Consider the following 72,089-nt stretch of genomic DNA (forward strand, 5'->3'; position numbering starts at 1 on the left):
AGCAGAAAGAACAGAAAGAAACACACTTCTGGTAAGGGAATTTAATTCACCTCTCACATTATACATCAAGTTGACATGATAAATAAGAATATAAATGACTAAAACAACATGATTAGTAAGGTACATCTGATTGACTTTTACTAAAGTCTGTATATTTACATTGGAAAAAATATACTTTTTTTGAAAAGCTCTTGGAACATTCACATTTACCTTCTACTAAGTCACAGAAACAAGTTTCAGTATATTTCAAAAAGGACAAAAAGGAAGAAAGAAGAAGTTCAGACAACACTCTACTTTTTACATTTTAATCATGATATTAATAAAAAAATTATTTAGGTAAGTAGTAAATTTTCTTTAAATTTCAACTTGATATATATCACTCAAATTAAAGGAAGCTTCTGGAACAAAATCCTTTTACATAATATTTGTCATCCCTTTAGTATTATTAATAATATATCTGTGTATGTCTATTTAAATTGGGCAAAGCACAGAAGACAAAAAGTGGATACTACATTATATGCCTTATGAGACTATTTTGGCAATCCTCTAGATGCAAGGAAACTATATTTTTCAATTTAATTTTTTAAATATTTATTTATTTTAGAGAAAGAGAGCACACACAAATGGAAGGAGAGGCAGGAAGAGAGAGAGAATCCTTGAGCAGACTCCCAGCTGAGTAGTGGATCCCCACACGGGGCTTGATCCCAGGATCCCAACATCATGACCCAAACTGAAATCAAGAATTGGCTGCTTTACTAACTAGGCCACCTAGGCACACCTCAATTTAATTATTTTATTTTAAAGTATAATTGACAAAATTTTAAGATATTTAAAATATAATACGATCATTTGATATACATATACATTGTGCAAAGACACCACTACATCAATTTAACACATCCTTCATCTCTTCTACCTTTTTTTTGTGTGTGAGTACATTTTAGTTCTACTCCATTCACAAGTTTCAATTATAAATTACAGTGTTATCTATGTGGTCATCATGTTATACCTTACATTCTCAGATCTTATTTATCTTATAATTGAAAATTTGTATCTTTTACCCAAACTCTCCTTTTCTCCACCTCCCAGCACTTGGCAACCACTTTTCTACTCTCTGCTTACAAGAGTTCAACTTTCTTTTTTCTTTTAAAATGCACAGTAAGTGTCACTATAAGATATTTGTCTTTATGTCTGGTTCATTTCATTTAGCACAAGACCTTCCATGTTGTCACAAATGACAGAGTTTTCTTATTTCTTTCTTAAGGCTGAATAATATTCCACATTTTCTGTATTCATTTACTCATTAATGGACGCTAAAAGTTATTTCCATTCTTTGGCTATTGCAAACAATGCTGCATTGAATATGGGAGTACATATATATATTTTTAAGATAATGGTTTTATCTCCTTTGGATATATATCTAGAACTGGGATTTCTGGATCACATGGAAATTCTATTTTTAATTTCTTGCGAAACTTCCACACAATTTACCATAAACAAATAACTGTAGTTGTGGTTATTTTAAAGTTTTGTCTTTTAACCTTCACACTAGAGTTATAAAATATTTACCCATCACCATTACAATATTAGAGTATTCTGAATTTAACTATATATTAAACTATCAGTGTGATTTATACTGTCATAATATATTTTTGTTACTAGATGGTGTCTTATCATTTCAATGTGAAGAACTGCCTTTAACATTGTTTGTAAAACAGTTTACTGCTGATGAATTCTTTCAGGTTTTTTTTTTTTTTTTGACTAGAAAATTATTTGTCCTTCAATTCTAAAGGACAACTTTGCTAGGTGGAGCATTCTTAGTTGGCAGGCTTCCCTCCCGCCAGCACTTTATAATGTCACCCACTTCCTTCTGATCAGCAAAGGTTCTGCTAAAAAATCTTCTTATAGTCTATGGACATTCCCTTACTTGTAAAAATTGTTTTTCTCTCACTGCTTTTAAGATTCTCTACTTGCCTTTAATTTTTAACAATTTAACTATAATGTGTTTTGGTGTGGATGTCTCCAGATTCATCTTATTTACAATTCTCTGGGATTTCTTTATCTGGATGTCTATTTCTTTACCCAGGTTAGAAAATTTTCTGTCGTAATTTTTTTGACATAAATTTTCTGCCCTTTTTCTCTCTCTTCACCTTCTGGATCCCTATAATGTGTTTATTGAAACCCTTCATAGTACCTCTTTATCTTTATTCTTTTCGTGTTTTTTTTTTTCTTTTTGCTCCTTTAATTGGATGAATTCTACTACCCTGTCTTCAAGTTGGCTGATGCTTTCCTCATTTGATCTAATCTGCCACTTAATCTCTATATTACATTTTTTAGTTTAATATTGTATTCTTTGTCTCTGTCATTTCTTTTTGGTATCTTAAAATATTTTCTATCTCTTTGTTGAAATTCTCACCTTGTTCATGCATTGTTCACACTCTGGGGTGTCTGCATGGCTTCTCCTGGGACATCCAAGAGTAAGACAGAAAGCAATTATTTGGATCAAAGAGTCCCTCAGTTCCCGAGAAACTATCTTCCAAACCAGCAGTTGTCAGTTCCTCAATGGACAGTGTCTTTGCAAACCTACCTAATGTCCTTTCTTGCTAAGTTGTGTATGATTAGTTATGGTTATTCATGAATTAAAAGCTCCTGAGCTTCTTGCTTTCCTTGAAACTCATGTTTTTATACATAAAGTGAAGCCATAAAACAATAAGATTCTGATTGAGTTTATGCAAATAACTATTTTGCCATGAAACATAAGGCAACTCAATAAAATAAGTGAATTATTTGGAAGGTGAGACTCAGATATCAATTGAAAGTATTTAATTTCAGTTCATCAAAGTGAAGTCTACAAAACTGTTATGGATTATAATTAGATTAAAGTCATCAATGAACAGTACACAAGTAAATGTCTAAAAACCAACTCTCTGGTAAACACTAACAAAACTCTGATTTGTAATATTTGTCAATTTCTGAGATGTAAATATTCCTATCATTGCTGATTTCAGCTACAGATGTGATGCTACTGAACATGAAGTTGGGAAGAGATGGGCAGTAACAGCCCATTGTATACTTTTCCCTGTACTGATATACCGCTATACCCTCCAAAGCATGGATTATAGTAAAACATAATGAAGTAATAGGAAGTGATTCATTTTTAAGTATCTATTACTTTCATTTATAATATAATTGATTTAACTGTAAGGTTGTGTAATGTAACTTTTAGTAATGTCAGTTTTTAACAGCTGATCAGATAGTCCTAAAATGTTAACAGCTGATTTCAATACACCACTCAATTTACCTTGTGATCAAATCATCCAGCCTCTGAGAATTTATCCTACTTGTATACATGCACAGTGACATGCAAACATGCTAATAGTATTGTTTCTGGTAGCAGGATGAAAAAAAATCTAAGTTTCTATTTGTGAAGGACTCGTTACACAAACCATGGTATATCTACAAAATGGAATGCTCTGAAGAAGTTAAAGCAATTTTTAAAAGAATAAGAAAACTTCGTATTGATCTAGAAATATCTCCAGTGTGTATGCTACATGAAAAATACATGGTTCAGGAAAGTGAATATTTTTTGTATAAAAATGTAGAGAAATCACTTTAATTATATTTGCTTAAAGGAATAAAAAAAGAACAGAGGGAACTCAAAGAGTAGTTTACTTGTATGAGATAGGGAGAGAATAGGGGAGATAGGATGGGAAGGAGCAAAACTTCTTAATACTGTTGTAAACAGTTTGGATTTTTGCTTCATATTAACAAAGCAAGTAACAATCTTTTAAACCAATAAAAAGAAATATTTTTCTTTTTTAAAAAATGTTTTATTTATAAGAGAGAGAGAGAGCAAGAGAGAGCAAGAGCATAACCAGGGGGGAGGGGCATGGAGAGAGGGAGAAGCAGACACCCCGCTGAGTAGGGAGCCTGATGCAGGACTAGATCCCAGGACACTGAGATCATGATCTGAGCCAAAGGCAGATGCTTAACAGACTGAGCCACTCAGGCACCCCAAGAAATCTTTTTCTACATTAAACTATAAATGATATTTTCTTAATGTTTACCAACTAAACTTGATAAATTGTACTATATTTTAATTATATCATTTTCACATGTGTGATATAATCCTGTCCATATCAATACTCTTCTTCAAACAAATATATCTGCAGTATGACACTTATTCAGAGTCTTTCTTTGTACTGGGAACTGACTAGTCTTTCCTTCTACTTACTTTAGTTGTCTAAATATAACCCCTCTTTGGGGGAGTTTAACATATTAATATTGGTGAAATTTTCAAAGTGATTCCTATAGAGACCATATGTCTCTGTTTTGTAAAATGTATTAACCAGCTCTTGCACAATAGACAATGAAGCCATACTTCATACTTCAAAGCTAAAGTGAACACTTGACATTCTTCTCACATTTTAATTTTACTCCCATGACTCATCTCTGCTTTCATTCAAACTAAAATTTTTGTGCATCCTGAGGAGGTGAAAAGATCACTGGGTGGGATTCAAAAGAATGATGCTATTTCTGGATCTTCCACTTAATAAATGATCATGATTATGTGGCTTGGAGCCTGTATTTTACTTAAAAAATAAAGACAGGGTTATTCTGCCTAAAGTACAAGAAAGTTATCAAAACCAAATGAAATATTATCCTATGAAATACTTTGACAAAATCAAAAGCTTGCACAAATTTATGTTACCATTATGATGTTTTGATACACTGCAATGATTTTGAAATCATTAAAAAACAGTACCTTTGAAGTAAAACTGGGTTTCAATTTTGCTGTACTGTTGAAAATTTTTATATGTGAAATCTATTTTTATTTACTTTTATCTCTTTACCCAAAGTAATATTTTATAGTACCTACTCCCTCTGCTGTTCAAATGTTTTTGCTTTTACTTTCTGTTAAACTGGGGTCGAAAGGAGGGAGAAGGGGAACTCAGGAACAAAAGCAAACAAAATTCACTTCTGTGTCACCTGAAATATTATTTCAATTATCTCTTTCTTAAGGAGGATTATTCAAACATTCTGTACTTTTTTTTTGTAGTTTGTAGAACTTGGCTTTGATCTTCTTTTCAAATATCACTCTTTGAGTGTAGTCTACAGCCTTTAATTTTAATGGCATATGCTGTAAAAATGCTAGAAATTGGAGATCTTTTTCTAATAACACAAAGAAGTCAGTCAGATGGTATTCTTAGATGTCAGGAGATATTGGGGCTTCTCAATTCAGGAGATTTTGTTTCTAGACTCTGAGTGCTAACTGAATAATTGTGAAATTTATTGCAGAACACGTGACACTTGTGGCAAACACTGCCTTCAAATACAAAGCTTATTCTGAGTCTGAACTCTTTGGAGTGACGAATTTCAAAATTTTGTTGAGCTCAGTAAGTTTATTGATCTTATTAAATGTACACAATGCTACCTAAGATTCAAAGGAAACTACTAGTTTATTTTCTCCAGATTTATTTTCCCTTGAGTTCTGTCACTTTGCTCATAATTTTGCTTTAAGGAGTATGTAAAAAAAGGGAAAGAAAATGCTATTAAAATGGGTAATTCAAATGTAGCACCTCTCAAATTAATCTTTTTAAACACATGGTAAGATTCTATCAGCATCTTTTCTCATCTCAAGCCCATCCAGCCACTTTTGCTTCTGTACTGTGAAATGTAACATATAACCCACCATTCATTATTCTTAATTAATTAATTCAATACATGTTTTGTAGATGCCAGATACTATATTGGGAAAAAGGTAATAATATCATTACAGATACTTATTTTTTTTATTATGGATACTTATTAAATCAAAATGCTTTCTACTCTTTGCATATAGAATGATGGGTTTGGTGAGGTCAAGTGAGCCAGTGGCTACACTGTGGGGTGTCTGTTCAGCTTAGCCTGAGCTATTGAAAGAGAAGACAGAAAGTGGCTATTCTGGGATCAAAGAGTCCCTCAGTTCCTGGGAAACCAGTTATCCTTCCAACTAGTTGTCTGTCAAGTCCTCAATAGACACGCTTTTATAAACCTGCCCTAAATGTCCTTGCTTGCTATGTTATACATCAGTAGTTATGATTATTTCTGAATTAAAAACTCCTGACCTTCTTGATCTCCCTTGAAACTCATGTTTTTATTCATAAAGTGAAATCATAAGACAACTGTATGAACTATGAACAATACAAGTAATATGCTCATGTTTTTAAAATGGCTCTTCTGATTCAGCTCTCAGATGCTGAAGATCTGAAGTGCCTCCAGCTTCAAGTACAAGGCGGCAGTGAAAATGGAAGTGGAGGCACCCTCCTCTTCTCTAGACTTACTTGGAGTGGAATGTATCAGAGATGAAGAGATGGTTCAGGAAATATCTATGAAAAGTGTCCCCTGGGAGGGTTCCTTTCTCACTGTGCATCTTCTAAGCCAAACAAGGGGCATATAAACCCTAGTAAGAGAGCATAATTCCCAGAATAGCAGTCCTAGTAACAATTAATGTAAAGTGTTAATTGGAGCTATGCTAGGGATCCACAATCCTATTAGTTTGACAGAAAACACACCAAACAAAGAGAAGAAGAGGAAAGAATTCTAAAACTTCTAACATGTTCCTGTGAAAGGTTTTATTTATTTCTTAATTTTTATTTATTTATGATAGTCACAGAGAGAGAGGCAGAGACATAGGCAGAGGGAGAAGCAGACTCCATGCACCGGGAGCCTGATGTGGGATTCGATCCCAGGTCTCCAGGATGGCACCCTGGGCCAAAGGCAGGCGCTAAACCGCTGCACCACCCAGGGATCCCCTATGAAAGGTTTTAGATGAATAAAATTATATGAGATATATTACTGAGAGTCACCTGAACATTTTCCAATTTCTATGAATAATTCACATAGTGTCCAATGAGCTGAGACACAATGTGGCTTTGACATATGTGGTCCCATGACCTGGAAGAGTTGGATCAGTTGGTCATGTCTCTCCACAATAGCCAATGAGGACATCTCTTGGTCAATACCCAACCTGGTCATGATCTACAGTGTATGGAGCTGGAGTATGTTTTTTTATTTATTTATTTTTTATTTATTTATGATAGTCACAGAGAGAGAGAGAGAGAGGCAGAGACACAGGCAGAGGGAGAAGCAGGCTCCATGCACCGGGAGCCTGATGTGGGATTTGATCCCAGGTCTCCAGGATCGCGCCCTGGGCCAAAGGCAGGCGCCAAACCGCTGCGCCACCCAGGGATCCCTGGAGTATGTTTTAACCTCGATGGAAACGTACACAACATTGATGATTAAAAGGGAGAAGAAATCTCTGCTTGGGAGTCTTTGTATTGATGTTGTTTTGTGCATTGTTTCATCCATTCTAAGATAATTCAAAGGTGAGCCAAGAAAGTCAAGGCTGGGCAAGACAGTATCTTTTTAGTTCAGTTAGGGCATTAGGGAAGGCAGATTATCAAACACAAAAATGTAATGTTTCAAAATGAACTGAAAGAAAGTCATGACCAACTTTCTTCTCTATGACTATGGGTCATGTGTGACCAGGATGACATATCAGTTGCTTCTGCCCAGCTCCCTCCTTGCTGCAGGGTGAGTATAATTAACAAAGGTCTTTGTGAATCAGGGAATGTGGGTTCTGAGTGTTACCTTAAACTTGGTAACTGAGAGAATTTATTGTTTAAGCTTTTGTTTTAATTCAAGTTAGTTAACATACAGTGTGACATTAGTTTCAGATGTACAATATGGTGATTTAACACTTCCTTACATCATCCTATGCTCATCATAAGTGCCCTCCTAATAAAAATATATTTATTAGGTGTGGAAAGAGCTGAGGGAAAAGATGAATTGAGTACATCAGTTAGAGAAGCAGAAGAGAGGGAGTTCTTCCACTTTTTGGCATTAAGGAGTAAAAGGAAGGAGGAATTTTGTAGGTCTGAGAGGGCAACTGTGTAGAGAGGGCTTTCAGGCAGGAGCTGTGCCTTCAGTAGGGGAAACAGGCTGACACAAGACCCTGGTGGGAGAACCTTGGGGAACAATTGGACTTTACTTGCCATCTGCCCTCTGATCTCTTACCAGGGTGTCTCCTCTTCCCTGGACCCAACAAGTACTTTCCAGACTCAGAGCAAGGTGAAGAAAACAGAGAGTGGATGTATAGGGGCAAATAGAGACTATCCGCATGATTCGGGAGAAATAGGAAAGCTGATATTCTTGAGCCTCAGAGGTAGGTCCTTGACTCCTGAACATCACAGAAGCTGATGGCCTGGGACCTTGTCCAATATGGAGAGGACACCCCCACCTGCAATGTGCACTGTTCTCTCACCTGGTGACTGGACCAGTAGGTGGGCCTTTCTGTGCTCAGAGTGAGATCCAAAGTGAGCAATGGCCTTGGGCAGGGCAGAAGGCAAGTGTCTTATCCACTGGCCAGCTGACACAGTCCTTGTCTTCAGGGTCAGAGTTCTTTCAACAGAGAACCCTAATACCAAGTGGCTCTTCAGACTTTCATTATGTTTTGTTGCCTGTTTGCTTCTGTTCTAATGCTCAAATAGCACAATTTTAGTTATAGATAATGCCAGGCCTCCACTGACTCTTTCTTTGTCAAGTATCTTAGTTTACATTCTCTGTCGTGTGGACACTGTCGGTCACCTCTCCTTGGAATTCTGTCTTCTCTAGGCTTCCCTGACTTTGTTTCTCTCTCTCCTCCTTCACTTATGCCTATTATCAATCCTCTTTGTGAGATCTCTATTAAATGGTGTAGTTTCTCAGCATTGTCTCATCAGCTTGTCTTTCTTGCCATCCTCACCCTGGCACCTTTATTCCTGTCCTTGGCTCTAACTATCCTTTATTTCTCCAATAGTAACTATCCCCAGCATTAGATGATCCTGCACCACATACACAAACAAATGCCTTGCTGGTGGCTCAAACACAGCTTTGCACATTATCTGGGCACATTATGTTCTCTTCCAAGCTTGCTGTGACTGCTCCTGTATTTCTTATTTCAGTTAATGGTGCTGTCCTCCACTTGGTCACCCAAGCATAAGCCTAAAGTAATTCCAGGCTATTCCTCCTCCATAACTTCTATAATCATTCAAACTACAAGTTTTGCCAATTTAATTTCCCAAATGGTTCTCAAAACTATCACGTTCCCTATTTGCGCAGCAATTACCTGGCTTTAGAGTTGAATAATCTCTCACCTAGACCATTATAGTAGTTTTACTACTGTTTTCTCTTCAAATGCACTCTCCTCAAATCCATCAACCACCACTGCCACTTTGCCATACACTCAAAACCCCTCAGTCTGTGCACCATTGTCCTTGGGACTCACCATTCTTGTCTCCCCCCATCCTTCACCCAGCCTTACCTCAGTACCTTTGGTGCTGCTAACAGTATGAACATGCTATAATGTGCTATTTATTTCCTTGTGTTGCCTTAATTTTTCTTACTCCCCAACCTGGTGCCTGACATTGGACTGGCACTGAATTTTTAAATCTGTGGATTTAATTTGATCAAGTTGTTCAGTGTAAGCAATTTCAGGTTTGAAACTCAGCTCCATGACTATGGGATAGTCCTCATTTTATCCCTCATTTATGTATTATGCAGGTATGTGTCACACTAAGATGCCTTTCAGTGGTAACAGTACATGACGCTGATTCAATACGGAACTTGTCGCATCTGTTCTTGTTCTTCCAATACAATCCACAAATTAAAGATTAAATGAGGTTTCAAAAATCCCAAATCTGAGCGTGCTATTCCCCTGAGATTCTTCATGTCACTTTATGTGTCTTATGCTGAAATCCAAAACCTTCACCACATATTTGTTAGGGCTCAATGTATTATTTTTTTAAGATTTATTTACTGATGAGAGTGATCCCACAAGCAAAAGGGGCAGAGGGAGAGGAAGAGAGAATTCTAAGCAGACTCTGCACTGAGCACAGAGCCCTTGAGGCTCAATATCATGACCCTGAGATCATGACCTGAGTGGAAAACAAGAGTCAGGTGTGCAACATACTGTGACACCCAGATGCCCCAGGGCTCAGTGTAACCTTCACCTTGACTGCCATTTTATCTTGTGTCAGTCACACTTCCCTTGGCCACCAGGCTCAAATGCCTTGGACTCCCCTTAGTTCCACAGATGTGCCCCATTCTTGCTCATGCATGTTCTTTGCATATGCTATTCCTTGCCTAGAATTTCTCTTTCTTCCTCTTCACCTGGAGAACTACCACATGGTCTTTAAAAGTCAGCTTCAACACTATGTGGTCCTGAGGGATTTCCCTGACATCTGGTCTTCAGAGACCCCTAAACATGTGCAGGCTGTACACCTGCAATGGTTCATGGGATGCCTTTGGGACAGACATGAAAGAGACTTAAATCTTTATTACGGCAATTTGCAGATAGTGTCTTGAAGAAGAGGAACCCCCTCCTTTTTTTTTTTTTTTTTACTTCACATAAACTTGCTGCATTAGTTGTTGACTACCTTGTTTTATCACATTTCCTATAAAACACTTACCAATTAACTGTATTTTTAATTACTCATAAAATTAAAAAAATTTTAGATTCTGTCTCTCACACTAGATTGCACAACCTATTTGGGAAAGGACTGCCTTTGTCTTGTTTATCGTTATTCCCTGGAATCCTGCCTTCTGACCTGCCATTTGGGGACATTCAGCAATATCTGATGAGTGAAGTGACCTGGAGCCTATGGCATTCTGGCTCTTCTTAGGCTGTATTGGCCACACTCAGGGTCTTAAGCAAATGTAACTGCTGCCTTCAGCTATATACTCCTTGCAGGTTTATGTCTGTTTTTAGAGCCACAAAAAAGCCAACTGATCACAGTTTACTGGTAAAGTCCATAGTCTATACAATGGAAATGCCAAAGCACCTACTACCCAAGACATTTTGTAGTATTAAGCAATAAGAATCACTGAAAACACATTTTCAGCTTTAAAAGTATTTTACTTGTAATTATAAGCATAGGGTTTGCATTGAGCTGAATGGCAGATAGCGATAAAGTGTGAGTGTTTAATAACGTGCTTTATATCAGTGTATAATAGTGTACTACATTTTAGCAGTTTATTTTTCCTCTCTATTTTATAAGCTTTTCTCCAATATTATGATAAAGTCTCATACTCCTGACAACCTGACTCCACATTAAGCAGACTTCCTCACTGTGCTCAGAGACACAAGCCAGGTTCCCCTGGCAACCACAACTGCCTGAAGGTTTCTTAATGCTCTGCCTGTTTCAGCTTCACTTTATTTTGGCCATTAGTTTGGTAAAAAGAAAAAAAAATAAGAGTACTCAAATGAAACAAAACTGCCTTTATCATAATTAGTAATTTTTTACCTTCAAAAGACTGTCCCAACAAGTAGAGGCTTCTTACAGTGGTCAGAATGAGAACATCATCTTATAGGTTAGAAGCCCTAAGCTGAGTTCTGTATTCTGCTGTCATTATAGAAGTACCCTGCAAACCTCTCTACACACAGATAACATGTATATATATGAGACGTACAGGGAGGTCAAAAGTTCAAATTATTGGATTTGTACCAACTTGGAAGCTTCTTTAAAGTTTTTTACCTCTTTAAAACTGGGCATCTGGGTGGCTCAGTTAAGCGTCTGCTTTCAGATCACGATCTTAGGGTCCTGGGATCCAGCCCCACGTTGGGATCCAGCAGGGAGTCTGCTTCTCCCTTTTCTATTCTTTTTTTGTCCTTTCCAAATAACCCCTTCTATATATGTTTTGTCCTTCGGGGAAGAGTGGCTCTGTAATTGTTCCCTTATATGAAATCACTCTGTGTAATCAGCATATGGTAAGAGACAGAAACACCTGTGTTTGAGCTCAATTCAGTAATGTTACCAGCTGTATAAGCCACCTGTGTATTAAATTTAACAACAAAAACTAACCAATACAGTGAGTGCAAAAGGACAGACATCGTAAATACTCCTTCAAAAGTGTGTTGAACAGAGACAGTTGTATGTATTTTCAATGCATGAAATCATAAATAGGTAGTAGAAAGAAAGATAGATGAATAATTCTTTCCTAGCTATTTTCCTTTAACATACTCTTTTTATTTTCTTTGTTGGATACTGCTTAGTTTTCAAACAAAATGTCTTCCTGGGTTGGTTTGGTGGTAATCTGGGATCCCTTTGGCAGGAAATGAGCTCCCAAACAACTGGAGATTTATCTGGAGAAGATTTGTCAGCCATCTTCCTAACAGAGAAGGACCCTCAGGCACATGGAGATTCCATCATTCCCATGTTTTGTTATCTTCTAAAGAAAATCTGCAATCAAAACCTAAAAAAAATGTAAGATCTGATAATACTTTTCAAAACACCAATGGCCCCAGGGTTGGAGAGATGTTGTGGGGGCAAAGAAGAGCTTTCCTGTTGTTCTTCGAATCACATTGCCAAGAAGTGCTGTGTATTTCGAGGTTGTAGTAAGATTCTGGTGGTCAAATGCCTTTTTGGGAGTCACAATATCTGAAACAAGGTGGAAGCTCTCTTCTGCGGTCAACTGATGAATGGAATGACTGTATAGGCATCCTGATTCCTGTACCCAGTCTGGAAAGGGGAACTTCTCCACTGTCCTTCAGTGGCTGAGTCCTGGCTCCCCTGTACAGCCAACTTTGGCCTTCCTTCCTTGTCTTCATCATCCCCTGGGTCTCTTTGCCTGAGGGGACATTTCAGCAGAATCTGACAGATATCCTTGGACTGGTGGAGTTATGCACAGAAATGATGATGACTGAACTTCTCCATGAGGGTTCAGGTTCTTGGGGGCTCTATAAAGAAGGCATCCCAGTGAAGGGAAAGTGGATTTGCAGGGATTAATAAAAGAGAAAGACAATGTCAACTCCCGGCCCAGCGCCGAGGCCTGAGTAAGGAGAGTGTCTTACTCATTGCAGGTAATACCACGAAATACGGATAATACCTGAGATGCCAGTCTGTGTGTCATCTCAGAGAAGAATGAAAGGAACAGAATGAACAGAAATATTCTATTTACGTATATTAAATCATTAATATCTGATGGCCCGGTCTTACTCTAATTGGATTGTTTTGCCACTTTATTTGGATGCGTCATTCAGAATTTCTCCTCTCTTGAAAGAAGACATGTCTTGAGAACGATGCCCACAGTAGCTCTAGACTTTATTATGAATAATCCAGATGCATAATCGCACTGAGGAGGCACACCCTTACTGCTAAAGCTAATCCGCACAGCTGCTAGTCTTAGGGCCGCCCAGGAGAGGCTGATTGAGGCTCTGGGTAGTTGGTGGTCGGGGAGCCTCGGCTGGGGGCGCGGCCCGGGCAGGGGCGGGGCGCCGGGGAGCTCCCCGCCCGCCGAGCCCGCGCGCTCCGAGTCCTTGCAGCGCACGCCTGGCTGAGCCGCCGCGGGCCGTGGGAGCCGCGCTGAGCCGCGCTGAGCCGCGCTGAGCCGCGGGGACCGGGCTGGGCTGAGAAGGTGCCTCATCCAGGGCGCCGAGCTGCGGGCGCGCCGCGACTCCAGGGCTGAGACCACTGCGCGGGTCTCCGGGAGCCGGAGGTGGGCTTTGGGCTTTCGACTTTCTAGGAGCAGCCCTGGGGAGCGACGGCTCCTTGCTCGAGAGCTCTTCGTGTCTGGGGGCTCAGAGCAGCAGTCTGGGGACGGTTTCACGGGGCGGGGGTGGGAGGAGGGGTCGTACCTAGGAAGGGGTTGGAGGGGATTGCAGGAGCCGGGGAAGAAGAGCGAGCGCTGTCCGCTGTGCTAGTCGAGCCGGTAGCGCCAGGCGCCCGCCTTTTCCCGCCCCCGGGGACGTGCGCCGGGTGGGCATCAGGCTGGGCATCAGGCTGGGCATCAGGCTGGTGCCGGCGCCCCGGGCTGCTGGCCCCCGGCGCTGGCCCGTGTGCCGCCAAGTTTGCCTCTCCGGGTCCAGCTTCTCTCGCTCTCGCCGCCCCGCAGGTTCTGCCTCTGCTCGCCCTGCACCTGCGGCCGCCGGACCATGGAGTCCCCGGTCCAGATCTTTCGCGGGGAGCCGGGCCCCACCTGCTCCGCGAGCACCTGCCTGCTCCCCAACGGCAGCGGCTGGCTGCCCGGCTGGGCCGAGACGGAAGGCAACCACAGCGGCGGCTCCGAGGGCGCGCAGCTCGAGTCCGCGCACATCTCTCCCGCCATCCCCGTCATCATCACGGCTGTCTACTCCGTGGTGTTCGTCGTGGGCTTGGTGGGCAACTCCCTGGTCATGTTCGTGATCATCCGGTGAGTGCGGGTCCCGGCGCCGCAGTGGCTGGGGTCGGGAGGGAAGGTCCGCCTGGCGCCAGGACGCGCGGTTGGGGCTCCAGCCCGGTGGCGGGGCTCTGCCCGCGGTGCAGGACCTCGGAGAGCCCCCGAGGGCGGCCTCTTTGAAGTAAAGGATTCCTGGAAGAGTTTTGGGTGAGGGACTCTGAGGTTGCACGGGGGCGAATAGAACAGCCAGGGGAGTTTTGAGGCTTTAAATGACCCTCCCATCCCTCCCCCCCCCCCAAAAAAAACCCTTACTGAAAACTATGGTTATGGAAAATATTAGGGTGTGGAGCAAGGTCAGCGTCTTCTGGAAAGGAAACTAGTTCCTTTGCCTGGCCTTTTTGCCTGGTTGCCCGCACTAGTTCGGAGCACTTTGTTCTGTCCTGTGCAAATATTTTTTAAGGTAAAATTCAAGCCCATTGAATGCACTGGAGATAATTCAGAATTTCCTGTGACTCATCAGATTGGTGTTACGGTTTATAAGCAAAAGCCGATATATCCTTAGGGTTGTTAGTATCCATCCACGAGCCATTTTAGTACTGAAATGTTATCTCATTTACTTAGAATTTCAGTGATTTTTTAAAAATAAGCCATCTAATATTTATCCTCTAAAGTGTGGATTGTGGAGGTTTTCAAAAATTGCTTTGCTTCTTATTTTCCATGGAGAGAAACTGATGATTTTATTTTATTGCTCTTTGGTGTTACATTGAAGTCAGCTTCTATTATAAACATCCAAATACCCACCCATATCTGCTAATTTTCTGGTAGGTGAAGTGATTTTTTATTTTGGCCTCTTTCAACAACAACAACAAAAAAGAAAAAAGAAAAAAGAAAAAAAGAAAAAAAGAAAAAATCTCAACTTTGCTTTCGATACTCTTTGATATAAATATTTCACTTTCTGGGAGAGTTAATGCTTTGGAAATACACCTTTGAGAGTGAATAAAGAGTTTACATTCCTTTGAAGAGTTCCTGTGAAATAAGGGACACAAGTCACTCAGAGTCACTGTTCATTGAAGTGATGAATAAAAACTACATCTTTAAAAAAATTCTAGCTTTAGTTTAGTTCTTTATTTATTATAAACCTTAAGAACATTATCTATAGCATGAGTCTTGGGAAATCATCATAATAAAAAATGCCCATTCATCTGTCTATCCAGGTTTGAGAATTTTATCTTCATCTGTACTCCAGAACTAAAACCCATCATTTAAGCTTCCAAATACACATTATAAAGCTCATTTCATCTACAATTAGCATTTGTAGCTTGGTAGCCTTGGTTTCCATGATTGTGTATTGCATTTTATAGGCATCCTATCTGTGACAAGTAAAGGCCACAGAGGGAGGAAATATTTTAAAAGCACATTGTTTTCCAAAGTCTTTAGTAATTTCAGGGCTGCTCTCCATTAGAGAGAAGATTATAGCAACCAAAAGAAAAGAAGACAGCTGTGTTCTCAATTACAATTAAAAGTTTTAGGAGATCTTTGGTTCAGAGGCTGTGAGTTTGTAATAAAACACTGCTACACAAAAAGAAGATGCTAAGAAAAGAAACAACTCTGTTCCTACTTATATCATATTTAAGTGCATGAGTAAAATGAATACATCTTAATTGTTATTTGAAAGAGCACCTGAAGTTCTGAGTTTGAGAAGAGCTTCTTAGTTGTTAACAACTGTTTATATAGCCCTACAAAGTAGGATAAAAAGGAATGAAGAATCCTAAAATATGTGCAAAGACAACTCCATGGGGAGCAGTAGAAATGTCAGAATGAAAACAGAATTATGTATATATTTTTAATATATTTTTTAAATATTCAATTTATTTATTCATGAGAGACAGAGAGTGAGAAAGAGTGAGAAAGAGAGAGAGGCAGAGACACAGGCAGAGGGAGAAGCAGGCTCCATGCAGGGAGCCTGACGTGGGACTCGATCCTGGGTCTCCAGGATCAGGCCCTGGGCTGAAAGCGCACTAAACTGCTGAGCCACTCAGGCTGCCCAAAAACAGAATTATAGATTAACTAGGACTTTTAATGGCGGATATGAATATGAAGAAATAGAAATGAAATATAAAAATATATAACAATTATATGTAATTATATATAATGAATAATCACCATTATAAATAGTAATATAGTACTCTTATCAATTGTTCATATATTTATATAATATATACAATATATAATTTTATATATGTACTTCTGTGTGTGTGTGTGTGTGTGTGCATCCAAAAGATATCCAGGATCAAAATTTATTAAAAGATAAATTCAGCTAAAAATCCAAAAAAAGTTAGCTAGTTCAGGTAACATCATTCATCCTCCCACCTCACTCTCAACTGGTTGGAAATGAAGTATGAAAAGTGAGGAATCATCCTGGAATGCCAATGTACTGAAACATTTGTTTCCTTATATCTATAGCTATGAGGATTAAGGAGTATTTGGTATTGGTTAAGACTGAGAGATGCCCAAAGAGTTGAAAAATAAAACCTCAAAAGGAAGGTTAGTAGAAGTGGGTTTATTTTGCTCAGAAGAAGAAGGAACTGAAGACTTGAGAGAGGTGGCTATTGTCTGCACACCAGAATTGAGAGCAGAACTGGAATACGGAATTCAAATGCAACTTTTATAATTGATGTTGAGGGCTGAGCAACATTGCTTAAAAAGATGGAGGATCACTTTTGAGGACACTATTTTAAAACACTGTTCATTGAAAAGGGCCATGGTTCAGTCATTTAGGACATCATTCTAGAGATGGGGTTTAGATGCTTGGATGTTGGGGCAGATGTAGTCCGAGATGGCCTGCTCAGACCCAAGGAGAAAGCTAGGGTTGTGGAAAAAGCTGTGACTATTTTTAGACCTGTCTTACAAATAGCTTTCCCATCTTGGATGCCTGAAATGCTGCCCAGTATCCTCTGAGTATATTTAACATTTCAAGGGTTTTCATCATTTTATATGTACCAACTACCATAACTGCCTAATATTAGGGCATAGGAACTTTTCATTGTGAAAACCTTATAACTAAGCACTCAGCCTCCCTTCTCACCAGGCTTTGGAGTTTTTGGTCCTGGGGTGGGAAGTTCTTACCTCAGCCATAGATCCCGGTCTTTGGCTTCTACTGACACCTTGGGTGTGCCCCTGGGTACAGCACTTAAGATCCTAACCCTGTGTTCTCTCCACCTCTTCCCATGTAGGTCACCTGCGGGGAATGCTATGATGCCCATCCACATTCACATCTCCGATCTCTCCAGGCAGTCTCACCTATGACATGACATCTTAAACTTCCATTCTCCCACAACTTCCACGCATATGGCTGTTTCCTCCCGTAGCAGACATGACTAAAAGTTTAGGGACACTAAATATATGCCAGGCCAGTAAAGCTACCTACTTCATGGAAATCATTTTATTTACTCTTCACAACCATAGTTGTATTATCATCCCCATTTAACAGATGATGAAATGAAGGCAAAGTAAGATTAAATAAACTGACTAAGGTCACACATGCTGACTGTGGAGCCCAAATGACACAGAGCCTGTGCGTCAGTTTGCTGTTCACTATACCACTTCTGCAAACCTGTGGATAATTTCTTGCCAGGTAGCCCTTTATTTTCTCCCAGACTTTCTTTCTTTTTTCTTACCTTGCCTGGATACCACAAACCATCGCTGCAGCCTCTCTTGACAATACACTCAGCTGCCGTGACTTCTTGTCCTCTGCGGCTGTCTTCTACTGAACCTTGACCCTGAATCAAGCCAGTGCCTTATATTCCTTGTTCCTATACCCAGTGAACTGAATGCTGGTGAATAAAATCCGTTTTATCTTTGTCAGGGCAAAGTCACTGCCTTCAAGTGTATCTGACCCCAAGTCTGCCTAGTTTTTCTTCTCTCTCCTGTTTCCAGAAAGAGCCAATTCCTTTTCCCATTCCCAACAAACCAAACCAAAACCAAAACAACAAACAAAATCCAAATTAATTTAATGGGTGCTAATTCTCATGTCATCTTCTTGACCGTGTTTCATCATGGTAGCTCCCTGTGACACTAGAGTCTAGGTGCTGGGAGTGTTCTTCCTACATATGTGCATTGGCAGCCACCCTCCCTCATACCACACTGTCTCTGCAGAGATCTTTCCTTCTTTGTATCCAGGGCAAATCCCTGTTCCTGAGAGGTGAATCTCATCCCCTCCTGCTCTCCTGAGGTCTCTGCTGTGTTAGTTATCTCCCCTCTGTGCTATCTGCAACCTCACCACTGCTTTTGTCCCATAAGCATCTGGATATAGTCCAGCATCTGTCGTCTTACAAGTGATCATTATCCATCACCCTTCCATTTTTCTGAGTTCCCTTGGCTAATGTCTTTTCATCCTCCTTACCTGTAGGTAAGCTTCTTGGGGGGATAATCCTGCTTCTTCAATTTCTCATCTTCTATTCCTCAGACTGTGCCCTTGGGTTCCCTCCCTGGTGCTCCTTTACCAAAGCCAGAGCTTCATGTTTCAGCCACTCGTTTTAGGCTGACTGTCCCTTGATTTCTGTGGAGATTTGGTATGCTCCACCAATCTTATGCCCCTTGCTTCCTCTGATAGCACCCTCCTTGACTTCCTACCACATCTTCGGGGTTTCTCTTGTCTGCAGCACTGATGCCTCTTCCTCTTGGGTTTCTTAATTGATCATATCTTCCAGAGCCTTTTCAGGTCTTCTCTCCTCACTTTGCATATTCTCTGTATTAGTCAGGATTCAATCAGAACAGCAGAACCAGAAGGAGATGCACATGTGAAAAGATTTGTTGCAAGGAATTGGGTTGCAACCATGGAGCTGGCTGAACAAGTCTGAAACCTGGGGGTCAGGCATCAGGAGAGGCAGGCCAGGCCTCTGGCCCCAGGTAGAACTTCTTTCTCAGGGAAGCCTCTGTTCTCCTCTATATTAGCATGCTAGGACTGCTATCACAAAGTGCCACAGACTTGTTGATTTAAACGACAGAACTTACTTTCTCACAGGGAGGCTAGAAGTCTGTGATCAAGGTGTTGGCAGGGTTGGTTTCTTCTGAGACCTCTCTCCTTGGCTTGTCTCGATGGCTGTTTTCTCCGTGTGTCCTTACATGGTCTTCCTTCTGTGTATGTCTGTGCCCTAATCTCCTCCTTTGATACAGACACCAGTCATATTGGATTAGGGCTCACCCTCATGACCCCATTTTACCTAGATTTTATCTCCTTTTACCTCTTTAAAGGCTCTATCTTCAAATACAGTCACATTCTGAGGTACTGAGGGGTTAGGACTTGAACACATGTATCTGAGGGACATAATTCAGCCCTAAACACTTCCTATCCCCCTTCTGTTCCCCTTAAGAAAACATTCTCAAGTTTCAATTTTCATAATAAGTATGTATATATGTTCTCTTTTGTTTAATTTGAAGAAAAACTATACTCTTATAAATGTATGCTTCCTTTTAAGTTAAATGTAAGTATAAATAAAAAATTATTAGGACAAAAATAGCAGGAATCAAAATTTCTTAGCCCTCAATCTTTTAAGCTTTGCATTTTCTTTTCTCATTAGCTTTCATTAATTCATTGCTACCACAATAAAGACCTCTAGGGGATCAATCTTTTGCTACCCTTGCCCTGAGAGTGGACTTTTGTTTCCCTATAGTTCAGAGGGCAGTGTTGAAATTTCCTAAAAGTGGCAACTTTATCAGGGACTTAGAAAAAATAAACAGAGCCACAAAAATACTCTGGAAATGGTTCCATTTCCTGAACTCAAATTTCTTCTTCAAAGGCAGTCAACCTACCCAAGGTTACTGGGCACACAGGTTGTTTTCTATAAGGCTATATGTTTTCTTGCTCAAAAATTGGGAGGCAGAATATTTCTTCTCCAAGCCACTGACAGATGTCCCACTCTGCTGAGACCATCTTAGCTTACATAGGATATATAGGCTCTGGTCACCCCTGAGTCAGTCTGAGTCCCCTGGTTGAAGTTGTATCAGTCTCAGAAAACTGTGTGGCTATCACTGAATTGAGGAGGTGGGAAGAAGTGAGGTGACCCAAACAGAGTGTCTGCTGCAGTGCCTGACTCTTTTCCATCCAGGGTGTCCGTTTCTTGGGGAGATTCTCATTGCAATCACGGCAGTTGTATGTACACACACATTCCATATTCTCTCAAATGTCACTGTATCCTATCTTGGATAATATCACCAGACTACACCTAGAGAGACATTGAAGAAAAGGCAGAGGCATAGTGGTATAATTAACCTGGTGCTGCTCCCTATCTGACATCCATCTTACCTCAGACTTTGATAAAAAAATATGTTCTCATTTATCCTGAGTCCTCTCTTGGGAATAAATGTTGAACATTTCTTTTAAAGTAAGCATAGTAAAGATCCCTCCAGAAATGATTTTCAAAAATGCCTATCTTGCATTTCTCCAAGTAATTTTATTACTTGACAAGCTCTTAAAAGAGAGAATTTATTTAATTGCAACTGGTGATATGGATTCGCAAAATGGAATTTTCTTCCCTGTGGAACATGTGATGCTGCTGAAATCCGAATCCTTGTGATCTGTTTCAGAGACCAGAGACTAACCAGCTACACTCTCCTCCTCTCAAAAAATCAGAAAAAGAAAGAATTATAGAGAAATAAACCCTATTTGGTCATCAGATATAGATTTCCCAACCTTTAACAGACTCCAGGCAAAATTGTAGTCTTCAAAATCACTTCTTGATTCTGTTGACTTTATGAGACTTTACATTTTTTCCTGGTGCCTGTCTTAGAGTTAGTTTTAGAAGGGATTTATTTCTGGCTGGGAGATGATTGCTCCTCTCCATTAATCATTCAGCTGTATCTCTTGAGCAGCAGTATCTTTGTGTGAGCTGTGCAGTTGGCACTTTCCTCACTCCAGATTAACTTCTTGACGTACTCAATTATCGTTGTCCTGGGGGGCTCTGCTTTTAGTGCCAAAACCTAAAATTGTATGGCTGCCGGACAGTCTTTCTTCTAAGGTTTCAGTGCTGAAAGTAATATAGGCTCAAAACTCTATTTAACAGAAGATTTATTCCTCTACAGAAAATCAGCCCATTTATGTTTGTTTGTTTCTTTGGAGAGGATGCTGGCTTATGTCTAAGATAAGGAAAACTCATGTAAGAGAATAGATTTTAGAAGTGGGGATGATGTTATAAAAGGCTTGTGTGTGTGTGTTTAAACACTTACCCCTTCCCTGGCCCCATAGGTCAGAATTCAGGTGAAAGACAAGAAAAACAGATGGCACATGATGAATATGTGATGAATTGAGAGATCCCAAAGGAATTGGTCTAAAGGCGGTGAAGGAAGCCTTCAGATTAACAATGGTTAGTATTGTGAGCATTTAGAGATCCTCTATTACAAGGGGAACATTTTTCTGAGCTCCTGCTGAGTATTAACTTAACTTCACAAGACAACTAAACTCTCTCTGCTTACAGAGTTACCTTCTGCCCAGTGAAGGGGCCATCTCCTTCTGACAGCATGGAAGGGTAATCTTTAATCTTACCTCCTCTCTGCCAGCATTCTGTGGCTTCCCTTAGTTTGGTCAGTTTTCTGTATAAAATTGGAAAAATCATTTAAGGTATCTGTGCACTTCTAAGTATCTAGATAGCTGTAGGCTGAGAAACTACAAGTCAATCACGTGAGATTTGTAGTTTTCTATTGGGTGTTATCAGGCATGATAAACTCTCACCCTGTGTGCATAGCTGCATACACTAGAATATTCATTCTGGGTGTCAGGGCCATGCCTACAGAGGAAAAGGAGGTCCTGGGCACCAGCTATTGCATTCTCCAACCACCCTGCATGGACAGCCTGCCTCCCATGCAACACAATGCATGTCTACCATTCTGACTGTACATCACTGCCAGTGTGGTCTCTGAGGTTGTGACAGTCATGGAACTCAGGGACACATTCTGTCCTTCTGTTCTTTCTACCTTTGCCCTTTGCATATGGAAGAGTATTTCTGGGGAACTAAAGGGGCTTGACAGCTGTGTGAATCTATGGATTCACATAGTGAATGTGAATATAGTGAATATATTCAATTGCAGAGTCAGATCACTGGAAAAACAATGACTGAATTTCCTTTCCTTCCCTTAAAAATTAATAAGCTATTGCCCCTTAGTAAGGAACCAATGTTTCAATAGCAAGTAGTCCAAAAAGACATAGCAAATTAATTTTATCGAAATGAACTGAAAGTTATCTGGAGAATTAATGAAGCAAACTCATTATGTTTTCAAATAAATTCTTCTGAAAATTCACATCAGTAAAGCCATCATTTAAAACATCATTTCTGATCATTTAAAACATAAAATCCAAACCTTTGTATCTGGAAAACATGCCCAGGGAAATGAATAAATCACGCTTGTTGGCAACACAGAGAAAAGAGTGTCAAAGCATGTCTCTTGTTAATGCTAGTCTTCCACTGTTGGTTTAAAAGAACTGCATTTTCCTAGGTATCACAAAAATTTCCTTCCATTGAACTTGGTGTGTTGAGGGTCTTCAGACCTGAGTGCAGCTGTAGTGCTGTGAGACAGTGAGTGGCCAGCTTCCTGTGGGCCAGGAGTTTTTGGTCACACTAGTTTTTTTCACCAGACCAAACAGCGATTCCTCAGGTGCATTTTGTTGGCCTGTAGGTATTTGCTGTACTAAAAGGGTCATTTCAGAAGAATGACCACTAGGGTGTTTGTTTGTTTCCTTCTTTTGGAGCTGTAGTTTAATGGCTACATGTTTTACTCCCTCATGTCTCACTAATTTGTGGTCTCAGGCAAGCCATTTAATTCCTCTTTACTCTGGCTCCTCACCCAAACAATGGGCACTGTTTGTGAAAAACTGTAACACTATAATGTACATGACAGCATTTGTTCATTGACGGCAGCATGTTAGTGTTTTATATTAGTATTATTTGATTCATACCCCCCTTTCCTCATATTCAATGTTTTTTACCCTCATGGCGCATACTTAACCACACTTATCAGAATGTTTTTCAATCTTTAGCTGCCGGAATAATTCACAGAATCACATTATTTCTCTAGTAAAATTCTTCCTTCCTTAAGAAACTTTGGAATGACAATCCTGAATTTCCTTGCTGATTAGCTATGGACTCTGAGAACCCCTGAGAATCATCTCTAAGACTGCTTATTCTTCAGAATAAGTAGGGGCAGTGGTATTTTATGGGACTGTCATACAGGTTAGGTTATTAGGACAGTGGCAGGTAGTAACAACAGCAATGATACTGGCAGCAGCAATAGTGAGTCTGAGGGCTGGCATCCAATGAGCTGTCATCAAGTACCAGTTCGTGTGCTGAGTACTTTGTGGGACTGTCTCATTTAATCATCATGACAACTTTGCCAGATAAAGTTCCTAAAACAGAATCTGTACAGACTATTCCCTCAATGGATGCTTAAAATGGTTTTGCCTGTTGGTATTCAAGGTCTCCTGTGGGACCTGACACACTTTTCCCCATCCCAGCCAGGCTCTCATTACTGTAGCCGTGAAAGCCTCTCAATCCAAGTCCTCCTCAAAGTGCAAGATCCTGTCCGGGTTTTGTCTTCTTTAAAATGTGTCCAATCTCTTCACTGCTGATCCTTCCCTTCTGTCTTTTCCTCTGGTTCAAGTTGTAATTGAGCCAGTCAGTTGGAAATCTCGCAGGGGCATGGTCCATATATTGAGTTTTTCAGTCATCCTCAATGCCCAGGATATTGCTGTGTATGGGACAGAGACTTAAAAATGTGTTGAAATAATGAATGATGAAGACAGGGGAAGAAGCTTGAATATAACCAGAAAGAAGGGAGGGTGTGTGTATTTTCAGCATGGGGGACAATTGCAAATGAGAGCTAAAAGCAACGATTCAATAAAATGGAAAACATGTAATTTATTACATGTTAATTGTAATTAAATATATATGGTGATTACTTATCAAGATTATGGATTTATTATGCTATCATAAAGCTAAAAAGGAGTTCCTGATTAAAGAAATATCATTTAAATTTAAAATAAAAAAGCACTCAGGCAATGCACTTCAGGAGCAGGGAATGCTAATAATTCAAGAATGAGCTCTTCTACTGCACAGTGTCTGAGCACAGCAGGCACATGGGAAGGACAAGAAGATGTGAGACTGCTGTGTCACAAGGTCAATGTTCCTCCTGCTGGTGCCTCATTTTTCTTGTGGCAAGTGCCAGGCTCTCCCAGGAACCTGGGAGAGCTCAGCAGACAACCTTGTTCATGTATGACTGCCAATCTAGAAGCCACCCCTCAATTCTCTGTAAAGAAAATACAGTAGGAACATCTTGTGCTAATGTGTGATGGGGAGCATTTCTTATTCCTGGAGATACCCTCTGCCATGTTGCCAAGTGATGACCTTCCTCATGACTCAGCACTCTAGGCCTCCTCCTGGCCTGCTCCCTACATCCTGTCTGGTACATCTTACCATCATTTGCAGGCTTATAACATTGACAAGTGTAGCAAGGACAGCCTACAGACTTTGCTCTTTTAGTGCCATATGCTCCTGTGGTGTGTACGCTAAAAAGTGCAACCACTTGCTGCCAGCCCACCTCCATATGAGCCAAAACTTCCCACTCAGATGGTGCCATTTTACTTGAAATACTTAAAAATTTTTGTAAGGCAGGGTGGATGAAGTGGAAAATAATTTCATATCTTATCATAGTAAGAAAGCTTACTTTTTTCCCTCAGGGGACATTTGACTGAAAGGACTAGCTACTATCTCAGTTTGATTAAATGCTAACAATACCAGAGTGCTCAACCAGACAGTTTGAGGGTGAGGGTCTTATTATCACACTCTCACAGGTCCACTGTGAGAGTCCACTGTAGTATATAAAAGTCCACTGTAGTATATAAAAGACTGTCAGTAAATATTTGTTGTACTCATAGTTTATTCACTACTTTGAATTATACCTTTGGTTCTCCATTTTGATGTGGTAGGTTTATAAGTGTCTTCCAAAACCCTAGGAGAGAGGCCTTGCCCTGCCACCTCTTCCAGATGGTCCCACTGAGCCTTTGCCAACACTAGAAACATCACTTTACTCACTTGAGTCTAACTCACTTCATTAATATTAGGTAGAAGACATAAATCTCCTGGCTAACCATGAGGAGCAGTTGTCGTGAGAATCAGATAAAATACATGGAGATCAAAGCACTGGCCTTTGTAAATTATAGAGTTCTGGGAGGGTTTAAGAATGCAGAAAGTGGCAACCAGCACCCAAGTTTGAGTCTTGCAATGCTTTTATAACGTATCACTTTGAGCAATGCACATAACTCCAGTGATTCTCAGTGGTGACTTCTGTAGAAAAGGAACTGATACCTACCAGATGAAGTTGCAATGGAGACTGAATGGGATAAATATGTGGGATGTACATCGGAGTCTGACAGAGGGAGTGTTTGAAATAAATGGTTACTAAGATTGTCATCATTAACATGAACCATCTCAAAATGAGAGTGATGCTGTGACATAGAGATGCTGGCAGATCCAGGGGTCTCCATGGCAGGAAGGCACAGGTATGTATGTCTCTAGGTCTCTGGTAGGTGTCTCTGGCCCTGAGCGATGGTGACAGTGGTAGGCTCCTACATGAATGGTCTGGGAAGAGCTTATTTCTCTGGGAGCAAGAACTTTTGCTCCAATTAGTATAGTAAAATTAGTGTAATTTGTAGACATTTCTGTTATAGGAGCTTATCTCTGTTATTCTGAGATTTGATGACAGGTTTGAATTCTTTCTAAGTTCAAGCCTTAAGCAATTTCATACATTTATTTGTTAAAAGTAGTTTTGAAAAGCTAAGAGAAAAATCACTCATCATTTTTTGATTACTTAAAGATGCATCTTATATATATATATGTAATTTGCATCAATTTTTAAATTTACATTCTAGTTAGTTAATATATAGTGTAATATTGATTTCAGGTGTAGAGTTTAGTGATTCATCCCTTATGTACAACACTTAGTGCTCATCACAACAAGTGCTCTCCTTAATGCCCATCACCCATCTAGCCGTCTCCCTGTCCACCTCCCCTCCAGCAACCCTCAGTTTGTCCTCTATAGTTAAGAGTCTCTTATGGTTTGCCTCCCTCTCTCTTTTTTTCCCTTCTCCTATGTTCATTTGTTTTGTTTCTTAAATTCCACTTATGATATTTGCCTTCCTCTGACCGACTTATTTTTCTTAGCATACATGATACACTCTAGCTCTCTCCATATCCCTGCAAATGGCAAGATTCCCTCCTTTCTGATGGCTGAATAATATTCCATTGTATATACATACCAAGTCTCCTTTATCCATTTGTCAGTCGATGGACACGTGGACTCTTTTCATAATTTGGCTATTCTTGATAAAGATGCATATTATATTTTATCATACCTCATATTTCATACCATTCACGTTCTTCTAGCATGTAATGTCACAGGCATCATTTTTACTATTATCTTTCATATTCAAGCTGAACCGTGGCTCTAACTAAGAACTAGGTTCTTTTTTTCTTCTTGTGGTAACTGATCGCTCCCACATACATAAGAGAAGGGGAGGAGTTGAAGACTATAAAATAAATTAGACATATTCTCAGGATTAGGAGGATTCCATCAATTATCTCAGGAGTTCTATGAGGTAAGCATTATATTTCCCATTTTATAGTTGAGAAGCTGAAGCTCCATTTTTAGTGACCTCTCCAAAATCTAACAGCTGGAGGGAAAAATAAGGACTGGAACCCTGGCTTACACAACTATATAAGGCCGGGAACATCCATCTAACTTCATAAAATAAGAGGGGACCTTACTTCATAAAGTAAGGGTCACTAAATGTGACTGCAGAAGTCCAAGTCTCTGCCGACCACAATCTTTGATTATATCAGAGATTCTTGGGGAGAAAGTTGAAAAAAATAGGAGATTGGCTTGTAAGATGAACTTTTCAAACATAAAACCATATTAAATCAGCCAACATTTGAAAAGATAGCATTTCAGTCTTGCTCATTGGAAACATTTGCTCTGTCTCAGTAGGTGGACTTCCCTAGTTATCTGTGCCTTTATAAAGCCTATGCTCTGAGCATTGGCCATATACATTTAATCACTTATTTGTTTGTTTGTTTGTTTATTTATTTGTTTATGAGAGATAGCACACAAGCAAGGGGGAGGAGCAGAGGGAGAGGAAGAAGAGGGCTTACTGTTGAGCAGGGAGCCTGACATGGGGGCTCTATCTCAGGACCCTGAGATCATGATCTGAGCCGAAGGCAGATGCTTAACCAACTGAGTCACCCAGGCATCCCACATTTAATCACTTTCTAAAGCTTATAGGCCACATAATAATATGTGAGTGAAATCTGTAAAGGTAAAAGATAACATATTTTAAAATAAACTCCTCATTCTTCAGATTAAAGCACTGTTTAGATAGCAGAGCATCAAAATGGAAATCGACAGATACTGACTCTGTGCTATTCTATACCATGCCTTCATCCAAGCACAGACAAACCACTTCCTAGCAAGAAGAAAAGAAGGGGAGAATTTGGGGGGAGGGTGAGAGGGACGCTGAGAGTGATCCTATGTGTCACACATTTTGAGTCAGGTCACCTACTGCATTTATCTCGGATACAGCCATTTGGTTTTATTATCTTTATGTGACAGGACCTGAAACTCAGAAAAGTCATATACTGAATCCAGTCTGAGGATGATCTGACTTCATGGAAGACAACTCTGCCTCCCTGGAGAGCCAAAGCTGTTTGTCACTACATGTTAAAAGACATTTCTCATGGAAATTGATGTATTGAAAAGACACTCTAGCAGTGATCAATAATAACCATTGAGATGGAAAACTACTGAAAGCAGTAGTTTTCTATAAGACAGCTCTTTAAAAATGACCTTTAATGACAATCAAAGTCATACCGTAGGGGTATGGTTGAATTAATTACGATAAAGTCTACAAATCTGGGGTGTGTAGAAAGTAATTAACATAGATTTCCCATACATATCTTAGCATTTGGCCTCTGAAAACCTGCTGAAACTGTTTGGGATGCTTCATGCCCTATAGATCCCTGAGGGGGCATTCTCTAAGTAAACCAATCCTCTTAATTCAGTTTTAGTTGAGAGTGGAATTGTTCTAAACTTCATGTTATAATGCAAAGAATAATTTGGGTTTATTTTTATTTTTATTTTTTTAAATTTGGGTTTAAAGGCAATCTTTTTGACCTCTTTTGAAAATTACTGTCCCCTCGTTTGGAAGAGGAAACAGCTTACGTGCTTTAAAAATCTCTCAAGATGAGAGTATAGAAAAACTGAGTTATTTCTCACCTACTGTGCTAGATTACATTTCGTGTTGTGATGTGTATAAGGAAGAACTTAACATCATTTACATAATGCACTTAAGATGAAAAACTAAAGGCACACTGGCAAACAAAAACCAACAAACTTAGTTGCGTTTTAGCAATTGAAATTGAATGTGTTTTAAAAGTGAAACACATTTCAAATTTTCAAAAGACGTAATTACAATGATGGATTTCTCAAAATGACCCCGAGGGAAAGTTGAGTAAGCTTTATCTTTGTTTTATGCAGTGAAAGGGAAGTAATAAAGTATGTAAAAAATGCTTAAAGCCAGCAACTCCAGATAGGATTAAAATGAATTGTCCGTCACAAAATAAAGACCTGTATTATGTGCAAGTCTGTCAAAAAGATCTGTATATATATCTTCATATATTTATCTGTTATTTTCTTTACCTTTTTAAATTTAAATATATTTTGAACAAAGTAGAATAAAAGCTAAGTTAAGTCAGAGATTTTTGTCCATTTTTTCTACTACCCTTAGGATCTAGAACAGTCCTTTTACGTATTAAATGCTCAATAAGTATGTAAAGAATAAATGAATTAGAAAAACAAATTCAGTAAGTCAAAGGTTGTCACAAACATGTTTACCTCAAGGATTTGGCACAAAGATGAAGAGATATGATCTTATTTCTTGTCTTTTAGATACACAAAGATGAAGACAGCAACCAACATTTATATATTTAACCTGGCGTTGGCGGATGCTTTAGTTACTACAACCATGCCCTTCCAGAGCACGGTCTATCTGATGAATTCCTGGCCATTTGGGGATGTGCTGTGCAAGATAGTCATTTCCATTGATTATTATAACATGTTTACCAGCATATTCACCTTGACCATGATGAGTGTGGACCGATACATTGCTGTGTGCCATCCTGTCAAGGCTTTAGACTTTCGCACACCCATGAAGGCAAAGATCATCAACATCTGTATTTGGCTCTTATCGTCATCTGTTGGCATATCTGCAATAGTTCTTGGAGGGACCAAAGTCAGGGAAGGTAAGGGCAGTCATTTTCATCTCATTTTTAAGAACCTTACTTCTAATTATGCAATTCTTAATTTGCAAGTGAGTAGGACACATATCTAAGGGAAAAACTAAAAGGCAGTGGAAACGTAATGCCTAAATCCATGGAAGATGAGAAACACAACAGTTTTGTGCGTTAGGGGTTACTCAGCTATTAGAAATGACAAATACCCACCATTTGCTTTAACGTGGATGGAACTGGAAGGTATTATGCTGAGTGAAGTAAGTCAGTCGGAGAAGGACAAACATTATATGTTCTCATTCATTTGGGGAATATAAATAATAGTGAAAGGGAATATAAGGGAAGGGAGAAGAAATGTGTGGGAAATATCAGAAAGGGAGACAGAACGTAAAGACTGCTAACTCTGGGAAACGAACTAGGGGTGGTGGAAGGGGAGGAGGGCGGGGGGTGGGAGTGAATGGGTGACGGGCACTGGGGGTTATTCTGTATGTTGGTAGATGGAACACCAATAAAAAATAAATTTAAAAAAATCTCCATTTCACCATTGTAACAACTTCATTTGGCATAGGCCATTAAGAATTGGGTTCACAGATGGACAATAGTACCCGTGAGCAAAATTTGGATTCTGAATATACTATACTAGTTCTTAACTAATGCGAACAGGATATTTGATGTTTTTCCAGTATTTCTAGGGTAGTGGTTCTCACCCTGGGCTGCATGTCGGAATCACCTGGGCACTTCAGAAAATACAAATGATCCTTGAATAGTGGTGGGCACCAGCCCCATGCAGTCAAAAATCCATGTATGACCTTTGACTCCCCAAACATAACTACTAATAGTCTACGGTTGACCCAGAGACTGGGTTACTGATAACATAAACAATTGATTAACACATATTTTGTATATTACATGTTTATATGCTGTATTCTTACAATAAAGTAAGCTGGAGAAAAGAAAATGTTATTGAGAAAATAATAAGGGAGAGAAAATACATTTATAGTACTGCACTTATAAAAAAAAATCCGTGTATAAGTGCACCTGTGTGGCTCAAACCCATGGTGTTCAAGGGTCAACTGTACTGCTGCCTGGGTCCCACCCCTCAGGGGTCTGGTTTAATTGACCTGAGGCACAGTTTGGGTATCAAGATTTTTTTAAAGATTTATTTATTTATGAGAGAGAGAGAGAAAGCAGAACAAGGGGGAGAGAGAAGCCCAAGGAGACTCTATGCTGAATGTGGAGTCCAATGCAGGGCTTGATCCCAAGACCCAAGCCGAAACCAAGAGTCACACACCTAACCATCTGTGCCACCCAGGCACCCCTGGGTGTCAAGGTTTTTAAGATGTCCTCATGTGACTGACCTGCAGCCAGGGTGAGAACTACTGTTCCAGCAGCTTTGCTTTACTAGTAAAAGTAAAACTATGAAAATATCTTCAGTCCTGATGGAAATTCATTTGGAAGAGGGGAACAGATCTGTCACTTTGGACTTTATAAATGCTGTTTATTGCTGTAGCAGTTCTCTAAATTCTCTAGTTTACTAAGGAAGCTCATGATACTTATAAATACAGGTAATTGAATGTGTATAGTAGGGATCTTCCAGATCATAGAAAAAGCAGGTGCTAAATAAAATCAGCTTATCTATCATGGTCCAGTTTGTAATGATAGACAATCTTTTCCCTCTTAAACTCTAAAATGAATTTCCAGCTTAGCCATGGAAGGTGTTAAGCTATAATACTGGCTAAATTTTAAGATATGCCAAACTTTATCAGAGAAGCATTTTGAAATATGATTACACACAGAATTTCCTTTCTTCGTGCATTCAACAAATGGAAATAAAGTTGCAAGAAACTCTTCTGACCCTAGGGTGTTGATGCTTAATAGCTGGATTCAAGAGGACAGGCTACATATGCACCATGAGGACTCGAAGAATGGGCTAAATAATAAAAGAGGATGGCAATTTTCCCCAGGGCAAATAAAGAATTGATTGATTTTGATATTTCACATATTTACAGACTTAACCACTACACTCTTCTAATCATTGTCAGAAAATGACATCCTAGAAACAATGAATTCCAATTCAGTTTTTGAAAGAGGATATGAAGATAGATGTAGGGGCACCTGGGTGGCTCAGCAGTTGAGCACCTGCCTTTAGCCCAGGGCATGATCCTGGAGTCCCAGGATCGAGTCCGCATCCGGCTCCCTGCATGGAGCCTGCTTCTCTCTCTGCCTGTGTCTCTCATGAATAAATAAATAAAATCTTAAAAAAGAAAAAGAAGATAGATGTAGGTTTTCCAGGAAGGAGTTCCTGTAGATGAATGTGTGCTAATGCCATGGAAGAAAGGATCCACCAGTGTTGGGAGATTAATTTGTGCAACAAATAGAGGGGAGAGTGGGAGAAAATTAAAGTAGCCTTGTAGGAGGGCTCCTTCTTTCTTTGTTTCTTTTATTTTCTAAAGCAGATTTTGCTTATGTAATGAAAGACTGTCTCTGAGCCATCTAGTCTGCTCATTTTTGAGGGCTGGATGACACTCCCCATCAAGATCACCAAGAGGAGTGTTTTAGATAATCTCCTGAATCAGAGCTGAATGGCAGTGGTAATTTCGAGTGTTGTGTTTGTGGAGAATGCTCAGTGAAGGAAATCAGGCATCAATTGCATTAGAACATATCCACCTGGATGAGAAATTTCAGCTAATGCCTCTGATTTTCTTTCCGGTTTCTTTTTGGTTAAGGGCTCAGATTCTGGAAGCAAACTGCCTGGGATTGAATCTTGATTTCATGATTTATGGACAGGATCCTTTTGGAGACATTACTTAGATTTCTGTGCCTCGATGTCCTCATCTGCAAAATAGCGATAAATAATAGTGCCTACCTCCTAGGAGTTTTCCAGATCTAATTAGTCAGTACATGGAAAGCAAGAAATTCACAGTCTGCTTATTACTACTATTATAATCACTAAGTTACTGTAATGGCTACAATAGGAACAGAATTATTCTTAACAAAAAGAATGCAAACAAAGAAAACTCAAGTTTAGATATTAGAGCAAACTCTATAATTACAACAGCCTTGAGACATTAGAACATGTGCCACAGAAAGCTAGGGCCTTCAAATATTGATACAAAAGAAAAAGACTACTTTGTAGAAAAATCACTTTATTATGGTGGATGTGCAAACTGCTGTGATTATTTAATGTGAACGGCTCAGTGAGTTTTGAGATAAATATATATCTGTGAAACTATCACCTCATCAAGACCACAGACTTCTGTCACCTCCTAAAGTTTCTTCCTGCCCTGTTTATTATTATTTTTCTGGTGTAATAAGAAAATTTAACATAAGATCTACACTCTCAGCAAACTTTGAGTATGCAGTACAGCATGCTTAGCTATAAATCTCTGCTGCATAGTAGATCTATAGAACTTACTTACTTGCAGAGCTGAAATTTGTACCCTTTGACCACTGCCTCCCATCCCTTCCACCCCAAGTTCCTGGAAACCACAATTCTACTCTCTGCTTCTATGAGTTTGATTATTTTAGATTCCATGTATAAGGTAGATCATATAGTATTTGTTTTTATGTGTCTGGCTTATTTAATTTAGCATAATTTTCACCAGGTCTATCCATGTTGCCACAAATGGCAGGATTTCTTTCTTTTTTAAAGCCTGAATAATATTCCATTGTGTGTATGTATATACACACTGTATACCACATTTTCTTTATCCATTCATCCATTGGTGGACATTTGTGGGTTTTTTTTTTTACATATCTTGACTATTGTAAATAATGCTGCAGTGAACATGAGAGTGCAGATATCTTCGAGATATTGATTTCATTTCCTTTGGATATATACTGAGAAATGGAATTGCTGGATTATATGATAGTTCTATTTTTAGCTTTTTGAGGAACTTCCATACTGTTTCCCAGATTGGCTGCATCAATTTGAATTCCCACCAACAGGAGTTCCCTTTTCTCCACATCCTTGCCAACATTTTTTTTTTTTTTTAATAATAGCCACTCTAGCAGGTATGAGGTGATATCTCATTGTGGTTTTTATTGGCACTTCTCCAATGATTAGTGGTGTTGAGCACCTTTTTATAATCCTGTTGGTAGTTTGTATGTCTTCTTTGGAGAAATGTCTATTTCAGTTCTATGTCCATTTTAAATCAGGTTATTTGCTTTTCTGTTATTGAGTTATATGATTTCCTTATATATTTTAGATATTAACCCCTTATCAGATACATGATTTGCATATTTTTTTTCCATTCTGTATGTTGCCTTTTCATTTTTCCTTCTCTGTGCAGGAAGTTTTTTGGTTTGTTTTGGGTTTGTTTTTGTTTGTTGTTTTTGTTTTTAGTTCGAATTAGTTTGACATAATCTCACTCATTTATTTTTGGTTCTATTGCTTGTGCATTTGGTATCATATCCAAAAAAAATTATTGCCAAGGCCAGTATCAAGAAGCTTTTCCCTTACGTTATCTTCTAGAAATTTTATGGTTTTATTTACATTAAGTCTTTAATCCATTTTCAGTTGATTTTTATGTATGGTGTAAGATAAAGGCCTAATTTCATTCTTTTGCATGTGGATACCCCATTTTCCCAGCACCATTTATTGAAGAACTTATTCTTTCCCCAATTTCTATTTGTGGTACCCTTATTGAAGATTTCTTGACTAGCATATGTGTGGGTTTATTTATGGCCTCTGTCTTCCATTCCATTGGAATATGTGTCTGTTTTTTATGCCAGCATCAGACTGTTTTGATTATTATTGCTTTGTAATACAATTTGATATCAGGAAGTGTGATGCTTCCAGCTTTGTTCTTGCTTAAGATTACTTTAACTGCTCAGTCTTTTGTGGTTCCATATGAATTTAAGGTTTCTTTCTTTCTTTCTTTCTTTCTTTCTTTCTTTCTTTCTTTCTTCTTTCTTTCTCTCTTCCTTTCTTCTTTCTTTCTTTTTTTATTTCCTTCCTTTTTTCTTTCTTTCTTTCCTTCTTTTTTTTTATTTTTTTGAGAGAGATAAAATGAGTTCAGGGTGGGGAGGAGCAGAGGGAGAGGAAGAGAGAGAATCTTAAGCAGGCTCCACACTCAGTGTGGACACAGAGCTCAATATCACAATCCTGAGATCATGACCTGAGCCGAAATCAAGAGTTGTACATTTAACTAACTTAGCCACCCAGGAACCCCTGAGAATTATTTTTTTCTATTGCATTGAAAAGTGCCATTGGGTTTTGATAGAGGTTGCACTGAATTTGTACATAGTTTTGTGTAGTATAGACATTTTAACAATGCTATTTTTCCTGATCCATGAACATATGATATCTTTCTATTTATTTGTATCTTCTTAAATTCCTTTTATTTCAATGTTTTACAGTTATCAGTATGCAGATATTTTATATTTATTTAAAGATTTATTTCTAAGTGTTTTATTCTTTTTGTTGATAACATAAATGGTATTGTTTTATTTGTTTTTCAGATAGCTTATTGTTAGTGTATAGAAATGCAGCTGATTTTTGTATATTGATTTTGAATTCTTTTTTTATAAAGATTTTATTTATTCATTCATGATATATATATCATGATACATATATATCATTCATATATATATATATATATATATATATATATATATATATGAGAGAGAGAGAGAGAGAGAGGCAGAGACACAGGCAGAGGGAGAAGCAGGCTCCCATGCTGGGAGCCCGACGTGGGACTCGACCCCGGGACTCCAGAATTTCGTGCTGGGCCAAAGGCAGGCGCTGAACTGCTGAGCCACCCAGGGATCCCCTGATTTTGAATTCTACAACTTTACTGAATTCGTTTTTTCTAATAGTGTCTTAGTGGAGTTTTAGGGTTTGTTATACATAAGATTGTGTTATCTCCAAACAATTTTAAGTCTGATTTGGATGCCTTTTATTTCTTTTCTTGCCTAAGTGCTCTGGCTAAGACTTCCAGTACTATGTTGAATAAAACTGGTGAGAGTGAGTATCTTTGCCTTGTTCCTGATGTTAGAGGAAAAGTTTTCAATCTTTCACTGTTGAGCAGTGTGTTCCTCTGGGCTGTCATATATGGCCTTTATTACACTGAGATACATTCCTTCTATACTGACCATGTTGAGAATTTTAATCCTGAATACATGTTGGATTTTTGTCAAAGGCTTCCTATTGAGGTGATCTTATGATTTTTAATCTTTCATTTTATTAATGTGACATATCACATTGTTTGATTTGTGAGCCATACTTGCATCCCAGGGATAAATCTCACTTGATTATGATATATGATTCTTTTTGTGTACTATTGAATTTGGTTTGCTAGTGTAGTAGGACTTTTGTATGTCTGTTCATCAGAGATATTGTGGTGCCCTTTCTGGTTTTGCTATCAGGGTAATTCTGGCTTGTAAAATGAGTTTGGAAGTGTACCTTCTTCAACTTTTGAAAAAGCTTGCAATAGATTGATATCCTTTTTAAATGCTTGATCAAACTCACCAGTGAAACAATCTGGCACTTGGTTTTTCTTTGTAGTAGTCTTGTTTTTTTTTTTTTTTTCCTTATGTAGTCTCAATCTATCTGTTATTAGTCTATTATATTTTTTAATTTCCTTGTAATTCAGTCTTATAGGTTGTATGTTTCTAGGAATTTATCAATTTCTTCTAGCTTATCCAATTTGTTGGCATGTAATTGTGTATAGTAGTCTTTTATGATCCTTTGTATTTTGTGTTATCAGTTTTAATATCTTTTCTTTCATTTAGTCTTATATCTTTTTTTTCTTAGTCTAAGAGTTTGGATTTACCTTTTCAAAAAACCAAATTCTTTTTTCTACTATTTTTCTGGTCTCTACTTCATTTATTTCTGTTCTGTTCTTTATTATTCCCTTCCTTCTACTAACTTTGGACTTTGTTCTTTTTTTTTTTTTTTTAGTTCCTTAATATGTAAAGTTAGGTTATTTATTTGAGGTTTTTTTTTTTTAATGTAGGTGGTTATCACTATAAACTTCACTAAGAATGGCTTTTGCTACATCCCATAGTTTTGGTATATTGTATTTCTTTTGTCATTCAACTCAAGCATTTATATATATATATATATATATATATATATATATATATATATATATATATAATTGTATATACTTATATACAAGTATGTAAGTATATATATACATATATATATATATACTTAATAATTGTTACATTCTTTTGATGACTTGGCTCTTTTATCATTATATTGTCATTTATGACAGTTTCTAAGTTGAAGCCAGTTTTCTCTGATATAAGTATAGCTACTTCTGTTCTCTTTTGATTTATATTCACATGGAATATATTTTTCTATTCTCACTTTCAACCTATGTGTGTCATTAAAGCTAAAGATGCACTCTTTTTCCTGAAAGAGAACATTTAATAGAAATGGTACATGTTGACTTGAATTTCCTTGATGATTGCCTCAGTACTCTCTTTTCGAGGATATTTCTAACTCTAACACTGAATGCTTTCCAAGGTCTTGTAAAAGTAGCTGTAGTTTATTTTGCCCATTCAGCAAATATTTATTGAGCTCCTACTACATGAAAGACAATTTGTTCAAGAGGAAGCTGATTAAACATCAGCTCTTATATTGCCTTACTTATCTTAGCAGATTGCTCTTCCATAATAACTACTGTAATCAGTATCCATTTTCAAGGGTTTCCATGTGGTGTTCATTTATTCACTTATTCAACAATTTGTACTCCTGAAGCACCTCATGTTCTTATTTAAGGATTTATATTCCTTAAGTATCTTATGTTCTTGCCACCCTATGTAGCAGGGATTATATATTGGATAAAGCAAGCTGGGTATCCACGCTATGGTAGTTTGATTCTGGATGGAGAGAAAAATGTCAGGAAGGGTAAGATATTTTTGCAGAAGAGCTTCTGTCTAGCTTCTGTCATTATATAATGATTTTAAAATAAGGTAAATATAATATATATGGAGAAAATAAGTTGCAAGGGTGAGGACTATTCAAATGGATCAGACTCTGTATGAATGTCTCTGATGTGGCTTTTAAGCTGAGGCCAACCTCGAGAAAGAGACAATGTTGAAATATACAAAAGTTAAGCATGGAAAAGACAAAACAAAACTAGACGTGTTCCCTATCTTCACTAGATTCAATAGACAAATCAAATCTAGATTAGTATGTTTTTTAAATTCAGATTTTTTTAATGTGTACCTGTCAAAAGCTGTTTAATAAATGCTTTTTTATCAATGATAATAATGATGATTTTTTAAAAATGATTTTAACTCTTAGTATTCCCATAAACACTAAAAGCAGAAATTAAAAGAGATGCTTGCTTGTTTCTAATAGTCTTCATGTAATAGTACTTTAAACAATTATTTATTTTTTTTAGAGAATCAAAAAATTGAGTTATTCTGGAAGTTTGTGTTTACTAATGAAAGGTTTGATCTGGTATCTAGTTGATAAAAGATATATTTATAAGATAATCATCTTTATTAATTGGCCAAAATGATTATATTCTTTCTTTTTTACAGTATGCCTAATTGAAATTCTAAGATGATATATTTTGTTTTTACTAAGAGATATTTGACCAAAATCACATTAAAATGTTTAGAAAACACAAATAGAGCTGTTTCACTACTTAAAAAAAAATCTTGTTCTATTTTTGAAGTGGATTTTCCCAATATCAGAAGAAAATATTGTCATTATAAAAATTTTATTCTTATTATTTTTCATGATTACTTTACCTGTAAAGAAGGATCAGGACAAAGAGTTTGCCTGGTCTGTGCTCAATGACTGCTCAGAGGGAAGGGGGAAAATGTGGGCTGGCTGATGCTTGGGGAGAAAGGGAGCCCCCCACAGTGGTGAGCAGGCTCTCAATGAAGTGTCATAAAAGTGCTTATCCTGGGTTTCTGTTCTTTTTGATCTCTGCTCTTTCCAATATGAAGGTCATTACAAAGGGAATACTATCAATCAAAGAGAAGCAGAGCAAATAACACAATTTTCCAAGTCAAGTAATCATATAAAATATTTGTTTTGTCTGTTACATAGTGTTGTTAAAAATGAAAAATCTGTTTCATTTATGAATTTTCTTGATGATGGTGCTAATGAGCATGATTTTCTTCCTCCTTTTTCTCCTTTTCCTTATTCTGTTTTTTTCTTTCCTTTTCTTCCTCTTTCTCCTTCTCCAAAAGTTTACTCATGTCTCAACAACACCCTCTAGTCAATCAATTCCATTAAGTCACAATTCCTGGGTCATATTTAAAGATTTATTTATTTATTTATTTATTTATTTATTTATTTATTTATTTATGATAGAGAGAGAGAGAGGCAGAGACACAGGCAGAGGAAGAAGCAGGCTCCATGCAGGAAGCCCAACATGGGACTCGGTCCTGGATCTTAGGATCACACCCTGGGCTGAAGGCAGTGCTAAACCACTGAGCCACCCATGCTGCCCAAACACACTTTATGTAAATTTTTACTGACCCAAATAGTACTTTCTTGTAAATCACTTGATTTTTTCATACAAGTTGGTTTTTGTTAAATTGAATGGCTAGATTTGAAATATTTAGTCACTTATTACAAATAGATACTAGCTTTTATTGGCAGAGCCATAGGTCTGGGAGAATTGTTAATTAATGGAAATGCAAATAAGGCTTAATGCTATAAATTACCAATTTAGCTCTTCTGAAAGTCATCCATATCAAACTGGTTTCCACAACTACATAATTTATATTGCTAGCTAGCTTTATGTATTCCATAGCATTGTATACATTACCAATAAATGGTGACTTTCTAGCTTCATTGATCTAAGCACAGATAGTCTGGTTAATATATACAGCATCCATTCCTAATTTGGTGGGCTGTTTCAGGTACTGTCATCTTACCATAATTGGACTTTTGTACCCAAACATATTAAAACTCACTTTTAGAATATTTTGCAGCCACAATAATAAGAATAGATTTTCTTTTTGTGCTTCTGTTTGTTTTGTTCACCTTGTTTAGATGTGGATGTCATCGAGTGCTCCTTGCAATTCCCAGATGATGATTACTCCTGGTGGGACCTCTTCATGAAGATCTGTGTCTTCATCTTTGCCTTTGTGATCCCTGTCCTCATCATCATCATCTGTTACACCCTGATGATCCTACGTTTGAAGAGCGTCCGACTCCTTTCTGGCTCCCGAGAGAAAGATCGCAACCTTCGTCGGATCACCAGGCTGGTCCTTGTGGTGGTGGCAGTCTTTATCATCTGTTGGACACCCATTCACATTTTCATCCTTGTGGAAGCTCTGGGGAATGCCTCTCACAGCACAGCTGCCCTCTCCAGCTATTACTTCTGCATTGCCTTGGGTTACACCAACAGCAGTCTGAACCCCATTCTCTATGCCTTTCTTGATGAAAACTTCAAGCGGTGTTTCAGGGACTTCTGCTTTCCAATTAAGATGAGGATGGAGCGACAGAGCACTAGTAGAGTCAGAAATACAGTTCAGGATCCTGCTTACATGAGGGATGTTGATGGGCTAAATAAACCAGTATGACTAGTCGTGGAGATGTCTTCTTACAGTTCTTCAGGAAGAGAAGAGTTTAATGATCTCGGGTTAACTCAGATTAGTACTGAAGTCTAACATGGAAAGATAGAATTTTTAACTAACTTTTAGAAATCTCATGGTCTGAAGTCATAAGATGCAGACTGGGTCTGCCACCCAGGTCAGTGGAAGCATCAAGGTTGTAGGGATGGAGTACAAAAGAATCGAGTAAGCAAATACAGCCCCTTTCTAAGGCAGGGAAGAAAGGCGGACTCTCAGTTCCTTTGATGAACAAAGAAACAAGCCTTTTTCTTCTGGTCACCTAGATTTAGTTCAGGACCCATCTGCTGTGGCTTTCCCATGCAATGTGGTTCCAAAAGCTCTGTTTAGAAAAAAGGACAAGAAAAAAAATATTGGTTTTAGAGCTTAGTGGGCATCTCATCCAGATGCTTTACATTGATAACAACACCCTGAATAAAAACAAACACCATTTCCAGGGCACATGTCCAGCTCACTTTATGCTATGTGAACACACATGTAGTGTGGCTGTGTGGTGACAATTCTGGTTTAGATATGGCTTGGACCTACACCTTAGGTGTCTGATGTTCATGTATAATAGGAAATTATCTTGATATTTATGAAGTTATTTAAACTGCAAAGGGTGGTTTCCAACATAGCTTAATTTCTTAAAAGGCACAGTTTGTTTTGCAGCATGCTATTCAGATACATAATTTCATAATAACGCATGTCCTTATGTCAAGAAATATAAAGTGATTCAAATATCATTGAAAGTATCTATAGTTTCATCTGTAAATAATAGTATACATGCAAATAAAGACTGGGCTTGCCTCTCATATGGGCACTTTCCCGAGGACACACTAACAATATCCCCTGAGTTACTGACAGTTGATGTGGAAACATTTTGTGGCAACTGAGCTTCTCTCTGGGAATCAGCCAGGCGTTGTCTCTTTCAGACACTAAGCACCAGTTAGTCCTTCAGTGGTGCTCCTAACTCATGTGTTAATCAATCATGAAATATTTCACTCATTCCCAGGTTGTTAACTTGGCAGAATCTAATTTATATGCAGCATCTCTTCATGAATATATAGCTGTTACCAAATTCTCTCTATCCTTGGATGGAGGGCATTTGACTCATGTTGATCTTGGGCTAGGATTTTGTCACTTTTGGCAGAAAGTAGAAATGTTCCTAATCGTGGGCTGAACAAGGACATTATGTCACCCGTGGTGCTTGGACATACCTTGCACTGTATTCTGAAGAGCATTCCAGTTGAGGATAATGCCATGAGCAGCATATTTAGGATAATTTGTCTAAAACTTCCAGATGATATATTAATTTCCTCATCTTTCTCCTGAAACTTATGATTTCAGAGGTAATGGCTTTTTTCCTGTAATTTACCTGGGCAGAAAAAAGAGATAATTTAGAAATAACACCAGTCTCTTCTCTTCTTTAAGCCTATATGTTCTCAGGGCAGCACCCTTTGGAATTTAATGGGAAAATCAAATGTATAGACCTACCTACTCATAGACATCATTACACCTATAATTTATGTTCGCTGTGTACTTTCTATCTTGTGTGTTCTTTCTCTTCTTTTGGAAACAAACCTTGCATTGAAGGCTTCATATGCGGCTTAAGAATTTTACTATGATGATGTTTGTCTACATTCCAGATTTTCATGGCACCTAACAGATGACTTAAGGCAGAAAGGCAGGGTTCTTCTGAATGAACCCAAAGTGCTCTTTTGAGCATTTCTTAAATTCCACTGATTTTCTTTGGTGTTCTTGTATTCTTATAACTAATGTAGATAGGAATGGCTTTAAATATTGGTTGGCATTCACCTCATGGTTATAAATCTTGGCTATCACACAGAAGGGATATTTATACAGAGAGTAATTTCAGTTACAAGCCATACTGATGTGAGAAATATAAAAATCTCTTTATTGAACAGTAAGACCCAAAGGATTTTTTTGAAGGATTCTTATGCAGTGCAAAAATATACAATTGTGAAATGGAATTATAGTAATTATAGTAATGGATTCTCTTTCAGTTAGCACCCCATGTACCCTTATGGCATTTGTTGCCATTATTGGAGTCTGAACTTTAGCCAGATTATCCTGCATGTCTTTGTATCTAAGTTTGCAGCCCAAGGAGAGAGAGAAGTAGCTCTGAGTGCTCATGAGAGATGTTCTAAGTTTCTCTATTATTGTGAACACCAATTTCTTCAAACTGGAAGGGGAGAGAGGGTGGCTTTGTAATTTCAGGGCACTGCTTTAAGGAATGAAAAAGTGAATGATATATGTTAGAGAAAATACCACTTACACAAAGTATTCATTTGTCAAAAGTGTGTATGTTTGCACACATGCACATGCACGTGTAAGTGAGTGTATGTGGCTATGTGTGCATAAAATGTATGTGTGCTTGTGTGATCATGTAGGCATTCATATGTGAAATTGTGAGCGAATGTTTTTCTGTATATGCATTATGTATGTGCATGCATGTATGTGTGTGAATATATGTGTGAGATTGTGTATGTATATGTGAATACACATGTTTGAACATGTGAGTATGCATGAGTATTTGTGTGTGATCATGTATGCATGTATGCATGAGTATGACTATATGTGTGTGCATGTGTGTGATTATGTGTGCATATGCATGCATGTGTGTGTGAGATTATGTTTGTCTGTGTCCCATGTCTTGATATTCCTGCTGTCTCATCACAGCAAGGAGGGCACACTGTTTGCTGTGTCTTTTTGAGACCAGAACTGTGTGTATCTAACCTCAAGATCAACTCGACATAAATTCCATATTCCCACCCTGATGACTTCTGGAAGCTAAGATCTAGTGAGGGATAGTAAAAAGATACAGAGAAAGGTAGCAGCCATACAGGAGGCAGCAATGAGGATGAAAACCCATAATTCTAACTCGGGGGAGACTGGCATTAATGTCTCAGAAATACTGTTAAAAGTCTAAGAGCGTCCCCTATGCAAAGAGGTTAAGTCAAAACTCAAAGCATAATGCTAAAAAAGAAACACAGTTTGGGAAGGTAGTTTTGAAAAAAACATCAAGGAATATTCATATAAATCTTAAGAAAGTGGTTCTATTCTATGATGCAAATACAAGTTACTAAATATATAGAGCCATTATTGGACAATTTATAGATGTTTCATCTAGTATAATGAGATGAATAACTGGAATAAAAGGAATACGTTGGCTGGATCTAAATTAGACCTTCTTTTTTTTTTTTTTTTTTTTTTTTTTTTTTATTGGTGTTCAATTTACTAACATACAGAATAACACCCAGTGCCCGTCACCCATTCACTCCCACCCCCCGCCCTCCTCCCCTTCTACCACCCCTAGTTCGTTTCCCAGAGTTAGCAGTCTTTATGTTCTGTCTCCCTTTCTGATATTTCCCACACATTTCTTCTCCCTTCCCTTATTTTCCCTTTCACTATTATTTATATTCCCCAAATGAATGAGAACATATAATGTTTGTCCTTCTCCGACTGACTTACTTCACTCAGCATAATACCCTCCAGTTCCATCCACGTTGAAGCAAATGGTGGGTATTTGTCATTTCTAATAGCTGAGTAATATTCCATTGTATACATAAACCACATCTTCTTTATCCATTCATCTTTCGTTGGACACCGAGGCTCCTTCCACAGTTTGGCTATCGTGGCCATTTGGGAAAAATTAACAAGGCAGGAAACAACAAATGTTGGAGAGGATGTGGAGAAAAGGGAACCCTCTTACACTGTTGGTGGGAATGTGAACTGGTGCAGCCACTGTAAATTAGACCTTCTTAAAAAGAAAACTCTGATAAGGCTGTAAGTCCATCCAATGAGATTTGTTTTCTAAACAAGAGCTGTTTGGAAGAATCAGTATAAATATGAAAATCCCATTCCCAAAGGGCATAAACCTGTTTGCTCTTAGGCAGTTTTCTTCTCTGAAACAAAAGTATACTCATATATTCTTTATTGTGTATTATTTTTATCTTGAACTTTTGGAAGATGACAACTATGCATTGTATATAAGATTGTGTATCTTGCAGTAAAATAAAAATTGCACCTGCTCCAAACACAGTGTTGATTACTGTGGTAGATCATTTATTCTTTAATGGCTTTGATGATGCTGCACTTCAGCAAGAACAATGTTAACTGTTTTTAATTTTGAGTTTCTCAAAATTAAAAACAGTCTCTTTGATTTTCATCCATGAAAATGTCGTGGATAATTAATGGAATGGAACAAAACATGTAAGAATCTAAACCATGATCTTAAATTCCAAAACCTACCAATCACTAAGGAAAATTCACATCTTTCCACAGTTATGCTGTCAAGATCCATAATCAATGTTACACATGGCCTTCCCTATGGAAAACCACTTTTTTATAATAACTAATATTCAAAATTCAAAATGAAACTGTCCCATCAATCAAAACATAAAGAAATAAAACTCTTCTTCCCCTCTTCTAATACAGTGTAACTGCATTACCACCATTATCTGTTTCTAAACCTAGTGGTTATGGGTACACATAGCCAAAGGGTAATTTAAAAACCAGAATCTTGACAAAAGAAAGACTTTTTTTTAAGTAGAAAAAAACTTAGGAAGGGAAGTCAAAGAGGGATTCCTCTTGCTAATTGGGGAGAACACGGTAGCAGGTCCTACTTTCATTTAAAACAGCAAGTTTCTTGTTGCATACTTATCTTTGATTGATAACTAAATTTCATTTGGGATTGGATTTCAAGTATATTGCAAGTTGGACTGGAGAGAAAACTCAACATGCAGCAAATTTTAGGCATTAAGATATCTTCTCCTCTGTAATTTGCTGCATTGTACATTCCTACAGATAGTCTCCAGGTTTGTGGAAACTAGTGATAAAAATAAAAAAGAAATATCATAATTAATTTTTCAAAAGTTGTTACTTGAGAGGATGTTCATTCATATTTATGTCAGGAACTATGCCAGATTCTGCATAGGTAAACAAAACAGATACACTTTTGATATTACGGTCTAAGAAAAACAAGCAATTAAGGAAATAGTTACAATGTGCTGCAATGGGGGCACAACCTAGTGAATGTAATCTATCCTAAAAGGCCTAGGACATACTTTTAAAAATTCTTTATCTATATCTATGCATTGCCAGTGAAACTACTAGAAAAGTTAGAGTTACAGTATTCTTATAATATGAAGATAGTTAAAATGGCAGCTACTAGTAAAAAATATAAGTGACTTTGTGGGTTTTAAATAGTCAAGGAAGGCTATATGTTGAAAACCAAATAGTTTACGAACAATATAGTCTTGGAATTATATCAGAAGATGAGACATTGATAATTATGGGCTGTGCTACAAAGGCGGATGTAAAACACAGATCAAACTACAGGGTATATTGTAGTTACTTCCAATAATTTTTAATGGAACTAGGGAGGGAAGAGTTAAAATAGATGGTCTGCAACCAATTCATCCCCCTTGTGGAGGTGCCTTCTTTACAAGTGGGGCAGGAACAAAGACAGGTGACTGCCAAATAACCTCAAAAGGACCTCCAATAAATAATGATTTTTGCTTGGTGGAAGAGGCCTCATCCATAAAATGTCCATAGCAGGATGTCCTTGGCTAGAAGATTACTTGTAATAAATCAGTAATCTATAGGTTTATGTTTTTGAAAGACATAAAGTGGATGTGTTTCATAATGTAAACACTCTCCTTGCTGTTTGAGGTGGCCTACAATTTCTTCAGAAACCTCAACTGTTATTTAGGGGAAAAGACTCCATGTCGGATGTGGGAAAGGACTTGGGACCACCCATAAAGTCTTGGATAACTCTCTACTTCATCAAAGCTATAGATTTTCTGCATCCTTGAAATTACAAATAAAACTTGATATTTCTATGACATAATTTACCTCAACCAGAAGGTCACACTAAAATATATATTGTTCAAGCCTGAGAGTTATTTACTAAAGAAAATATCAGTTACATTTTGATTTAAAAATAACAGTGCTGCTATGACTAGTGCTAAACCTCATTTTTATTGTTATACTGAGTGTTTTCTATGTCCTGAATTTATACTCTCAATGAGTCTATGAGTTAGTTGAAGTGGAAAAATCAAGTAAATTTGCCAGTGTGACATAGTAAGTGGCAGAGATTATTATATGGAAAATGATGAGATTTGTCAGAGTCAGCATTTTGGGGTGTTGGTAAGCTGCAACAAAAGAGATCCAGAGGATAAACACTAGCATAGACTTGAGAATTAGATGGCCTGGACTAAATCTCAGCTGCGGTTGAGATTTGTGTGGTCTTGGGTGGGATATCATTTTTTTTCTGTATGACAGTATCCTTTATGAAACATTGACAAAAAGAATATCTACCACATAGAATTATGGGCTCCTGTAACTAAAGTCAGTACTCAAAAAGTGTTATTAATATAATTACTATTATCCTCAACCAGCTGCACTGCAAAAAATTGGATTCCATTATTTCTGTGGTTTCTTCCAATTCTAAAATCATATAACTCTGAGATTCCCTGTGGGCCGCTCCACACAGCAACATGACACATCATGGCCATGTGAGGTTCAGCAGGTAGTAAGGATACAATTCTATCATAGCACCTACCACAATACCCATCTCCTCAAACTTTCCACTCTTTCATTAGTGGCTCCAGAGGAAGAAAGGAGAAGAATCTGGTGGGAATAGAAAACCAGGGACAGCAGCATTTACCAGACTGTGCATGTGAAAAGTATTTGCAGGTGGAGGTGGTGGGTGAGCTGAGGAATGAGATGAGAATGAGAACAGCAGTATTATTCATCTTGGCTGCCACAGAGATGGGGACATGGTGTTCTGATAGCTGCAGAGCTTCTCTCCTGTTCTGGGAATGGGGTTCCAGATTTATGTATATAGCCAAGAAGAAAGCACACACTGAAAATATCTATATTCTTGAGTATTAATTCTAAATAGCAATTAGTATTTAGATTTAGAAATTTTATATTAAAAAGAATCATTAAATATTCTTCAATTTAGTAAGTAAAATTTAGCGTATAAGCCCCAGAATAAGTGACACTTCTGAAGAGTTCTAACATGGATAATATTTTATAAATAATACAAGGTGATGTCTGTTAGAAAAAAATGAATATTCACAGATGTTAGAAATAACACTAAAATGGTACTGCTAATAAAAAAAACAATATACAATTGCTTATCACTATGACTAAACTCATGCTTTTCTTATACCCTCCATATATGCCATATCTTATATCTCCTTATATCTTGCATCACAACATGAGACCTTGTCATACAGTGGCTATTTATACTCAAATCTATCCTGCAACTATCAGGTCTAAATTAGACACCATTTGGAGAATGAGAGATCCAGGCATTTTATTGGCATGGAGAAGAGATTACAATACAGGGGCAATTAAGGAAAATGACTTAAAATAATGTGCCTTCAATCTGTGTACGATCGGAGAGTTTTGCCATTCTTCCTTGTAACCTCACACAAAGCTGTGACATATGCCAGCTGGAGCATGCTTCCATTTGAGTGAAAATTAAGAGTGTTTATATTCTAAGATAATTTGAAGAACAGTGCACCCATAAACACTGACTAGATTTTTTTTTTTTTTTTTGTAAACTGGAAGTTGTTTTTTGTAGCCTGTTTTCATTTTGGAATTCTGCTTAGATGAACACACTACAATAAGATGACCCTCTCAAGGTCTTTGCTTCTATGCTTTCTTTATTCTATGCTCTGTTTACACCTTTAACTTTATTTTTACATTAAAAATAAATCTCAATGTTTCTTTGAGTTACATTTTTAAATTATTCCCCTGTACATAAGAATCTATTTTTAAGGATTACTTTTTAAGGAATAGAAAGTATCTCGATTTAAATCAATATGCAGCCAAAATTTTTGACTTATAGAAATTTTCTTGATTATGTTATTCAAATATTAGTTCCAGTATAAATAAAAACTTAAAAAATACCACTCCATATACACATGCACAATGCGTCAAATAGTTTGTCAGGGAATTTAAAAAAATGGAAGTTTCCAACATGTTCACAGAATCAGTGAGCGTAATAAAATGGTTGTTTTACAGCACTATGTTCTGCAGCACTTTGTCATATAATAAATGGAACACCCACAGATCAAAACAGTCAGATTTCATGACCTGCCTCCACTCAGAACCTCCCTGTTCACTTCTTTATATGGCAGATGGGAAAAACTACTCCTCTTAATGATAAACGGAATCATTCTGAGCAGTTAGCCTTTCTCCCAAACCTTGTTAGCTTACCAGTTCACATCCTTTCTAAGGAATAGAAATATATAAATGCTAAGGCTTCTAAGAAACTCATGTTAAATCTCCTTTCCTCCAGCTTCCCTCCAGTTTTGTCCAACAGATAATGGACATAACTAAAAAGGCAGCTGTGGAGTGGGAGATAATACTGCAATAAATTTATTAATAATGGAAATAAGCAATGAGTACAGACATTTTATAAGAATACAGAAAATAAGTTTCTTTTAGGTACGGATAGTTCTCCCATCATAATAGTTTGTAAAACGTAAATTTGTTATCATATATTATTTCAGATTTCTAAATATTGTATCAAATTATACAAAACTTATTACTGGAAACTTGGGGGAATTTTGAAAGATCATGGTTTTGTGAGCCAGCAAAATGGGGGGTTGAAATCACCTCCATTTCTTGACTTTAAAAGTTATTTGACACTTCTTTGTCTCGGTTTCTTTATGCACTAAAAAATAGAAAGATATAAATATCTACTTTGGTAACCTGTTATCAAATTAAACTGAAATTTTGAGTTAAAAATCAGAAATACAAATAGATATGTCCTTTGTTGGTACAATGTTGCATACAGTTTCCAAGGCAAATTATATAAAGTTTAATAAGCTGAACAAAGCATCACAGAGCCCATAATTGTTTGCTCTCAGAGTAATTTATTTTATCTGTAGTTCATTCTGCTTGAGTTAGTGGCAGGTGGGTATTAGATTACATGACTAGGTACAGGAACAAGTTCATCAAAGCTTTACAGAATAAAAAAGCCAAGAGAGCTTACAGTCAGCTCCTTAAAACTCAAAATGCTTCTCAGCCCAGATGGCTCAGCGGCTTAGCGCCGCCTTTGGTCCAGGGCCTGATCCTGGTGACCCGGAATCAATAGAGTCCCACGTCAGGCTCCCTGCATGGAGCCTGCTTCTCCCTCTGCCCGTGTCTCTGCCTCTCTGTGTGTGTGTGTCTCTCATGAATAAATAAATAAAAATCTTTTTAAAAAACAAAACTCAAAATGCTTGACTTGTAATATATGTTCAGAGAGAAATATAAGGTGGAGGGGATGGGGGATAGAAGCTTCTATTTCCACTATTCTCCACAAATGAGACCATAATTAACTTAAATGCATAAGATCATTTATTTCATTATCTAACATACATACACACATATGTTATCTCTACAAACACACACACACACACACACACACGCACGCACGCACTGTAGCCCTGGTAATAGAGGCACAAACTGCAAATTTTTTCATATCATTTGGCAAAGAGCCTAAGAGGATGGCATTCCCAGCAAAGGTTGTGAGCTGGTACAAGGGCACACAGGGGGAGATGACAGAAGCAGCATTGGGGTTGGCTGCCCCTGTGCTTCCAGGCTTCAGTTGGCAAGGGCACAGGAAAAGGAGGTGAGCCAGGGGCATTGATGGAGGCACTGTAGGCAGGAGCATGGGGCCTGTGGGAGATACTAGTCCCAAGAGTAGACCCTCATTCCCAGTTTTGTTCCTTCACTGCAACTCAGTCTGTACTGGAGACCCAATGATGAGCAAGCAGTACAATCAATGGGTCACATGGAAAAGAAATTCTAAAACTCAGTAAGTGATTAAAACAACAATGATTGGAAAGTATGAAAATGACACGGACTTATGTAGAAAGCAGTTGTATGCTGTACACACACACAGTCTTATTTAGAAAATAAAAAATACAGCTTTAAATATTTGATATTGAATTTTCATCTCAATTTATATTACTTAATTTTTATTAAATACTTCTCAATAACATCCCTACATGTATGTACATATTCATACATAGATATATCACAGAGAGAGAGAGAGAGAACAACTTTAAAATACTAATACTGCCATCTGATTGGTAGTAGTTGTTAACTGTCAAGAATTAGGTTTAATAGCAGGGCACTTAATATGGTGCTTAGAATTACCTCTCTATACAAACTTAATGTGCGGTTTATGAAGTGTCTTTTTCAAATGGAACTGAGATTCCCATTAGCACTTAATGACTTTTATTGAGATATATAAGGTCACTTGTTTGACATTGCTCAGTTGTGGGAGTCTTAACCTTATCGATCACTTCCACAAAAAGTACTTTCTTCAACTTTACTGTGCCTGTGATACTCTGGTTTCATTCATATGATACTAATCTTAAACTATCTTCTTCTAGAAGCACGTTCAGAACATGTTCCAATCCCTTTGCCTTAGCCACCTGCACACAGTTACAAGCTCTTTCAAGTCCAGCTGCATAGTCTTACACATAATATGTATTTCCTCAGAGCCTAGCGCAGTGCTTTGGAGTGTAGTTTTGAAACTTTTTAGAAAAGCTTAGAAAAAACTTTTAGAAAATTCCAAATTTCATCAGGGCTCTTTCCCAAAAAAGCCTCAATTCTTTCCCAACTTTATTGAGATATAATGAACATATAACATTTTAGAACTTGAAGGTGTACAATATGTTGATTTGATACACTTTTATATTATAATATCATTATCAGTGTAGGGTTATTTAATACCTCCATCATGTCACATAAATTACCATTACTTTTTAATGGTGAGAACAATTAAGATCTCTTAGCAACTTTCAAATACATAGTACAGTATTGGTATTTATAATCAATTTTAAAAGTCAATTGATAAAACCCTGTGCTGATGTCACAGGACTGTATAATACTGTAGTATCTGGCATGAACATATCCCACTGAGTGCCAGAGATAGGCCAAAGAATATTCCTTGGAACACTGAAAAAAAAAAAAAAAAGACTTCTTAGGGACTATTAGCATGAAAATACATTGATTTATTTGCAGTCTCTGAGGTGTAGTCACAATAGATCAGCATCTATCTCACTATGTAAATTTGTTGTTAATTCCAAATAATCCAGTTAATATAAGGTACTAATTCACTGAGAAGACAAGACCCCTGGGTGGCTCAGCAGTTGAGTGTCTGCCTTTCTCAGGGCATGATCCCCATCCTGGGATCGAGTCCCACATCGGGCTCCCTACAGGGAGCCTGCTTCTCTCTCTTCCTGTGTCTGTGCCTCAATGTGTGTATCTCTCATGACTAAATAAATAAAATCTTTAAAAAAATCACTGAGAAGAATACTCTGGGGAAAAAGGAGTGCTGATATGGTATATCTTTGTTAATTTTCACTATCCTCATATTTATATTTTGTATTTCATTACTATTAGCCATTACTAATGCTACCTTCTGGTAGGATCATAAAACATTGGTACCAGAAGTGATTTTTTAAATATGTGATATTATCACATAATCCAGCAATTACATTCCTAGATATGTACCCAAGAGATTTGAAAACTGGAAGCAACCAAGGTATCCTTCAGTAGGTGAATGGATAAACAACTATGGTATATACATATAATGGAATACTATTAAATGATAAAAAAGAGCTATTGAGCCACAAAAAGATATGGATAAACCTAAAGACATATTTCAAAGTTAAAGAAGGTATTCTTAAAAGCTACATAGTATATAATTCCAGTTATATGACATTTTTCAAAAGGCAAAACTATGGAGACAGTACAGAGTTTGCTGACTGCTAGAAGCTCAAGGGGAGGGAGAGAAGATTAAATGGGTAAAGCACATGGGATATTTAGGGCCATGAAATAATTTCCCTGATACTGTAATGGTAGATGTATATATCACAACCCTTAGAACTTTACAGTACAATGAGTGAACCTTAATGTATACAAATTTTAAGAATAATTTACAAGGTTGATGAGTCCCAGGAAGGAATGAAACCATGACAAGAGAATCTAAGTGTGTTACAGATATATAAAATATGTTCACTGAAGGGCTGGGGAAAAGGTGCTGATCAGTTGGAAATGACTAGAATCTATAAGATCAGAAACAAAGGAACTTCAAGTAAGCACTGCACTCTGGTTGATAAGGTTTTTTCCCAAGAAGATAGCAATGCCCATACTGCTATACATGTATATTGGAATTGAGCACTTTAAGTGAATGGATGGCCGATGGTGTGAGCCAAGTTTGGAGTAGGAATTTACAGAAAATCAAGGCGAGTAAGCTAGAATAACCTATATAGCAATTAGATGGAGACTTCGATCTGATTCCATGTTTATCATAAACAATTACAGATGGTTGCATATAGAAAATGTAGTTATGTGGATGTACCTGTGCTGTTCTATAACGTGTATTTCCTTACTTTGTCAACTGAGTCTAAAAGAGATGACACCCCAGTAGCAATGAGCATACCTAGCATCCAGAACATGGTATCTAATAGCAATCTCCAGTACAAGTGACCAGGGATGATTCTAGGATTGAGACAGGTAATATATAACATTGGCCTGGTACATCTTTAGTTCCAGATACTGAAGATGTGCCCAAAGTAAATATATAAAGTCATAATTCTGAGAATATGTCAAAGGTAAACAAATGGTCTCCCAATGGCTAAAGCTGGAACAATTTGACAAAGAAAAGAAAGAGTATTATATTATAACCCAAGGTGTAATATAAACATGTCTGAGTTCATACTGGAATAAATAAATGATTGAATAAGTAAATAAATGGAGGAGAAGAGACAAACTCTAAATATTTTGTGTGTCCAGGTTACCAAGGCCAACATCAATGACATGTCATGTTGATAGTATGTATCCTTGATGATGTGATGAGTATGGCATAATACCTTGGTTTTCTTTCCCTCAAACCATAAATCAAGTCCACATCATGATAAAAATACTAGAAAAATCTCAAGGCATAGTACTCCTCAAAACTGTCAGGATCACCAAAAATAATGAAAGTCTGAGCAACTGTCACAGTCAAGAAGAGCCCAAGGAGACATTACCATTAAATGTAACATGTAGGGGTGGGACACTGGAACCAAAAAAAGACATTAGGAAAAAACTAAGAAAATCTGAATGAAGTTTAGAGTTCAGTAAATACTTACATATCAATACTTGTTCACTAATTGTAATATATGTACCGTAATAATGTAAGTTATTAGTAATAAGGGAAGCTGGGTATACAATATATGAGAAACTCTGAACTGTCTTCTCAATTTTACTGTAAATCTAAATCTGTTTTAAAAATAAAATCTATTTAAAACAAGAATCCCCCCCCCGCCAGTACTTGTATATTTGCTTCTGGCTTTCCAGCTCCCGCCATTGCTTTTTCTCTTTGCTTTTGAGCTTGGAAATTTCTGTTGATGTCTCTTAAAGCACACTGATACTTTCCTTAGTTATGTCCATTCTGCTGATGAGCCCACCAAAGAGATTCTTCATTTACATTACAGTGGTTTTCATTTCTAGCATTTCCTTTTGATTTCTTCTTAGAGTTTCCATTTCTCTGCTTACACTACCCATTTGTTCTTGCATGTTGTCCACTTTGTTTTTCTGTCCACTTGAAAGCCTTTAGTACATTATTTATAGTTATTTAAAATTCCTAGTCCAATAACTTCAAAACTTCTGCCACATCTGAGTCCAGTTGTGATGCTTGCTGTGCGTCTTCAGTCTGTGTTTTGCTTTTTAGCATGCCTGTGTGTGTTGTTGCTGCTGTTGTCATTAAAGGACAGACATAATTTATTGAGTAAGAAGAACAAAGGTAAATAAATATGCCTTTAGTGTGAGGTTTCATGTTTATCTGGCTAGGAATTAGGCTGTGTTTACTGTTTGCCATAGTCAGGTATCCTCTGGTGTCCTTGTTTTTGTATCTATCCTGTATTGTGTTAGGCTCTCTTAGAGACTCCTAAAATTGAGTTTGAATCTTGCAGTTCTTTTTAGCTATAATCCCCATTATTATAAAGGAATGTTTTTGCTACTGGTAAGTTTTGAGGGAGGAAGATGCATTATGTGTTCCTATGATTATGTGCCAGCCCATGCCTCTGGGCTGTGACCTTCACAAGCGCCTCTCAGCTGATTCTCACCCTCTTAGCTGGGTAAAAAGGAGCTGGAGTTGGGCATTTACTTTCCCTGCTGTTGGTTGGACTCAGTAAAAGCCAAGCCAGGTAGGTTCTGGTAAGATGGTTTCCCTTGATGGTAGGCTTCTTTTGTATGAGAACAGAATGCTCTGGGTATATTTCATAATGGTTACATTCCCCTCCTTCTGCTTGAAATAAGCAAGGATTATTTTCCAATCTTTATCTTGAGAATCTGGTGATGTTCCTGGAGGTAAAACTCACAGAAATGTGGGGGAAGTCCTAAGACTCAGCTTGGAGGAGTTCCATTTTCTCTTGAGCTAATGCACATTTTGCCTCAAGGATACATATCCTTCATGTGTCCCCACCATCTACTGTGTCTCCTCCCTTTGGACTCTGGTTCTCTGTACTCTTCTCCAATTTTGAGCCGGTGGCTGCCTCATCACCTCAGTTCTCGGGTGGATCTGAAGAAAAGTCACTGAGGGGCATCTGGGTTGCTCAGTGGGTTGTGTCTGCCTTCAGCTCAGGTCATGATCCCAGGATCCTGGGATTGAGCCCCACGTTGGGGAGGCTTCTTCTTCTCCTCCTCCTCCATTCTCTCTCTCTATCTCTGTCTCTCTATCTCAAAATAAATAAATATCTTTAAAAAAGAAAAAAGGGGGGATCCCTGGGTGGCGCAGTGGTTTGGCGCCTGCCTTTGGCCCAGGGCGCGATCCTGGAGACCCGGGATCGAATCCCACTTCAGGCTCCCGGTGCATGGAGCCTGCTTCTCCCTCTGCCTGTGTCTCTGCCTCTCTCTCTCTCTGTGACTATCATAAATAAATAAAAATTAAAAAAAAAAGAAAAAAGGGGAGAAATAGAAGGAGGAGAAAAGTCACTGATTTTCAGTTTTTCTCTTGTTGTGAGGATGGGAGTGATAATATCCAAGCTCTTTTCATGTCAGACCAGAACCTAGACGTCCCCAGAAATAAAATGGAGTCATACTGTGTTGCCCATTTGGTGCACTGAATGCAGGCACTTACAATAGCTTGAGAACAGAAAATGGTTCTTAGTTGTCTTGGTGGTCTTTTGGCCACAGCCCATGTGAAATTTGGGTGTAAACTCAATGCAATGGTATGTTGATACTCATCCGCCTTTTGACATTTTATTCTATCACTCTGTACTTTGGGCAAATGAATCAATACAGAGATCAAGGAAAATAAGCAGCTCAAATAACCAACTTTATGTGGAAATGCAGTAAATAGATTCCACACTTTCTTAGATGTGAGTGTGATCAACTTTTTTTCCTCATTAAACTTTTGTTTTAATGGGTCTCAAGATTCTGTGAAAGATTTTTGGTTGTTTCCGTTAAGTGACCGATTTTCTTTCTAGGAAATACACATATTATAAGAGACTAGATATGTCAGATTCAGGAAGCCAGAATACACAAGATAGACCAAATTGTCAGTGAAGATACTTCTGTTTTCTGAGTCCTGGAGATGTCCTGTCAGCCTCACCAAAGCCTGGTTCATATGTGGATAAAGTCAGAATCCTCAGCATTGGAGGAGGAAAATTTGGTGCCAGTTCTACTGAATGTGTCATTTAAAATTGGCTCTCAGCTCAGCTAAACGTCAAGATTGCTCTCTCTTTATAATGCAAGAAAGCAAAAGAAAATTTTCACTTATATCGCACCAATGATTGTTTTGTCACTGCTATCAGGAAGTTACGAAGGTTGCTTGTGCCAACGGACACACAAGGTTATTTACCAGAGAGATATCACCTGATATGATGGTTATACGCCAGCGGGTAAAGGCTGTAGGCAATGTATTAACACCTGTCTCAGACTTATTCCAGTCTTCCATCATAAGCATTTGGAAACAGGAATCAGACGAAATGTCTTCTAGACCAGACCATGCGATTCCCAATATTGAACTTTTTTTCATCTGAGAAGTAGTTTCCGAACTGTTATGCCGTATAAAGCAAAGAAGAATGTTTTGTATGAGATTTTCCTTCTGGAACTTTGGGGCTATCCTAGATAAGAACAGCACCTGCCATTAACTCAGTGCTTTGTTTGCTGGCTATTGTCTGAGTACTTTCCATGTGTTAACTCACTCAATTCTCGAAATAATTGAGAGATGCAGGCAGTACCACTGCTGGCATTTCCCTAGGTGATAAAGTTAAGTCTTTGGAAGGGTAGATTAGCCAGGCAAGACAAAGCAGGTGACAAGGGGCAGTCAAGCTCATGCCCTGAAGCCTGGTGCTAAATGTTTTTTGCAAAGGGATGCCTCTACTTTTTGTGACTGCAAACAAGGTTATTCTCAGGTTCAGTGTAACAAGTACCATCCCAGAAGACACTGCTAGTCTCTGGGGAAGAGGTCCTGGGGCCTGCCGCATACTCTCTGGCTACCCTTTACCATGGAAAGGCTTTCATTCCTTCAGGCCCAGTAGTGGAGGGTAATGAATGCCCTGCAGTCCATCGCTACCACCTCAGCAAAAATACTTGTTTCTTTTTTGCTTTTAGAGGATAGCTTGAGTGCAAAAAGAGAAACCCATCATGAATTCCATGTTGATTTGGTTTCTTGTATTTAGTAATAAATCTTTGAAAACATTATCTCTTTACCAGGTGTTCTCTGTATGAGATACCGGGACTGCCAAAGAACCCCAACTGGGTAGCTTAAAACAACACAGACTCTTGTCATACAGTTTTGGAGACAAGTCTGAAATTCAGGCATTGGCAGAACCAGGCTATCTCTGAATGTTCTAGGGGAGGCTCCATCCTTCCTCTTCCTAACCTCTGGTAGTTGCTGGCACTCATTGGTGTTCCTTGAATTGAAGACAAGCAATCTCTACTGCCACTGCCACATGGCCTTGCCTTCTCCATGTGTGTCTTTCTTGACTGTGTTTTCTCCTCTTATAAGAACACCAGGCATTTGGGAGCCTTAGTCTTGGGCGACTTAGTCTGTTAAGTGTCTGTTTTTGGCTCAGATCATTATCACAGGGTCCTCAGATGGAGCACTGCATCAGGCTCCCTGCTCAGTGGGAACTCTGCTTCTCCTTCTGCCCCTCACCCTTTCCCAGCTCATGCTCACTTGCTCTCCTCTCTCTCAAATAGATAAATAAAATCTTAAAAATAAAAATAAAAACGCCAGGCATAGTGGATCTTTGGGCTACTTTAGTCCACTGTCACTTCATCTTAACTTGATTGCACTGCCAAGGCCTTATTTCCAAATAAGGTCATATTCTGGAGTTCTGCTTGGACCTGAATTTTTTTGACAGGAGCACTATTGAGAAGTTGGTAGTTAAATAAATATTTAGCCTTCATAAATTCTGTGGTAAAGCAGAGCCAAGAGTCTGGGATTCAAATCTTTTTTGTCACAGTGACCAACAGAGCAGATCTTGAGAGACTCAATTGTGGTCATTTCTGGGGACTCAGCTGACAAAGGCTTGCAAACCAAACCCTGAAATCTGACACTGGAATGGAAGAAACTGAGGGCTGTGTCAACACTGTTGCAAAATGCCACTGGTTTACTTAGGTTTAGGCTGTGAATGTTTTTTTTTTTTTAAGTTTTAAAGGTTAAGTTTAAAGAGTAAGGTTTGAGAAATATCTAGAGATCTTTGAGGAAACTGAATATTGTATTTTGAAATCTAAGATATTTCAGATTATCTAGATGCTCAGAGATTTTTAACCATTAATATTTGTAACCTATGACTGAAGTAAAGTAAAAGGATCTGTATTGATTTTATACTCATTGACCTGATAAAGCATAACAAACATAAAAAAATGAAGGATCTGTATTGATTTATTTTCATATTCAGTGACTTGATAAAGCACAACAAACATGAAAACAGAAGTGGCATGGCTGAATTTCATTTGATTCTGTGTTGATTCACAAGGCTATCTGACATTACCATGTACCTTATTATTCTTTTTATTTTTTTTAATTTTTTAAAAAAATTATTTATGATAGTCATACAGAGAGAGAGAGAGGCAGAGACACAGGCAGAGGGAGAAGCAGGCTCCATGCACCGGGAGCCCGACATGGGATTCGATCCCGGGTCTCCAGGATCGCGCCCTGGGCCAAAGGCAGGCGCCAAACCGCTGCGCCACCCAGGGATCCCTTATTCTTTTTAAATGTGAATTGGGCAACCTTAATAATGTCCTAAATGTAACTCATAGCTGCATGGCATCTGGTGATTAGGAGCCTGATGGTTAGTACAAGTTCCAGAGCACCACAGTAAAAGGTTTATATACATTTTTTTTCTGCTTCCTGCTTCTTTGTGCACTGGGGAGGATCTATGCTGTATTTTAGTTGTTACTTTATTTCTTGGGAATATAGTGAACCTATCAAAATTCAATTCAGCAAAATATTAGAGGTTCTCTTCTGGCATCTCCATTTTACGTTTTGGGTCCTGTAGGCATCTACTTCATTTCCAGGAGTTCAGTAAATCAATGCACAGGATTTATATCAAGTATCGATCTGGGGTGAATAAGCTTCCTTTTCTGCTATTATCACTACTGATGAGCTATGGCCAGGTGGAGATCAAGGCAGAAGCTCAATTCTCTCTATTTTGAAATGAATTCTGGAGGGCCAAAAGGATGTTGGTAAGCTATATACTGTGGACAGGGATTCCTCCCCTTTCTTAATTATTTAGATTAACAGTGACAATAACATATATTCAAAGGTCAGTGCTGGTGTTTGTATCCTCTTCTTCCTTCCTGCCTCCCTCTGCGTTCCGCAGACAATAGATCTACCCAGCCTGACTGATATGGAGCAGATTGGCAGACCAGCACACTCACAGAAATTATCAAGAAAAACCTACCCCTGGGAATACAAATTTGTATTTTGAAAGATGATCCACTGCCGCTGAGTTATGTAAGTTGCTTGAAGGAGAAGCAATTATTTATTTGTACCTACAAGGGAAAAGAGGCAGGAATAGTGTTAATACTCAGGAGTCTAGACTCTGGAACCAAATTGCCTGAGTTTGCATCTCAGGGCTGCTAATGAGTTGCCTTACTTCTAGATTATGTTCTTATGTGTTAAGTAAGGATACTTACTTGTAGATGTAGAATTATGCACAGGTTAGAGTGGTACTAACTACTTCAGTAGACAAAACCACAAATTTCTATTGTATGACTAAGAAGTATATTTTGAGCTCACAAGAAGTCTCAGACAGATATTTCCAATAGGCCAGTATTGCTCCTCCAGAGGGTCAGGGCCTCACCTTCAACCTAAGGTACCAAGGTGATGATACTTCCATCCAATCTCAGATGGGAAAAGTTTCTGTGGGCTGGGACAGTAATGGTACCCATCACTTGGGATCTCAGTCCACTGGCTAGAGCTCAGTCATGTAACTGCAGATAAGCACATGATTGATTAGAAAAGAGCTGTGTGACCGAGAAGAGATAGTGGATTTAGTGGACTGCTAGCCTCTTTGTGTGACAAGACTGATGCAAAATAAATGAGTTAACATGAACAAAGTGCTTGGAATAACATTAGAAACCTTAAACACTATAGAAAAATTGTAAAACAACTTTTCCTAATGTTCAATCATATAAATTTTCAAATATACAAAAAAGCTGAGTCAGTTTTAGAGTGCACACCTTTATACCCACCACCTAGATTTTACATTAATATTTTATTCTGCTTGCTTTATTAAATCTATCCATCCTGCTCTCCATCCATCAGTCTATCTCATTTTTACATCTATCAATGTAAGCTGTGTCAGTACATTCCACTCCTAGATACTTCAACATATATACCAACAATTAGAGCTCAAGATCTGCTTATGCTTTTTTTTCTTTTGAGGTTTCTTCTTTTCTTAGGTGCAGATGCTTTGAGTCTATTAATAAATAAAATATTGCTATTGTCTTAAGAGAGTTCCCTTCTTGGCCTTTCTCAACTGCCAACCCCCTCAAGGAAATCAACGTTTTGAGTATTTTCCACCATAAATTATTATTGCCTATTCTAGAACTGAAGGGAAATAGGATGATTCAGCATGCAGGTTTTGTGTAATGCCTCTTTCATTGAGCATAATATTTTTTGAGATTTATTCATGTCATGTGTATCAGTAGTTCATTCCTTTAAATTGGTGAGTGGCATTTCACTGTATATCAGAGGACTTCCCCCTCCCCATTTTCCTTTTGTTGGACACATGAACTATTATTAATAAAGTATCATAAACATTGTTGTACATGTTCTTTTGTGGGCATGTGTATTTATTTGTTTTGAGTAACCTAGGAGTAAAATTGCTGGGTGATAGGGCTAGTGTTTTATGAGAACCTGCATGTAAATGATTCTTTGATTCTTTGAGAAACAAATAATAAGTTAAGCAAAATAATTTCCATGATGCTAATGATTCTTTTTTTTTTTAGTCTTTTTTTTTAATTAATTAATTTATTTTTTTATTGGTGTTCAATTTACTAACATACAGAATAACCCCCAGTGCCCGTCACCCATTCACTCCCACCCCCCGCCCTCCTCCCCTTCTTTTCATTGGCTGGGTATTAGAATCCTCCATGAGACATAAGAATAATAGATACTAAGCCCTGTACCAAATCAATACTGAGGAATAGTGAGAGATCCTTGTATTTCTAAAGCACCATGGGAAATTTTGCAGTATGGTTAGTGTTAGTTAATATCTTTGAGTCTCAATGAGCTTAATAGTAAAAGGTTTACTACCTATTGAGGTTTACCTACCTGTGTATCCTCAAAGATTAGCATGATATGGAATCCTTAGAATATGTGTGATAAATATTTTTTACACTGACATGTTAAACATTGTGGCCTGAATATTAAATATTCTTATATGCTCTGTCTTAATGAGTATATGAAATATTAGTTATGAGAAATCTAAATGCTCAAATAATTTCAGTTAGGAGTCTTATGTTATACAGTACTTCCCATTTATATTTTCAGGATTAACAAGCAACAATTAACAACTTTTTATTTTCTCCATAGACCCTGGCAAAGTGCTTTGCACTTAGCAGGTGTTCCAACAAAGACTTATCTAATAAATAAACAAATAAAATAGAGTGATTCTTATTATAATCATTTTAATATGGAAATTTCACACTTAAATTTTGAGAATCAAGAGTTCTACTAGAACATTAGTGTGTTTTAATTTTAAAGATATTAAGATCACAAGCGATAAAAAAGATCCATATTTCTTTATAGTAATTCCTGTGAGTCTAAAGATTGTGAAGAAATTCTAAATGTCCATCCAATTGATTAAAAGTCCATGGGTTCAATATTTAATTCAACTCTGGAGGGTCAATTATATGTCTATGTCAACCACATGTTCTGAATATTTCCAAGATAGACTCCATTTTAAGTTTCAGATTAGATATCATGCTTGTAGATTCAGAGGAGGCAGTTACTCTTTTCCTGACAAGACCATGGATCCAGGTAGAAAAATTATTGTGAAATCTCATATGTTCAGACTGTCTCTCTTGGCCTGTCTCCGGCTATTCCTTTTATATTCTCTCCTCTGCAAATTTCTCTGTCCCCAGGACTCTTTTGATTCCCTCTCCTACTCAAAGCACCTTAGGAATCCAGAAAATATTTCATAGCACTGACTTACTGTATTTATTTCCATTCTTTTTTTTTTTTCATTCTATTTCTTAGTGAAACCAGCCCTGCAATGATAATACCATTCTTACAGGCTCCCATTTAGTTTGCTAGAGATAGTAGGGGTCATTTTCAGGGGATTATGACTAAAAAAATTCAAGCTATTTGTATAGGAGCTTATTTGGTTGTGCCCAAGGCATGCTTTTTGTGTTCCCTTTCTTTGCACTCAACAAATGGTTGTTGGTTAAATGAACGAACAGGTGAATGGATTGCGTGGAGTAGAAAGTGCATGTTGCTATGGCGGTAGCAGACCTATATTCTGAATCACATACTAGTTGAATAATCTAAGTTAGTAATGTTTTCCTCACCTGAAAAATGAGGATAGTAAGTATGTCTCAGGATAATTATAAAGAGATGATGAGATGATTTGTATTGAAAGGATTTATAAACAAACTCTATACTCCCCCCACCCCAAAAATAGCTGTTATTAACTCTGCATGGGTTAGCAACTAAGAACCTTTTGTAAGTAGCAAAATTAAAGCTCTATATTGTGTTCGTTTAATAGTGAAGTAAGGAGTCTGTCTAGGGCCAATTACTGCCTTTTGGAAGGAAATTATGCTTAAACTAATGTTTGTGTGACCTAAGGGAAGAAGTAAATTCGGAAACTAATCTCACAGCATTGAGCTCTGTCTGGTAATGTCTGTCTAGATTTGTATACCAGATATTCTCAGTAAATGTTAAATCAAATTCCAGACAGGTTTTCTGGGTTAAAATTCAAAAGGTTTTTGTTAAGTCTGAGGTTTTCATTCTTGAACACAAAACATTTCTTAATAACATCTTCATCCATAAAAAAGCAATCTTCCTTTTCTGAGAAAATCTTTCTTTGGAGAAATCTTCTGTTCATGTTGTTAAAGGCCCAAGCCCACTAAGTGATCTGAATGATTATCTGCTGAGAGATTTTTCTAAACTGTTTTCCTGTAAATGTGCTTTCATGTATTGTAGCACACTTAGACGGTTAGTTCTGCCCAGAACAATTTTAAAGTAGAACACTATAATAAAGAAACTGTTAGCTTTGCCACTGCCAACACACCATAGAAATTCTAAGCATCTATTCCTCAATTAAACTTCATCTTAAGGTCCATGAATATGCTACTTCGCACACACTTTATATATTGAGACCATTGCCTACTGACATCATTAATGGTGAGGAACAAACTTAACGTGATGTAAAGTATAAGGTTCATATAGTTCATCTCACATATAAATGTGAGAAAGTAGTTTTGTATTAGTCAACAGGAAATCATTAAGCAGTTAACAAAAACCCTAAGATATTTAAATGCATACTTATATTCTCCATAAAGGACCGCCTTGGTTTCCAAAGTACTCCATAGTCCTGGCTCTTCTATCTCTCCAGACTTTGGTGGGTTCAATTCAATTTGTAAGAACCGGAATGTTTCACAGAGAATATCTAAGAGATATTCAGATAGTACTCATTTGCTGCTTTTATTCTATTGTGCCCACTATTTTATCTTGTTCTATTTTTCCATTGGAACCCAGGCCAGTACCCTGCACCTATGGTTGCTGGCCCACCTTCCTTTGACCTTGCTGTTCTTTGAAGCTATTATATAAGTTCCTTTCACCTTAAAAATTCTGAAAAATTCAGTGTTCCCTCATTGCCTCCTATTTAAAGAGCTCTGTCTTTTATTCTACACAGTCTGGTTTCTGCCCCACCACTCTGGCTCCACACAGTATTTCACAGGACAAAGTCCCTCAAAGATCAGTTATTGACTCCCTTTTCACCAAAGAGGAGAATTAAATCCTTAACGAGGCTATTTCTTCCACCTGCTGATGCGAAGATGTGAAGTTTGGGTTTGAGAGTGAATGGCTAAGAAAGAATTCCTGACGTTTTTGGTGTAAAAAGGTGATTTTATCGTAGCATAGGGACAGGACCTGTGGACAGAAAAATACTGCACTGGGATGGTGAGCAGTGACTGATTACATATCTTTTAGTTAGTGGGGGTTAGGGAGAGCATAAGTCTCTAAGGAATTTGGAAGAAAGGCTTTCAGGACCTTGAGGGGCCAGCTGCTGTTAACATAAAGTTACTTTTAGTCTTTAATAAAACATAAGCATTAAGCCAGCCATGAGTTTTTTGAGGTAGGTCACACTATGAATGTTTCAGGTATTTAAGAGTCGGTGGCAAGCTGTAAGGAGATTTAATTTTAGCCATATATCCTTTGCCTTTGTTCCCCACATCAGCCACGGTGGACATGGGTGACAGTGCGTGGATGTCCTCATGCCTCACCTGGGCTCTCTGCCCACTTAGCTGTTTGATAGTAGTGATTTTTATCCCTTCCTTGTTTCTACTGCCTCCATGCCATGAGCTGCTACCTCTCGAGTCTACTGTGGTTCTCTCCCTCTGTGTGGACGGCCTCTCTGTGTCTCCGTCCCTACCACGCCCACCTCCACCACCTCATCAACTCTCTCAGCAATCATGGATGAATCCCCAAACTCTATCTGGGGTTTTCACTAATCTCTACATTGTAGTTTTAAATCCCTATGTCTCTGACTCACTCTCCTCTTCTTTCCAAACCCTTTCTCACTGGCACATTTCCTATTTCTGTCCCAGTTACCCCATCACCTCAGTTACTAAGGCTTTAACTCTTTGTGGCAGCTTTTACAGGGCTGTTGATTCTCCACAGCCAGTCACCAAGACCTCTTAACATGTCTTTTACTGTGTGACTTCTTTTTTTGGGGGGATATATATATATATATATATATATTTTTTTTTTTTTTGGAGTTCGATTTGCCAACATATAGCACAACACCCAGTGCTCATCCTGTCAAGTGCCCCGCTCAGTACCCGTCACCCAGTCACCCCATTCCCTTGCCCACCTCCCTTTCCAACACCTCTTGTTCATTTCCCAGAGTTAGGAGTCTCTCATGTTCTGTCACCCTCACTGATATTTCCCACTCATTTTCTCTCCTTTCCCCTTTATTCCTTTTACTATTTTTTATATTTCCCGAATGAATGAGACCATATAATGTTTGTCCTTCTCCGATTGACTTACTTCACTCAGCATAATACCCTCCCGTTCCATCCTCGTTGAAGCAAATGGTGGGTATTTGTCGTTTCTAATGGCTGAGGAATATTCCATTGTATACAGAGACCACATCTTCTTTATCCATTCATCTTTCGATGGACACCGAGGCTCCTTCCACAGTTTGGCTATTGTGGACATTGCTGCTAGAAACATCGGGGTGCGGGTGTCCCGGCGTTTCACTGCATCTGTATCTTTGGGATAAATCTCCAGCAGTGCAATTACTGGGTTGTAGGGTAGCTCTATCTTTAAACTTTGAGGAACCTCTACACAGTTTTCCAAAGTGGCTGCACCAGTTCACATTCCCACCAACAGTGCAAGAGGGTTCCCCTTTCTCCACATCCTCTCCAACATTTATTGTTTCCTGCCTTGTTAATTTTCCCCATTCTCACTGGTGTAAGGTGGTACCTTATCGTGGTTTTGATTTGTATTTCCCTGATGGCAAGTGATGTGGAGCATTTTCTCATGTGCGTGTTGGCCATGTCTATGTCTTCCTCTGTGAAATTTCTGTCCATATCTTTTTCCCATTTCATGGTTGGATTGTTTGTTTCTTTGCTGTTGAGTTTAATAAGTTCTTTATAGATCTTGGACACTAGCCCTTTTGCTGATAGGTCATTTGCAAATATCTTCCATCATTCTGTAGATTGTCTTTTAGTTTTGGTGACTGTTTATTTTGCTGTGCAGAAGCTTTTTATCTTGATTAAGTTTCAATAATTCAGTTTTGCTTTTGTTTCCCTCGCCTTCATGGATGTATCTGGCAAGAAGTTGCTGTGGCCAAGTTCAAAAAGGGTGTTGCCTGTGTTCTCCTCTAGGATTTTGATGGATTCTTGTCTCACATTTAGATCTTTCATCCATTTTGAATTGATCTTGGTGCATGGTATAAGAGAATGGTCCAGTTTCATTCCTCTTCACGTGGCTGTCAAGTTTTCCCAGCACCATTTATTGAAGAGACTCCTTTTTCCAGTGGATGGTCTTTCCTGCTTTGTCGAATAAGAGTTGACCATAGAGTGAGGGGCAATTTCTGAATTCTCTAGTTAGTTCCATTGATCTGTGTCTGTTTTTGTGCCAGTACCACCTGTCTTGATGACCACAGCTTTTTAGTACAACCTGAAATCTGGCATTGTGATGCCCCCAGCTGTGGTCTTCTATTCAATATTCCCTGGCTATTCGGGGTCTTTTCTGATTCCACACAAATCTTAAGATGATTTGTTCCAACTCTCTGAAGAAAGTCCATGGTATTTTGAAAGGGATTGCATTAAATCTGTAAATTGCCTTAGGTAGCATTGACATTTTCACAATATTAATTCTTCAACTCTATGAGCATGGAATATTTTTCCATCTCTTTGTGTCTTCCTCAATTTCTTTCAGAAGATCCTTTAGCACTTTGGTTAGGTTTATTCCTAGGTATCTTATGCTTTTGGGTGCAATTGTAAATGGGATTGACTCATTAATTTCTCTTTCTTTGGTTTCATTGTTAGTGTATAGAAATGCCACTGATTTCTGGGCATTGATTTTTGTATCCTGCCACAAATCTGAATTGCTGTATGAGTTCTAGCAATCTTGGGGTGGAGTCTTTTGGGTTTTCTATGTAGAGTATCATGTCATCTGCAAAGAGGGAGAGTTTGACTTCTTCTTTGCCAATTTGAATGTCTTTTATTTCTTTTTGTTGTCTGATTGCTGAGGCTAGGACTTCCAGCACTATGTTGAATAGCAATGGTGAGAGTGGACATCCCTGTCTTGTTCCTGATCTTAGAGGAAAGGCTCCCAGTGTTTCCCCATTGAGAATGATATTTGCTGTGGGCTTTTTGTAGATGGCTTTTAAGATGCTGAGGAATGTTCCCTCTATCCCTAAACTCTGAAGAGTTTTGATCAGGAATGGATGCTGTATTTTGTCAAATGCTTTCTCTGCATCTATTGAGAGGATCATATATATGGTTATTATGTTTTCTTATGTTGATGTGATCTATCACGTTGATTGCTTTACGAGTGTTGAACCAACCTTGCATCCCGGGGATAAATCCCACTTGGTCCTGGTGAATAATCTTAATGTACTGTTGGATCATATTGGCTAGTATCTTGTTGAGAATTTTTGCATGTGTGTTCATCAGGTATACTGTTCTATAATTCTCCTTTTTGGTGGGATCTTTGTCTGGTTTTGGAATTAAGGTGATGCTGGCCTCATAGAACAAGTTTGGAAGTATTCTATCTCTTTCTATCTTTCGGCACAGCTTTAGTAGAATAGGTATTGTTTCTTCTTTAAACGTTTGATAGAATTCCCCTGATGAGCCATCTGGCCTTGGACTTTTGTGTATTGGGAGGTTTTTGATGATGGCTTCAATTTTTTCCCTGGTTATAGGCCTAGTCAGGTTTTCTATTTTTTCCTGTTCCAGTTTTGGTAGTTTGTGGTTTTCCAAGAATGCGTCCATTTCTTCTACATTGCCTAATTCATTGGCGTGTAGCTGCTCATAATATGTTTTTAAAATCATTTGTATTTCCTTGGTATTGGTGGTGATCTCTCTTTTTCATTCATGATTTTATTAATTTGAGTCTTCTCTCTTTTGTTTTTAATAAGGCTGGCTAATGGCTTATCTATCTTATTAATTCTTTCAAAGAACCAACTCCTGGTTTTGTTGATCTGTTCTACAGTTCTTCTGGTTTCTATTTCACTGAGTTCTGCTCGAATCTTTCTTTTTTTTTTTAATTTTTATTTATTTATTATAGTCACAGAGAGAGAGAGAGAGAGAGAGAGAGAGAGAGGCAGAGACACAGGCAGAGGGAGAAGCAGGCTCCATGCACCGGGAGCCCGACGTGGGATTCGATCCCGGGTCTCCAGGATCGCGCCCTGGGCCAAAGGCAGGCGCTAAACTGCTGCTCCACCCAGGGATCCCCTGCTCGAATCTTTCTTAACTCTCTTCTTCTGCTGGGTATAGGTTTTATTTGTTGTTCTTTCTCCAGTTCCTTTAGGTGCAAAGTTAGCTTGTGTATTTGAGTTTTTTCCAATTTTTTGAAGGATGGTTGTATTGCAATGTATTTCCCTCTCAGGACTTCTTTTGCTGTATCCCAAAGATTTTGAATGGTTGTATCTTCATTCTCATTAGTTTCCATGAATCTTTTTAATTCTTCTCTAATTTCCTAGTTGACCTTTTCATCTTTTAGCAGGATGCTCTTTAACCTCTGCAGGTTTGAAATTCTTCCAAATTTTGTCTTGTGATTGAGTTCTAGTTTCAAAGCATTATGGTCTAAAAATATGCAGGGGACAATCTCAATCTTTTGGTGTCGGTTGAGCCCTGATTTGTGACCCAGTATGTGTTCTAGTCTGGTGAAAGTTCCATGTGCACTTGAGAAGAATGTGTAGTAAGTTGCTTTTGGATGTAACGTTCTGTAAATATCTGTGAAATCCATCTGGTCCAGTGTATCATTTAAAACTCTTGTTTCTTTGGAGATGTTGTGCTTAGAAAATTTGTCATTTGCAGAAAGTGTTGTGTTGAAGACTCCTACTATTAGTGTATTATTATCTAGGTATGTCTTTACCTTAGTTATCAATTGATTCATATCCTGGCAGCTCCTATATTAGGTGCATACATATTCTTGATTGTTAGGTCCTCTTGTTGGATATAGCCTTTCAGTATGATATAGTGTCCTTCTTCATCTTTTACTAGTCTTTGTGATATGAGGATTGCTACACCTGCTTTCTTTTGAGGACCATTTGAATGGTAAATGGTTCTCCAACCTTTCATTTTCAGGCTCTAGGTGTCCTTAAGTCTAAAATGAGTCTCTTGTAGATAGCAAATAAATGAGTTTTGCTTTTTTATCCAGTCTGTAACCCTGTGTCTTTTGATGGGGTCATTAAACCCATTCACGTTCAGAGTTACTATTGAAAGGTATGAATTTAATGTCATCATCATACCTATTCAGTCCCTGTTTTTGTGGATTATTTCTTTGGGCTTCCTCTTTCTTTTACAGGGTCCCCCTGAATATTTCTTGCAGATCTGGTTTGATTGTCACATATTCTTTCAGTTTCTGCCTATCTTGGTAGCTCTTTATCTCTCCTTCTATTCTGAATGAGAGCCTTGCTGGGTAGAGTATTCTTTGCTGCATGTTCTTTTCATTTAGGACCCTGAATATATCCTGCCAGCCCTTTCTGGCCTGCCAGGTCTCTGTGGAGAGGTCTGCTGTTAATCTTTCTCCCCATATAAGTTAGGGATCTCTTGTCTCTTGCTGCTTTAAGGATTTTCTCTTTATCTTTGGAATTTGCAAGTTTCACTATTAAATATTGAGATGTTGAATGGTTTTTATTGATTTTAGGGGGAGCCTCTCTATCTCCTGGATCTGAATGCCTGTTTCCCTCCCCAAGTTAGGGAAGTTCTCAGCTATGATTTGTTTAAATATGCTATCTGGTCCTCTGTCCCTTTTGGCACCCTCTGGAACCCCAATTAAATGTAGGTTTTTCCTTCTGAGGCTGTCATTTATTTCCCTTAACCTTTCCTCATGGTTTTTTAATATTTTTTTATTTTTTCCTCAGCTTCCTTCCTTGCCATTAACTTGTCTTCTATGTCACTCACTCTTTCTTCTACTTCATTAACCTCATCGTTAGGACCTCCAGTTTGGATTGCATCTCATTTAATTGATTTTTATTTTCGGCCTAATTAGATCTAAATTCTGCAGTCATGAAGTCTATTGATTTCTCTATGCTTTTTTCCAGAGCCACCAGTAGCTTCATAATTGTGCTTCTGAATTGGCTTTCTGACATTGAATTGTAATCAAAATTCTGTAACTCTGTGGGAGAAAGTACTATTTCTGATTCTTTCTTTTGTGGCGAGTTCTTCTTTCTAGTCATTTTTCTCAGTGCATAGTGGCTAAAAACGAGTTGCACTGGAAAAAGGAAGAACAAGAAGAAGAAGAAGAAGAAGAAGAAGAAGAAGAAGAAGAAGAAGAAGAAAAGGAGGAGTATCCTCTGGTTCTATATACTGTAAATCCCTCGACTTCCCCTGGAGCTTTCCAGCACTGCTTGGCCAAGAACTTGCTCTTCCCCTGTCCTTCCAGATGGCCTTCTGGGAGAGGGGCCTGCTGTGCTGATTTTCAGGTGTGTGCACCTTGGGGAGCTTCCCTGCTGTCTGCCAGATGCTGGGATCAGTGGGAGCTGTTTATCCTGTGAGGTCCCTGTTCCCTGGCGGCCCCTCTCTGTCCCAGGCACAAGGTGACACCAGGATGGAATACAACACTGGCCACTGCCAGCTCTCCAGCTCTGGAGTCAGCTCTCGCAGTAACTACCACAGTTTCCCAGTCCCTACTGGCCTGGATGCTCCAGGGACCGGGGGGGCGCTGACCTGCACAGTTTGGGGGTGCCCGGCAGCAGAGGAGTCCTCGCTGTTCCCGCCTCCGCCTGTCCCAGGGGACCATAGAATCCTGGGCTGTGTCCCCCAGCACCCTGGAATCCAGGGCCTGCGCTGCTGGAATCGTGCTCCCGGGGCCACGGCTCCCGAAGGCAGCAGGGCGCAGCCCCCTCCATCTGGAGCCACCACCTGAGCTTCTCCCAAGACCGTGCCAGGGGCGCACTCCAGCCGCTTACCGAGCTCGGCCCACGGTCTGTGGCACGCTCTCCCCCGGGGTGTACTTCCTCTCTTAGTGACCCCGGGAACTTGGAGGCTCCACTGCCCCTCCTGGGGTCCTGTCCGAGTTCCCTGCGAGCGCCTTTATGTCCAGGAAGAATCCGGTGCAAATTCTTAAACTTCCTGCTTCTCCAGCGCTGGGCTTTCCTGTCCTGGCGGCTTTCATCAACCAGCCTTAGCCCCGGCTCCTTGCGGGGGAGGGGGGGGGGAGGGAGGGGCTCCTGGATTATTTTTTATTTATTTTTTTCTGTCTTCCTACCTTGTTAGAAGCACAAACTCTTCTCTCTTTAGCATTCCAGCTGTTCTCTCTTTAAATTTCAGGTCGAATTCATAGGTTTTCAGGATGATTTGAAAGTCTAGGTAAGTTGGTGAGGACAGGTGACTTGGGGATCTACTCCTCCACCATCTTGCCCTACTGACCCCTACTGTGTGACTTCAAACCTCTTTTCTTTTCAACATCCTGTAGTTCAAATTCTCATTTCCTGTTCATCTGTCCACTTTAGGTCCCTCTTGCTCCTCCCTCACACCCACTTCCCTCCTCTCAAATTCCACAGCCATTGCCTAGCTAGTCTTCTTTACCAGCTCATGGTAACAGCAACAGCTAGTCCTTTTGAGCATTTTATAACTTTTTTTGAGTGGTTCTTTATTGTGAAATATACATATCTTACTTCAGTTAATCTTAACAAAAACCCAATGAGATAAAACTATTATTCTGATTCCCATCTTACAGGCAGAAAATGAAGGCACATAGATGTTAAGTAACTTGGCCAAGTTCACACAAGCTTAGTGGCAATGCCAGAATTCAGAGCAGGTAACCTACCTTTGAAGCACAAGGGCTTGTCTTCCATGTGAGTGGCCTGGAATCTGGAATCTTGGTGTACACTTGTAGGTGTGTACCTGTAAGAATCTGATTTCCCTCCTCAACCTCACTGTGCTGTTCCATTTAGCAGGAAGGGGCCCATGACTTGACATTTCATGTTTGCTTTAGTTCCTGGTAACTATGAGAGCTGCTGGGTTCTGAACCCCACCCTCTTGTCTGGGACCCTGCTGAGCTGCCTAAAATCTTACTTCCATCCTTTTAAGAATTGCCATTCATACTGCCCAGCTGCTGTGGGACCTCAATGCTGTTATCTGCTTCGTGTGCCTGTTACTATACTTTACAGAGTCTTAGAGGCAAACATGGATGGAGCTTGTGGTATATTGCAGTATGTACTTGATGATGACTCTCCTAAGGACTTTGTCACTCTCCAGCTCTGCTTTACCACTCCTGACCAGGAGTTAAGATTAGTCAGTTATGACATTATCTTCCTTTCTAGTCTCACCCTAGTTGAAATCCGCATTATCAAAGTGGAATTCCTCAGTAGGCCATGTCTGGTCCAGCCCAGGAACTGCTTTGATTTCCCCTTTCCTTTCTGTTTTCCAAGTCTTCTGGGGGTCTCCCCAAATCTGCAGCCTTCTATTCTCTTGTGCACAATTACAGCAATGCATTGTTTTCACCAATTGAATGTGAATCTGCTGAGGTACAAGGTATACTTTAGATCTGTGATTCTCAAGCTTGGCTGTACATCACAATCACCTGAGAAACATTAAAACTCAGATGATAAGCCTATGCTAAAGTCCTACTGAAATTCAGGACCAACAACCAAGATTTCTTTG

General features: G+C 38.4%; 1 protein-coding gene across 2 annotated transcripts; it reads left to right on the forward strand.

Annotated features, from left to right (window-relative positions):
* Positions 1 to 13,321: 13,321 nt before the first annotated feature.
* Positions 13,322 to 43,251, forward strand: OPRK1 (opioid receptor kappa 1). Of its 2 annotated transcripts, XM_077876950.1 has the most exons (4): positions 13,322 to 13,515; positions 13,912 to 14,208; positions 29,161 to 29,513; positions 39,475 to 43,251. In XM_077876950.1, exons 2-4 carry the CDS (start codon positions 13,952 to 13,954, stop codon positions 40,005 to 40,007), a joined length of 1,143 nt encoding a protein of 380 aa, XP_077733076.1. In that variant the 5' UTR covers positions 13,322 to 13,515; positions 13,912 to 13,951; the 3' UTR covers positions 40,008 to 43,251. The 2 variants fall into 2 exon arrangements, with proteins under 2 accessions (XP_077733076.1, XP_077733077.1); XM_077876951.1 differs by lacking the exon at positions 13,322 to 13,515 and having other exon boundaries at positions 13,774 to 14,208.
* Positions 43,252 to 72,089: the final 28,838 nt, after the last annotated feature.

The sequence above is a fragment of the Canis aureus genome, chromosome 28, assembly GCF_053574225.1.
Source record: "Canis aureus isolate CA01 chromosome 28, VMU_Caureus_v.1.0, whole genome shotgun sequence".
Lineage (NCBI taxonomy): Eukaryota > Metazoa > Chordata > Mammalia > Carnivora > Canidae > Canis > Canis aureus.

Bases quoted from the DNA above. Each gene is read 5' to 3' on its own strand.
- OPRK1 (XM_077876950.1), top strand. From the start codon at position 13,952: ATGGAGTCCCCGGTCCAGATCTTTCGCGGGGAGCCGGGCCCCACCTGC. The intron at 14,209-29,160 runs GTGAGTGCGGGT...CTTGTCTTTTAG, and splicing joins GTCATGTTCGTGATCATCCG to ATACACAAAGATGAAGACAG. The intron at 29,514-39,474 runs GTAAGGGCAGTC...CACCTTGTTTAG, and splicing joins AGGGACCAAAGTCAGGGAAG to ATGTGGATGTCATCGAGTGC.